The sequence below is a fragment of the Pinus tabuliformis genome, chromosome 9 (assembly GCF_031772625.1).
Source record: "Pinus tabuliformis cultivar Carrire ecotype Pingquan chromosome 9, CPIR1, whole genome shotgun sequence".
Lineage (NCBI taxonomy): Eukaryota > Viridiplantae > Streptophyta > Pinopsida > Pinales > Pinaceae > Pinus > Pinus tabuliformis.
In genome coordinates, this window is record NC_142307.1 from 770548464 (window position 1) to 770620552 (window position 72089).

The following is a 72089-nucleotide window of genomic DNA, read 5'->3' on the forward strand; positions in this document are numbered from 1 at the left end:
ATAGCTTTCAACCTCCCCTCCTTCTGGCCCAATGCCTGTATTTATAGTGCTCAAGAGGAGGTTAATCAGGTCCACCATCAATGGGATAATCCCCTCTTTGGGTGGGATAGCTCCCTTATTGATGGGATAAGTTCCTCTTTGATAGGAGTGCATGAACCATCTGGAGGCGCCCAATACACGTCGAACAACCTTCTAGAATGCTCTAGAAATGACCACAAGTAACTTTTTAAAGATGAAACTTGCGCATTCTAACCTTTACAGGGGGACGCACCTGTCCCTTTACATACAGAGCGTCTTTGGACGCATCTTTTGTGAACATTGGGAGCGTCCCCGCAGGTAAGGTTGAGAGAACCTGCGTCCCCAGAGATAGATACATTTATACAAGACTTTCTCTCTTTTTTGGAGTTTGACATGGAGAGCAGAGGCATAAGACTTGCCTAAGAGGGTAGCATGACCGTTGATTGAGCCATACTAACTGTAAATAGTCATGGTGACATTTTTTAGTGTAACAGGGCATTCCAAACCGGATATGTCATCAACATTGACAGCAAGAGGTTGTCGTTTACCGGAGGATGGTGGGTGTTGCGGCATCTGATTAGCAGCTGTCGACTAAGGAGATTTACACTGCTAGGGGCCCATGACCGGGCCAATTTGATGAGCCCAAATCTCCTGTTCTGGCATGGGGTCCTCCTCGTAATCCATGAGGTCTTCTTCGACCATTGAAACCGAAAATAAATCTGATTGCCATATGTCCAGGGGAGGGAAAGTTTGCTGAGAGTAACGGAGTTCGAAAAACACGGGCGATAAACCACATTGCAAAACAAAAACATCCACCGACAGTCTTGTTGATTTCGAGGTCAGAAAACAATATAGAAAGCCAAAACCGCGGTCCATCATTACTGTAATATCATCAAATATTTCAGGCCAATATTGTCACTAGGGTTTGAAGTTTCAAAAATGATAGCATGGATACCTTTGCTACATGGTGCGATACAACAGAATATATAAAGGAGAGGTATTCAACCGCATTGGAGCTAGATAAGAAATTTGAACTCTTTAATAAGTCTGAGAAAAATCTAGAGTGATAAAGAAGAGAAGGATAGGAGGAAAGGAAGAAAAGTATGCTTGTTTGACTTGGGCATTAATTATGTGTTTTTCAAGCTGAAATACTTAAGAAGGAATCTATATTTGTGAAGATTTCGAGCCAAATAAGAGCAACATACTTAGTTAAAGAAAGAAGCATTGTTCTTTGGGTGGATTTCCTATCACTTGGTGAGTTGTCTTGATCAAAGTTCTTGGAAGTCTTGAATATTTAAAAGAAGAAAAGTTTTTGGGTTTTCCCTTATGTAGGAGTTTTTCCCTAGCATGGAGCCTATTTCTGGTCTACTTGTTTTCATTGTAATTTTCTTTATTGGAATTGTATTGATGATTAAAACATCATAATAATAATAGTAATGGACTAACATTGCATGATTATAACATTATGTGCAATTATATAGAAAAAACAATAATAATACAAAAAAAAATAAAAAGAACATATGAAGAAAAACATTCACATATAGAGACACTTGTTACAACTTTACACTGGCTATAGAAACATTGAAACCACTGACACATCTGAATTGTCATTATTGTAATATCATCAAATCTTTCAGGCCAATATTGTCACTAGGGTTTGAGGTTTCAAAAATTATAGCATGGATACCTTTTCCTGCATGGTGCGATACTACTATGTTGCACACATTTGCAGTGTCATGCCAATACTGAACTAAAATGTCTAAATTATGACATGCTAATATCATATCAATATAATTATTGGTTTAAGGGGGCTTGACCTAGGTTCAGAGTGTACTGTTCACAAACAAAGCCCTCAACCATTGGCCCTTTCGGCAATGACTTGGAAGAAAATCGCAGTCTCACCCGAAGCGGTTATGGGAGGTTGCAAAATCAAGTTTTTGTAGCCATAGGGATATCTTTGTTTTGGCATCCATGTATTCACTTATATTTTATACCTATCTACAACCATTCATACATAAATAACTCCTGTTGATGATTAACTTCATAGATTTTCATTTATCACCTAAACATATCTGAAAACAACATAACATGTATTCTTCTGCATAATTCAATAAAAATCATGCATGACAATATTTATAACAACAGATAATGAACACAGAAATATGCACAATAATTAACCATTCTTCTTCTTTATTAATAAGTATATTCAATACATACACTTATATCACCTGCACACCTAGTTACAGGTGGCCTGCACACTCAGTTGCAGACTCTTCCAAGGCCTCCACGCACTCAGCTATGGAGCCTTCCCAAAAATACATACCCAAGACAAAAAATATGATCAATATATGAATTCTATCTATTCTTAGCTATCTTCAACAAAGTATTACATCTTCTTTATATAGCTTTCCTTACTACAAGACCATGGTCCACATACCATGGATCCAACAATAATGGACTAATACCCAATTCTCATTACAAAATAAGGGACTTTGACCCACCCCAAAGCCCCTAAACACTATGCGATGAAGAGAACTTTGCGAGCTCCACGTGCTTCGCTCCTCAAAATGTGGAGTCTTTGACCAAAACTTGGACTAATCTGGGCTGCGCCTAATAGGCCCCCAACACACATTCGTGACCTGTCCCGAATCACTCAGCCACGTTCCCTTGATTTTCACTGCAATTCCATTGTAGACTACATTATATTGCTGGATTGTCACTGCCATTTGTTTCTCCTCTTAGCACACCTCTTCTGGTAATGCCTCTATGGTTGGGCCAACAACCTTCTGTAGTATTTCTATCTCCCTTTTCTTCAACTCTTTGAGCCTTTTGTCCACTTCCTAAGAAAGTTTCAAGGCGCCATCTTGTCACGGCTGAGAAATCCCATGATTGGCTAATATTTTCTCATTTAATGCAAGTATGGGGCTAGATACAACCAGTTGTGCTTCATAAATTCCTTTCTCCTGCACCTTTTAACAACATTGTTACACTAAAAAATGTCACCATGACTATTTACAGTTAGTATGGCTCTATCAAAAGTCATGCTATCCTCTTAGGCAAGTCTTATGCCTCTGCTCTCCATGTCAAACTCCAAAAAGAGAGAAAGTCTTTATAAATGTATTTATCTCTGGGTACGCAGGTTCTCTCAACCTTACCTGCGGGTACGCACCCAATGTTCACAAAAGCTGCGTACTTGTACGCTCTGTATGTAAAGGGGCAGGTGTGTCCCCCTGTAAAGGTCAAAATGCGCAAGTTTCATCTTTAAAAAGTTACTTGTGGTCATTTCTAGAGCATTCTAGAAGGTTGTTCGATGTGTATTGAGCGCCTCCAGATGGTTCATGTACCCCTACCAAAGAGGAACTTATCCCATCAATAAGGGAGCTATCCCATCCAAAGAGGGGATTATCCCATTGATGGTGGACCTGAATAACTTCCTCTAGAGCACTATAAATACAGGCATTGGGCCAGAAGGAGGGGAGGTTGAAAGCTAAACATTTCTAAGGGTAGATGCTGCAGGAATTAGGACTCCCATTTAGAAGCTTGTGAGGAGAGATTGCCATCTTTACTTGTTCTATTTGGAAGTGGGTGAGCTTTGTCAAAGTAAAGGAGAACTCTTGATGGACCCTGGGAGGGACTTGCACAACACCAAGGCTTAGGTTGTAATTGTTCCTTTTGTTTCCTATTAATGCAAATGAGTCCATTCTTCTCAATAACTTGTTATTTATGAGTTGTTTCATATACTCCTTGGTCTATATGTTAAATGTGTTTTATCTTATGAGATTATCAAGTGCTATTTAATCGTTTGATTGTTAGTGGATGCAAGTTTCAAAGTGAAGGAGGAGCTCATCCGAATCAGCGAGGCTGGACTGCTACAACAGCGTTGGACTACAGGTAGGATCTAAACACTTGATTTCTTATATAGTAAATGCATGTTTAGAGAAGGATTGCTCTTATTTGTCTTGTTTGTCACTAGAGAGTCTTAGGCTCCTAGGGAGGTTGATTTGTGTCCGCATATCGACTCTTTCCGCCTGACAAAATGGCGACCATACTGGGGAATCCATTGATGTGAAAGTTTTTTCCTTTGTATGCAACTTTGATCTGAGAAAAGTCATTTATTTTCTGGTTTTTGGCTGCGTGACTTTGTATTTGGGTGGGTTAGCTTAGGGTTAAATTAGATTTAGTTTTTCTTGGTTTTTCCAGTAGTACGCACCCTCTGAGTATTGCACAGTGCGTACCTTTACGCACTGTTGCTGTGTGCACAGAGCAGGCCCGCACCTGGCTTAACAGGTTGCCTGCGTACCCTGCTAAAAATTAAGAAATTTCCATTTTTTACATTTTTCCTCTTAGGTTTTGCTTTTTCTTAGTTTTTACTACCCAGATCCATTAGTCTCCTGTCAAAGATCTTCACCTAAGCTTGTTTCATTGTCATTCTTGCTCTCAGCTTTTATCAATTGGGTGTTTTGAGTCTCTTTTTTGAGAAATTCTTGATTTGTTTTCCTTTGGTCATTACTTGGAGGTTTCTTCTCAGTCTTTTCACAATTTTGCATCTTTTTGCTTGTGTTTTTGCAAAAAAATTTCCCCCTCATTCGCCGGGGGGGGGGGCTAAATTGCGTATGAGTGTTAATCGCCTTTGAGTGTTTTTATTTTTTGATCTTTGGAACTCTCACCCAATTTTCTCGACTTGCACTTGATTGGTTCTTAGATTACATTAGAATCATCTTGTGTTTGAGAATTCTCTTGCATAGATCACATTTGCATAATTAGAATTCTCATTTTCAGAAAATTAATGAAGAATGTGCATAGATTACATTTGCATACTTTTCAAGTGAATTGTGTTTAGATTACAATTGCATAGTTTACATTCTGAAAAAATCAATCGTAGATTTAGATCAGTTTTCTTTGATTTGAATTTACACAAAAATAAAAATAAAAAAAATGGTTTGGAATTGATTTGCATTAGTTTTTCTTGATGAAATTAGTGCATTAGAGAATTTGTTATATTTTCTCTTAGTGATCAATTTTTTGCATTGTTGGAAGTGAATGGAAACTCTCTCCTTACTTTAGTTAGGATTCATCGAATTAAAAATATTACATTATCATATTCGATTGCATTTAGTTGAGTCGGGTCATAACACCATTGGTTTCGTATCCATTTACCCATTCGAGTAATAACAGCCTTAATAACACCGGGCTTAATTAAAATTCATCTAGTAATTTTTACATTTCTAGGGCTCTGAAGCACCAATATAGATCAGGCTAGTGTCTTGGAGTAGGAGATTAATTAACTCTCCAAGACAACAAAACCAAACAAGTAGCTCATCTTGTGGTAGGATAAATCCAGCTGTTACATTTATGCTCTGGGAAAGCTCCTCTTAAAGGAGAAGCACGAGACCGTGTCCGAACCAGTGAGGGGATCAATCCTCCTTCATTGGGAAAGACGCCAGATACGCACGTACTACAAACGGTAAACCTCGGATTATTGTCGAGGAGCCTGGGGTCACTTGTCGGTAAACCTTGGATTATTGTCAAGGAGCCGGCAAGGGGATTGAGCTTGTTACTCTGCCCTTGCATGCTATCGGGTCGTAGACTGTTCCCCCAGGTGTATTTGTTGCTGTTGGTGACCTTAGTGACCATTATCTTTAGGATTCTACCCAAGGTGACGGTGGAGGGAAGATCCCACTGTACCTGGAGCATACGTCGGCTAGACTCACTTGGATTTTCTGGGGGGTTCACTTCACTCGAGACGGTTAAAGTGGAGGAACTTGGTCCAGTCTATTCATTAAGCAGGTTGCCGGGGTAAAGGTTCCACCCGCCACTTCTGTACTGAATTCTGCGATGTTGGATTTCATCCCCAACTAGTGTTTTCGGTCCGGAAGGTTACTGTTTGTGTATGGTTTGACTCCTAGATTTGATAGCACGTGTTAATTTGTTTGTTTTTACTTTTAGAGACCATAGGTGTGAATTGTGAATTTTAATTGTTAGGTGTGAATTGTGAATTGTTAATTTTAGTTTTAAATTGTTAATAAAATTCACTGAAGTTGAATATAATGGCAAATGTTCCGGAATTTATCAACCTAGGAACCCCTCCTAACGAGGATCCTAGTACTTTTCCTTACTTTGGAAATGTTGGTCCTCCTTATATGGCTACTTTGTCATTACCTGGATTTACAATAGGTTTACCGATATGGTTATTTTCAACTTCGTTGGCCCAAAATACTCCAATTGTTCCACCTCAACCGAATGCTTCACCTCAACAGAGTTCACCATCTCAACATCACCAACCTTCTGTTGACCCTTTACCTTCTTCGCCTAATTTTTCTTCCTCCATTTCTTCCTCTTCGCCTGGTAAAAGCCTTGACGCTAGTAACCAGGTGTCCAAGAAGAAGAAGAAAGGGAAGAAGAAGAAGAAGAAGAAGAAGCAAGATAAGAAAGAAGTCAACCAACCAACCACGACTGTAAGTGTTAGTTGTGTTCAGGAAAACTCCGACATGCATCGTAAACCAAAATACCCTTGCAAGCTTTGTAAGGGTGACCACTTCCTTGTCAATTGTCCTGGTATTCCAAAGGTCTTGGAAGTATGGTCAGAAAAACCTCATCAACTTTCCGTTGATCCATCAACCAGTGATAGTCAGGTTCCTGGGAAAAAGGGTAAAGTTAGGTTTCCTTGTAAGTTATGCAAAGGGAGTCATCAAACTCACATTTGCCCTCACATGGATGAAGCCTCAACATTGTTGGAAAACCTTACTGTTCTACAGCAAGAATTTCCAACTGGTTACCGCAAACTTTCTCCCAACCTACCGTCAACTGACGGAGTAATTGATCTAAATTCAAGTACTTTTCCATTGGAGAGTGAAACTCATGTCACTCAGGTTGATGATCCATTAGTTGATCAAGTGGTCGATTCAATTTCACATTCGGTCGATCACGCTCTCCCTTTCGAGAGTAAACTTCATACCGTTGATGTTCTTCTTGTTACATCGGATTCTTCTATGCCGGGGGGCATTTCACCTGTTTCTACAGAACCCCCTCCAAGTACTGAGGTCTTTTCCTTTGATTGGAATAGACTGACAGAACCTCGTCTTCCTTCCTCCATCCCTTTCCAAATCATTGTCAAGGCTGGTGGTAGGGACATACATCGTACACAGGTAGATGAAGGTGCTTCTGTTAGTATTTTATCCTCAACTGTTTGGAAAGCTTTGGGTTCGCCTCAGCTTGTGCCTATTACGCAGAATCTGAAAGCTTTTAACAGAACCATTAGTGAACCTTTAGGGATCCTTCCTAATTTTTCCATTACCTTGGAAGGTAAAACTGTCTGTATTGATCTTGTGGTAGTTCGAGGTCCCTTGGATTTCAATTTACTCCTTGGGCGAGACTATGTTTATGCAATGAAAGCTGTCGTATCGACACTCTTTCGCGTGATGTATTTCCCTCACAATGGCAGTATTGTGACTGTAGACCAGCTTTCGTTCCCTAGTCTTGTTTCAACTACCAATAATATGACACCCCTAAATGTTCCTGATTCTAAAGTGGTATCTACCCTGCCACGGGTTAATTATGTGGCAACTGGTCCCATGTTTTCAGTTACCGATGTAAGTGAGCCTCTCACTGTTTGCTCATCTTCCTTTGATTTAGATCCGGTAATTGACATGGAAAACTCTATGGGATTACTTGAACATGATGTTCTTATCCCTTTTGAGTCCCTTGATATGTGTTCCTCCCAGAGAACTATTCTTCCTTCTGATGAAGACCTCTTGGAAGCCATGATCAGTAAGGATTCCGAGGAAATTTCCTTTTACTGTGTCAACCTCGTTAAAAAAATGAATCAGTTAGTTTGAGGATAGTTACTTGTCTTGTGTCAACCTCGTTAAAAAATGAAACAAGGATAGGTTATATAGATAGTTAGAAAGTAGGATTGTGAGGAAAGTTCCTTTTACTGTGTCAACCCCGTTCAAAAATGAATCAGTGTGTACGAGGAAAGTTCCTTTTACTGTGTCAACCTCGTTAAAAAATGAATCAGTGTGTGAGGATAGTTTTGTTCCTGTGTCAACCTCGTTAAAAAATGAAACAGGGTGTTACGAGGAAAGTTCCTTTTACTGTGTCAACCTCGTTAAAAAATGAATCAGTGAGTAGAGGATAGTTCCTTTTACTGAGTCAACCTCGTTAAAAAATGAATTAGTGAGTACGAGGAAAGTTCCTTTTACTATGTCAACCTCGTTAAAAAATGAATCAGTGTGTGCGAGGATAGTTCCTTTTCCTGTGCCAACCTCGTTAAAAAATGAAACAGGTATCCGTGAGGATAGTTTCTTCTAGTCTCAACCTCATTAAAAAATGAAACTGGAAGTCATGAGCATAGTTCCTTGTCTTGTGTCAAGCTCATTAAAAAATGAAACAAGGAGTTGTGAGGAAAGTTCCTTTTACTGTGTCAACCTCATTAAAAAATGAATCAGTGTGTGTGAGGAAAGTTCCTTTTACTGTGTCAACCTCGTTAAAAAATGAATCAGTTGGTGTGAGGAAAGTTCCTTTTACTGAGTCAACCTCGTTAAAAAATGAATCAGTTACGAGGATAGTTTTTTCCTGTATCAACCTCGTTAAAAAATGAAACAGGCTAACGAGGATAGTTTGTTCCTCTCTCAACCTCTTTAAAAATGAAACAACTCCCTTTTCAAGTTAAATATTGAAAGTAAACCTTCATTCCATCCATCTGGTTGAATGCAATGAAGCCTGGGGGGCATGTACCTCGCTTTGCATCATTATACTGGGGGCATGCGAACTTTTGGAGCATAGTTCCTTGTCTTGTGTCAAGCTCTTTAAAAAATGAAACAAAGGTAGGTTATTTAGGTAGATTGTAGAGAGTAGTCATGAGCATAGTTCCTTATCTTGTGTCAAGCTCATTAAAAAATAAATCAAGGATTTTAGAGCATAGTTCCTTGTCTTGTGTCAAGCTCGTTAAAAAATGAATCAAGGTTTTTAGAGTAAAGTTTTTGTTCGGTAGATTGTAGAGAGTAGTTATGAACATAGTTCCTTATTTTGTGTCAAGCTCGTTTAAAAAATGAAACAAGGGTTTTGAGGATAGTTCTTTCCTGTGTCAACCTCACTAAAAAAATGAAACAGCTCCTACAAGTCTTTCCAAGATCTTGAAAGTAAAGCTTCATTCCATCCACCTCATTGAATGCAATGAAGCTTGGGGGGCATGTACCTCGTTTTGCGTCATTATGCTAGGGGCATGTGAACTTATAACAAGCATAGTTTTTCGTTTCAAGCTTGCGTAAACATGAAACTGAATCCGAGCATAGTTCTTTTCCTGTGTCAAGCTCGTTAAAAAATGAAACAAATCCTCCTCTAATTGAGTCGAGAGTTTGACTAGATCTCGTAAATGTTAAGTTGTATATTTAGGTTAGTTATTTCAGTTTTTTGCATAATTTTCTTACAGTTTTAGGTTAAGTCTTTCAATGATCTCGTAACTCAACCTTCATTTCATCCAGCTGGTTGAATGAAATGAAGCTGGGGGGGGCATGCGCTCTAGCAGTTATGCTTAGGGGGCATCAAGTACAGTTTTATCTCTGTTTCAAGCTTGTGTAAAAATGAAACTACTTTGAAGCATAGTTTTTCTCTGTTTCAAGCTTTTGTAAAAATGAAACCTATTTCGAGTCAATTTCAGTTATTTTCAAGACTCGTTAAACTCATGAAAATCCCGAGATTATTTTGCTATCTTTCATTCTCGTAAAACAAATGAAAATGTCGAGTTCTTTCCGTCTTTTCCTGCTCGTAAATTAAATTGAAAGTCGGCCATATGAGTACATTTTTATCCCTTTTCGAACTCATTAAAACTTACGAAAAAATGACAACCATGAGTACATTTTTATCATTTTTTCAAACTCGTTAAAACTTACGAAAAAGTGAAACCTTGGAGTTCTCTTTTAAGCCCTTTTCAGACTCCTAAAATATGAAAAGATTGCCGAGTGTTTCTTTTAAACTCGTTAAAACGGAATTAAAAGACGGTCCCCTTATAGCCCTTTTCTGACCGTAAAAATAGGAAAAGGTTGCCGGGTTTTTGTCGTTTCAAACTCGATACTGGAAATAAAACGACGTGTCCTTGATCGCTTTTTACTTTTCAGGTCAGTGGCACTAATCATGAAAGTACTCCTTGGTCGCAAGATCAAGCGGTTCTCCCAGGTATTATTTTATACTTTTTCGGGCTTAGGGGACACAAATTTACGAAAAAGTTCAACCTGGAGTCTTCTTAAGTTTTTCAGACTCTCTAAAATTGAAAAACGTCGAGTTTCTCTTATACTGGGCTCGTTAAAATTTCACAGTAAAGGGCCTGTTCAATTACAAACAGGAACGAACCACTCCTTCCTAGGGTTTGAATCAAAACTAGGTTGGACTCATCCGAAGGATGAGCTTATAATCAAGCATATGTTATCCTCCTCAAGCTTGTTAAAAATAAAGAGGTACTTGCCAGAAATGGTGGGGGAAAAGAGAGAGGAATGAGCCTATTTGTTATCTTTTGTCTCAGAAGAAACTTTATTACCACTCTTGGACACGACACTTTTCATTCACCTGGGTTGGGAAATCCTTTACCTCACAGTTGATCAAACCACTTTGAAAGCCTTCAGTCGGGTTTCGGGGATTAACTTTGAGTCGTTTATCACCAAACCATCTGTTGTGTCGTTATGTGTTCAAGAGGTCTACAAGCAAAACTTTCATCTGCAAAATACTTGTCATCCATTTGACCATCCCTGAGTCAGTCCTTACAGCAACATTTCTTCAACTTGAACAAATGATTTCGTGTTGTGGGCTTGCCTGCAACGGGTCGCTTTCTATCGACATCAGCACATTATCTAGAGAGATGACTTAGAAATCGTCAGTACCTTGAAGTCTGCATGCATCAATGGCAGGTTTCTCGCCTTTGACGTCAGTTTACATCATTGACTCTCGATCGAAGGATTCCGTGAAATGTTCGACATCAACTCATTCATTCACATCTCATGGATTGTACTGGGTACTTTGAGAACCATTGACATTACTGGTGGTCTCTCTCACACTTGTTAACAGTTTACATCATCGACTGGTAATCAAGTGGTTTCTACCATGTTCGACATCAACTCATTTATTCGCATGGCTAGAATCGTACCAATTCGGGAAGTAGAAATAAAGACCCTGGATCTAGTTTCCACCATCCAGGCTGCGAGGAGTTTTGTATTCATTATCTAAGTAGACTAATCATAAACAGATGGCTGCGCCCATACTGTGTCTACAAAAGTCTATGATTATGATGTACTGCAAGATCATTCCTGTATCAGAGTAGTTAGTCTGTTAGTTAAAGTTTTGATCTGAGTATGGGAATGCCTACCTCATTGATGATATAATCTTATACATGTATTTTGTGTTGAAAATTGCAGGTTCTGACCAGGCTCTCCACGAGATAATCCTTGAAATGATAAAGCGCTTCACCCTTCCTAGATAATACAAAACCCTAATCTATTACAGGCTTCGCACTTTAGGGGGCAATCTGTTACACTAAAAAATGTCACCATGACTATTTACAGTTAGTATGGCTCTATCAACAGTCATGCTATCCTCTTAGGCAAGTCTTATGCCTCTGCTCTCCATGTCAAACTCCAAAAAGAGAGAAAGTCTTTATAAATGTATTTATCTCTGGGTACGCAGGTTCTCTCAACCTTACCTGCGGGTACGCACCCAATGTTCACAAAAGCTGCGTACTTTTACGCTCTGTATGTAAAGGGGCAGGTGCGTCCCCCTGTAAAGGTCAAAATGCGCAAGTTTCATCTTTAAAAAGTTACTTGTGGTCATTTCTAGAGCATTCTAGAAGGTTGTTCGATGTGTATTGAGCGCCTCCAGATGGTTCATGTACCCCTACCAAAGAGGAACTTATCCCATCAATAGGGAGCTATACCATCCAAAGAGGGGATTATCCCATTGATGGTGGACCTGAATAACTTCCTCTAGAGCACTATAAATACAGGCATTGGGCCAGAAGGAGGGGAGGTTGAAAGCTAAACATTTCTAAGGGTAGATGCTGTAGGAATTAGGACTCCCATTTAGAAGCTTGTGAGGAGAGATTGCCATCTTTACTTGTTCTATTTGGAAGTGGGTGAGCTTTGTCAAAGTAAAGGAGAACTCTTGATGGACCCTGGGAGGGACTTGCACAACACCAAGGCTCAGGTTGTAATTGTTCCTTTTGTTTCCTATTAATGCAAATGAGTCCATTCTTCTCAATAACTTGTTATTTATGAGTTGTTTCATATACTCCTTGGTCTATATGTTAAATGTGTTTTATCTTATGAGATTATCAAGTGCTATTTAATCGTTTGATTGCTAGTGGATGCAGGTTTCAAAGTGAAGGAGGAGCTCATCCGGATCAGCGAGGCTGGACTGCCACAACAGCGTTGGACTACAGGTAGGATCTAAACACTTGATTTCTTATATAGTAAATGCATGTTTAGAGAAGGATTGCTCTTATTTGTCTTGTTTGTCACTAGAGAGTCTTAGGCTCCTAGGGAGGTTGATTTGTGTCCGCACTATCGACTCTTTCCGCCTGACAAACATTTCCTTTTAACGATAGATTTTTCCTTTCAACGGTCATATTTCCAGCCAAATTTGATGAACCTTCCCCCATGGTGCAGTCACCTTGTCTTTATCGCAGTCCCTTTAGACTTCAACATACTCCTTAGTATTGTGCAATAATCTTCCTTCGATGAAGTCCCTTTCTACAGAGTAGTTTATAGTACCGCACCCACTTTCAACTGTAGGTGGCACTAAGACTTTCTGCCCTTTTTTTTTAGTGTGAAGCTCTAGGGACATAGTCGTCCCTGTATATCTTCAATCTGCTACCATTCACTCATCCCATAATCAACTGACCATTCAACTTCGAGAGATAAGCTACACCACCATCAGAGATGTGCTTGATGATATATGGTCCTAACAAGTGTTTTTTAAATTTTCTTGGGAACTTCACAAATTTGTTGTCATATAATAATAGAAGATCTCCTTCCTAGAATGTCTTCTTCTTGATATGCTTGTCATGCCAGACTTTCTCCCTTGTTTTCTGCACTTGCTAAACGAACCCTGCTATGAACCTAACTTCTTCTAGAGCTAGTGTTTGTGACATCCTTTCCTTCATAGTGTCAGGGTCTTTCATATCTGTGACAATTGCAATTCTCAAACTTGGCATAATGTATTCCATAGGCATAACTGCCTCTTGTCCATATAGCAACCTAAATGGTGTTTGGCTCATCAAATTCTTGCATCCTGTTTTATATGCCCATAACACCACTGGAATGCGTAAATCCTAATCATATATGTTCACATTTCATAACTTAAGCAATGCATTCTCCAGAATTTTATTGAAATCTTCCACTGTTCCATTTGCCTGTGGATGATAAGGAGTGCTCTTCTTGTGGTAAACTTGAAATTCCTCAATTAGCGCTTCAATGGTCTTATTTAAGAAATGTGTGCCTTGGTAACTCATCAAGATCTTCGGACAACCAAACCAGGATAGTGTATATTCAAAGATGAACTTCGCAGCAGTTTCTGCACTGCAATCATTCACTGGTTATGCCTCAACCCATCTTTTCAAATAATCAGTTATAGTGATTATATAACTCACACCAGTCTTCTTTCCTAGCAGAACGATAGGTCCAACAAAGTCAATAGCCCATTTGTCAAAAGCCTGTAAATTTACCTATGGTACTAGTGGCATCTCTTCTCTTCTAGATGGCCTTCCTGTTCTTTAACATACATCACATTCATGACAGAATTCTTTTGCATCCTTATGTATTGTGGGCCACCATAACCCAACTCTCAAAATTTTTTGTGTATTGGTTTTTCCTGCATAGTACCCATGTACGAATCCTCCATGAGCTTCTATCAGAATACTCTATCGTTCGTGTTCAAGGACGTATTTGCACAGCACTTCATCCAGTCCCATTTTGTACAAGTGTCCAACAATCAACGGGAAATCAGTTGCTCGAACTACCAACTCCTTCTTTTGCTTCATTTTTACTATGCGGGAACCATTCATGTGGTTAGAAACTGAATAATATCTGCGAAGTGATCATCTGTGACTCTGATTGTGAATAGTTGTGCATCAGGTAGGTTATCTTCGATATTTGTGGGTTCTTCTCTTGTCTCTATTCTTGATAGATGATCAGGCCCAACATTCAATTTCCCTAGCTTCACTATAACCTCGAATTCATACTCCTGGAATAATAACAACCATCGACAAATATTTCCTCCTAACATAGGCTTATTCACCAAATATTTGAGCGCGGAGTGATCAGCGAACATTTTGAAATGCACTCCAAACAAGTAATGCCTAAACTTTTATAATGCATATATGATAGTTAATCCCTCTCTTTCTGTGGTGCTATAGTTATTTCCGCCTTGGACAATTTTTTTCTTGCAAATGCTATGGGATGATAAATTTCTCCTGCTCCTGGTTGTGCTAGCACTACACCCAATGTTATGTAAGATGCATCAACATGTACATGGAACTCCTTCCAGTCCGAGAAAATTAGAATAGGCGTGGTTACCATTTTCTCTTTTAGTACATCCAAACTCTTCTGGCACTCTTCAATCCATTGAAAAGTCACATCTTTCTTCAACAATCTCTACATTGGCGCAGTTATCTGTGAGAAACCCTTTATAAAATTTCTGTAATAGCGAGTGTGTCCCAGTGTCGTGTGCAGTTGTCTCACTGATTTCGGTGCTGGAAGGTTCACAATAACTATGGTCTTCGCAGGATCCACCATTAATCCTTGTTTACAGACTACATGTCCCAATAATATACCAAATGGTGCACAAACTATATACTTCTTCAATTTCAATGATATCTGGTATTGCCTACATGTATCCAACATCAACTTTAAGCTTTCCATATGCTTCTATAATAGCCCAAAGACTGTCTAATCGTCAAAGTAGACTTCCAAAAATTTGTGTATATATTCTTTAAAGGTGGTAACTACAACTCTGGAAAAGATAGCAGGCACATTCTTTAATCGAAAAGGCATCACCGTATACTAGTACAATCCCCACTCTATAGAAAAAGACATTTTATGTCTATCTTCTGGTGCAATTCTGATCTGATGGTATCCTAAAAAGCCATTTGTGAAAGAATAGGCATCATGTCTTCCTACATTGTCCAATACTTCATATGTAAATGGTGTAGGGAAGGGGTCATGCATGCATGCATCATTCAATTTCCTTAAGTCAACACAAATTTTGATTTCCCCTTTTTCCTTCTTTTCCTGAACTACCATGGGACTTATCCATTCAGACTCTTCGATAGGTTCGATTATCCCAGATGCTAACTTTTTGTTTAATTCTTCTTTCACCTTCTCCTTATATTTTGGATTCAATCTATAAGGTCTCTACTTGATAGGCTTCGCATCAGGCTTTAGAGGAATCCTCATAACTCCAAAATACCCTACTATGCCCTTCATATCTAAAAACTTAGTCGGGAACAACTCCTGATATTCATGTAAGAGACCTATTATCTTGTTGACTGTGCCTTCATCCCAGTAAACTCCTATTGTTGCTTACTTTGGTTCAACCTCTGCCCCTATATTCACCTTCTTTATCTTTAATGGCTTCATTATATCCGACATCTCAATCTCAGGTCCATTTACTTCATGATGACCTTCTTATTATTTTATGTTAATATTGTGATGATCTTCATCCTCTTTCGCGGTGATATTATAACATTCCATTACATTACATATCTGTGCAGCCCGATGAGGTTGCCAGATAACTGGAACTTTATTTTCAAAAATCTTCTTCTTAACTATATTCAGAGCTACATCTCTATTTGGACAATCATCTTCAAATCTGAATGTCATTATAAATCCATCAACCATTTCTTCCCAGCTAGCAGTACCATGTTGAAGCTCTGTTTCCATATACCAATTCCGAGGAATTGTCTCCAGGGTATGGATGAAGCCATGCACCCATTATTCTCACAGAATTTCTCCCCAAGCTACCATACATATTTGTATGTGGTCTCTAAGATCAGACTGGCAATCATACTTATCTACGAGATCTGTTTCTACTTGACCAAACCTTACCCACATCAATCTTCTACATTGTTGCCAGTCTCCTATATTCTTCTTATGAGTACCCCACCATCTAGCAGGAGTAGCCCTCAGTGCTTGATCCATAACTAACAATCTTTGACATTCGGGTACCTATCTTTTATAATCTCTAAAGAAAGTATTTATATTATCCAAACCAGCATAGAAAGGAAAATCACATACTTCACCTTTCATACAGTGCATTGCTTTAGTGATCCTTGCACATCGCCTTGTAGACACTTCATGCAACCCATTTTTCCAGTTCTCTAATTCCTCTTCTGAATTTGAAGTGTAGGAACTATCTTTCTCCCAAGTTAATTTTCCATTTGCAGTAGGGTTAATCCATTCTTCTTCTTTTACTTTTATTTTATAAATGTTGTCAATGTCATCCGCGCTCTACTCTTCTTTGACAGGTTCAGTATACCTCACTCCCTCTGATGGATCTAAGGGAACAATAACTCTCATATTATTGCTTTCAAATATCATTTGCCTTTTCTTTAAGTTAATTATAGCCATGTTAGCAAATTCCCAATCTAATCCAAGAAATGTGGGATAGGGATTACTATCATCCACAATCTCAATCACTTCAAAGTCAGTGGTAGTGTGCACTCCATCAATTTCTACTGTGATACCTGACAACCTTCCTAGAGGGACAATCTTCTGTTGATTTTCCATATTCAATTGGATAGTTGACTATTTTAGCTTTGACTTACCCATTAATTCTCAATTTTTCTTCGGCAAGACATTGGCATCAAATCCTAGATCCAATATAACTTGGTCCGTGTTATACTCTTCAATTTTTGCAGTAAACCTCATTTCTTTTCTAGTTCACTTCTTGTGTGGTACTTATTTAGAATCACAAGAGTCTATCAATTCTTGCAATCCCTCCAAAACCTTCTGGTTTCTCAACAACTTCATTCAAGTTTGTAGAAAAGACTTCAAAATATCTGGATCCACATCTTATGTTGCAACTGGTACTATGTCGCAGTTATTCCTCTGAGTTGGCTGTGTCATAGAGATCGAGGCCCCATCATCCATGAAACTCTACCTTGCCTTCATGAAAACCTTTTTTTCCTTCTGAATGTCAAATGTAGGGGAATTTTCAATAGTTTTCCTTATCCATGTAGCTTCAGCTTCCTTTTTCCCATCAGTTTGTCACAACCAATCACAGCTCCACTTCTTGTTACAATACTAATGTGTGGTTCATCCTACCTTGGCTTAGCGATCATCATTTGAATATTTTTTGCAGGCTGCTGGTTCCTTTTCTCCTACATCTTCATGATAAGGATGGGGCATTCTTCTGTCACATGATCAAAAGACTTACAATAGTTTTAGGTTGTCGTAGGGTTCTGACAGTCCCTTGCAAAGTGTCTTGCATGTCCGTAGTTATAATAGATAATATTTCCACGTCCTCGATTAGCTCCTCGTCCTTGAAATCCTCCTCAACTAGCGTGCTGGATTGGCTCCTCATTTGTATGTCCTTTCACTTGTAGTCTATAAGATTTAGCAGTGCGCTCCATCATCAAGTCATAACTTTGACAATTTTTCTCATCATGACCTATTGATATACAAAAGTTGCAAAATAGTTGCATCAGGGTCTGCACATACTTCTATAATAGGTAGCAATCTTTAGAGTGATATTGGCCTCTTGTTCTACACATCCCACACCGAAGCCCTGGGTTTACTAAATTAGGTGCTCCACTTGCCAAATCATCTTTGAACACAAGGCATTGATCCTTATAATGACCCTCTGCTTTGTATTTTGTATACCATACTTCTGATCGAGTTTCCTTAACTTTCTTGAGATCTTGCAATTCCAAGGTCAAACTGGCTAGTTGATTATGAATCTGTTTTACTCCTGCATGAGTATTTCCAATCAACAAAGCTTCTAGCTTCATCGCAATCTCCAATGATTCAGCTTGAGTCGCAACCTTCTATTGTGTTAAAGGTAACCTAAAATGTGGCAGTAGTTTTTATGTGGAATTTTGCATCTATGGATAAACACAACTTCCCTAGGTAGGTAGCTACACCTAGAACAACAAATTTAAAGAGTTTAAACTTTTCCTATAGAAGATAAATAAGACAAGGGACCTACTTGTTATCTTTCTCTTCCCTTTGTCTCCTTTGAATAGCTCTCGTCACTCCTTCTCGAATTGAATCCACTCGATAAGTACCTGCAAACATAAACAGAGGATAAAAACTAATCAAAGCAAGAGATATATCTACTATAAGCAAATGGAATCGAAAGAATTTACACATATAATCATCATACATAAATACAAGAATATGGGAAAAGGTGTAAACAACTTTATTAAGTAGAAGGAAGAGTTACAACCAAAGAAGTTTGACCTATGTCACTCATCCAGCTTGAGCTCCATCCTTCATCACACCAAAAGCACAACACTCCAGAAGTATAACAATACTTGCTTATGGTCTCAAACCTCAAACCAACAATATCTCCTTACAAATTCTCAAAGTCCAGCCCCTTGATCACTATGACGAGTGCTCAATTTACAGGGAAATGGAGGTAGTTTTTTCATAAATTGGGCATTGAATGGATTTCCAATTTTAGAGTTAGTTTCCATGAAGGAACACATGAGAGGATAGGAGGTTAATTGATTCACTCCCTATCCAATTTCAAGCTCATAAGAGAGGATAAGAAGTGGGAATCTTCTAGAATGATCTAGAATGAAGGAATATTCCCAGAACCCTATGAAGATTTCGCTCAATCTTGCCCAAAGTAGGTCAAAGTGGGCCTAGGTGCTCTGCAGAGCACGCTTGAATGGGCCTAAGTGCTTTGTAGCACATTTACCCTTGACCAAGGCTGTGCTAGTCCCTCAAGGAGTCATTTCAGGATGTATTCAGGCCATGAAACTCTTAAGAATGATGGCATTCAATGTGGTGACTTGTATAGGGCATGTAGCAACTGAATTAGGGTTTGATGAGCCCTAATAGTACTAATATGAATGATGGGAGTGATGTGCCCAAATAGACCTGTAACAGTTGCCCCATAAAGCATGAATTTGAAAATGATAATGTCGAGTGATATCCTTTACGATGTGATGAGGAGGTTCTGAATCGGATGGTGACCTGCATCAATTACAATACATAATATCATGATATTTTCGATTGTTCATGAATTGTTGAGGGAAGGCATACCCATGCTCAGCATATAAACTTTCATTACATGTACATAGATAGTCATCTACAGATATAGACCCATGATGGGATGATGATCAGTGTAAATCCATCGTACATATGATTTAGTAATTTCCTGAAATCGCAGCCCAGATGGATGAAACTAGATCTAGGGTCTTCTATCTCATTCAATCATTCACTCAAGTATGATTCTAACCATGTGAATATGTGATCTGAATTCAAACATGGGAAGACACCATTTGATTACCATCCAATGATGTAAGCCATTAACAGACACGAGAGAGATCATCGATGATGATAATGATCCTCAAGGTACTGCAGTACATTCTGCATGGTGTGAATGGATGTTTTGATGTCGAACACCATACAAAGTCTTTTGGTTGAAGGCCAGTGATGTCAACCTATCGTCGTAAGTGAGAAACTTGCCATTGATATATGCAAGCCCCAAGGTACTGAAAGTGTGTTTCTAGGTCAACTTCTTGGATAATGTGCTAATGTCGACAAGAAGTGACTCACTGCAAGAGGGCCTTGATGTATCCCACATCAATGACACGAAATGATTGTGATAATTTTTGGAGACAAAAAGTGACTGACGACACAAGGTTCAGGAATGACAGTCATGAAAATGAAGGTTTATGAGTATTGCAAAGGATGATTTTAACTAAGTGACTTCTCTTGAACATGTCGGTGAAACTGAATGAATTGATAGCATTGACCCAAAACCAAAGTAATGGATAGTATGATAGACCATAGGTATGATAACTATCAAGCAGATAACCCAACCCAAGTAGTCATAGAGATGAAGTGAAAGTGTCATGTTTAAGAGTGACCTGCTACCACAAAGTGGTTTACCCCTTTTTCCATTTTCCCCAGTCATTGTTGACCAATACCTCTTTATTTTTATCAAGCTTGAGGAGGACAACATATGCTTGTTTTATAATTCCACCCTTCGGGTGAATCCATCGCTATGTTATGTTTTAATGAGCCTAGAGAAGGTGAAACTCGATCTTGTCATGATGGAAAAGTTTGTCACTATTTGATGTTTTAATGAGTTCAACAACAATGATAACTCGATCCTTTTCATGTTTAGAGAGTTTGAAAAGGGACAAAAATAAAACTCCACAAGTTCTTTTTCATAGATTTGTCTCTCAAGTCTAAAAAAGTGTAAAATAATACGAGAGAGAACCTATTGACCATGTTCAATCAATGTATTCATTTTTCGTAAATAATCTATCTCAGTCCAGAAAAGGGTTAAACTTATACTGAGTAGATGTCGTTTCCAATCTGTTAACGAGCTAAAAAGGACAAGCGCTTGGCAATCTTTTCATATTTCAAGAGTCTGAAAAGAGCTTAAAGAGGACTCCACTTAGAGGAACGAGTGGTTTCTAGGGTAGAAACTGGTTCCAGTGATGTAGGAACTTCTCAAAACATGTTGATTTATGTGAAGAGGTTGGCTAATAAGACCACTCGTTGCAATTGTTCCTCAAAAAGGGTAAAACAACCAAGTGAAAGCATATGATCGACCAAGAAGATAGTGACGATGGAAGGAGAAAAACCATAGCTCATCTAATGAAAGAGTTCGATAGAATGGAAATCACGAGGGTTAAAATAGAGATGGGTTCATTTTTACACAAGCTTGAACGATAGGGAACTATGCTTGGATTCAGTTTCATGTTTACACAAGCTTGAAATGAAAAACTATGCTTGGATTCAATTTCATGTTTACACAAGCTTGAAGCAAAAAAATATGCTTGGATTCAGTTTCATGTTTACGCAAGCTTGAAATGAAAAACTATGCTTGGATTCAGTTTACATGCCCCCAACATGATGACTCGATTCTAGATGTATTCCCCCCAAGCTTCATTTCATTCACCTAGGTAGACTACTTGTGGCTATCAGGTGGATGGAGTGAAGGTTCATTTATGAGATCAAGTGAAAGACTCGACTGGGATTTTACAAGATCTAATCAAAGACTTGAATTGGAACTTTTCTCTAGGGGACCTTGTTTCATTTTTTAATGAGCTTGACACAAGACAAGGAACTCTGCTCAGATTCCTTGTTTCATTTTTTAATGAGCTTGACACAAGACAAGGAACTATGCTCTAGGACCTGTTTCATTTTTTAATGAGGTTGACACAGTAAAAGAAATATCCTCATATTGCTTGTTTCATTTTTTAACGAGTTTGACACAAGACCAGGAACTATCCTCATACCCTTTGTTTCATTTTTTAACGAGGTTGACACAAGACCAAGCACTATCCTCATATTCCTTGTTTCATTTTTTAACGAGGTTGACACAAGACCAAGAACTATCCTCATACCCTTTGTTTCATTTTTTAACAAGGCTGACACAAGACTAGGAACTATCCTCATATTCCTTGTTTCAGTTTTTAATGAGGTTGACACAAGACCAGGAACTATCCTCATACCCTTTGTTTCATTTTTTAACGAGGTTGACACAAGACCAGGAACTATCCTCATGGCCTTTGTTTCATTTTTTAATGAGGTTGACACAAGAAAAGGAACTATCCTCATATTCCTTATTCACAACCCATAAGAGGTCATGACTTCCAAGAGGTTCTCATTAGATGGGAGAACAATGCTCTGGAAGGGATCTGTAACAAGGAATTCGAGATCTGGTTCTAATGCCCCTAGTACATAATGTACAACATCACGTAATTGATCATCAGTTGATGTAGGCATGGAATGGGTTGCCACATAATTGACCTATGGCGGGGAAGATACCATTGGGACAAAAGGACCATTTAGGGAAGATGGTTGACTGGAAGCCATATTTGGACCGGGAAATGAAAGATGGCCAATAGTGACAATTCTTCCTTCATGCAGGAAACACATCACTCGAAAGAGTGTTATAACAATTTCTCACATGTCATAAATATAGTTGTGCCCAAGAAGTAAATTGTAATCTAAAGGGCTTGGGACTACCATCACATTAAGATAAGGAATTTTTCCTCCCAAAGTAATAGGCAACTGAGGAAGGATCCCTAATGGTTGATTGGTTCCTATGTTAAAAGCCAATAGATTCTGGGTAACAGGCACAAGTGGCGGTGAACTGAGCGCTTGCCAAGCAGTGGAGGAAAGGATACTTACAGATGCACCTTCATCTATAATAGTGCCAAGTACAATCATATTACAAACCTGTACTATGATCTAGAAAGGCACATAATAAGGAAGACGACATCCTACCAATCGATTCCAATCAAAGTAAGTGACTAGACTACTTGGAGGGGGTACCGTAAGAACGAGAGAATTACCCCCTTGAGTTACGAGAATTGGAGGATTTTCCTCCTGTCTTGATGGAACAGGAGGGTTGCCTCCAAGCTCATTGGAATCTGAAGAAACGAAAAGAACCTGAGTGGTATCATACTCACTCTTTATGGGAAAGGTACGATTAACTGAAGGTGAAATCAGGTCAACTGTTTCCTCGACCTGTGATTGGTCAGGTATAGACACATGGGATTCACATTCAGATAGAGTGGGTTTGACCGCCGGTTGAGTTGGGTCAATCACTTTATCAACTAGTGAAGGATTAAGGGAGAGTCTCTTATAACCAGATGGAAGTCGCTGTGGAGAAGCAGGATGGTTATCCAACACCTTTTTGGCTTCATCTAGATAGGGATACAGGTGAATGGGGTGATTCCCTTCACATAACCTACAAGGAAACTTAACTTTACCCTTCTTTCCATGAACTTTACTACCACTAGTTGATGGTGTGTCACTAGCATGATCTCCAAAATTTGATGACACAAGATGATGTGAAAAAGAAGAGCATTCTTCTAAGATCTGAGGAATATCAGGACAATTTCGAAGTATATGGTCTCCTATACAAAGTTTGCATGGATATCGAACTTTGTGAGGCTTATCAGACAATTTCTCATCAGAAGTTTCATTCAAAGCAATGGTTTCTTTGTTGCCCCCCTGCTGAATTTTCTTCTTCTTCTTCTTCTTCTTCCCTTTCTTCTTATTCTTAGCCACTTGGTTACTAGTACCAATACTTTCACTAGGTGAAGAGGAAGAAGGGGAGGAAGAAACAACCGAGAAAGAAGGCAAAGGGTCAATTTAGGATCAACTGGAGGTTGATTTTTCCCAGTTGGAGGAGTACTAGCTTGTGGAGAAATCACAATATTTTGAACCAAGGAGGTTGAAAACAACCATACTGGCAAGCCAATGGTAAATCCTGGAAGGGATAATGTAGCCATATAAGGAGCACCCATATTTCCAAAAGCAGGAAAAGGCCTAGGATTCTCATTAAAAGGAATTCCTTGATTGGTGGACTCTGGAGTTGTTGCCATATGTCTCAACCTAAGATAAACTAAGTGAGGGTGGAGGATGTTATCCGCGGTCAATTAATTTTATTTTAATCAAAATAACATAACAAAACAAAAGAGGGATAATCTAGGCAAAAGGATTACCAAGCAACTGTGAACTACAATATACTACCTCAGTAAACCAAGGACTTAACATACGTGCAGGCAATCTCCCGAATGTTGTGTTTGGTGTATCACAATGTACAAGGCGGCCGACTCGGTTACCTAAGGATGGATAGCAACCTAATGTAGTCCTCCCATATATACCCAAAAGTACATGGAGGCCCAATTCGTGTTAGCGCTATCTAATGCGAAACCGCACAGCAAGAGCATTCCTTTATACTTTACGTATTGTAACACCGCCCTTTATACCTGAAGGTACGTGGAAATGCTATGATATACTTACGTATGTGGAATGAGGTATAACACTCGGAATGTATCGCAGACAATTAGCGACAACTGCTATGTTTAACAACGTCGGAACATGTCTCTAGCCTAGACCTTTAAATGTTATGCGTTAAGTTACAATGCTCCATTAGGTTAATTGAGGTAACTTTTAAGTTGATCTTCTTAAGAATTTTTCTTTCAAGGTTCACCACATGATGTATGTTTGCAATTCCTATAATGCAACTAACATGAGAAACATTCTTTCATTCAATTAACAATGAAAACTATAGCTAGTAAGGGATAGAGCAATCAAATCTTTGACAAAGATAAAAGAGCACACATAATGCAATTTCCCTAAACTATTCCTATGAGCACACACAAAATTTTTCAATGCAGAATGCAAGTTTTTCTTTTCAATTCCCTTAATGTTGAGATGAACATACAATCAATCAATCTTTTTGCAAGAACAAAGACTTTACGACAATTCCTTTTCGAAAGAAATGAAGACTTTTACGACACTTTCTTTTGAGCAAAGATTAATCGACTATAATCTAAGTTTGACAATGAATTGATAATGATAAATAAAACATATAAGAAACACTAAACAACCAAGGCCAAAGTAGGGCTAGGAAAGGAAACAAAAATTGATTTCAGAGACGCAACTATCATTGATCTTTCAGCAAGCAAAAACATAAGGAAATTTGGGAGAAACCAAGCCAAAGGTTGGATTTTTTACCTAAGGAGTATCAACGCAGCCCTGAATGGGAGATAGTGTGTTTCAGAGCACTGTCATCAAGCCAAGGGTGCTATGCAATGCTATGCATCTAGACCAAGCCTGCGCTGGTGCTAGAGAGGCCATTAAAGGGACATTCAAGCACAATTTTTACCAAAAAAACACAAAAGGCTGAAATAAGATAAATGGAGGCAAGTAAAGTCTAATAGGGTTCACTAGGATGAGGATAAACTACCTGGAATGATGATCATTCCCCAGTATGGTTGCCAATTTGTTATGTGGAATTTTGCATCTACGAATAAATACAACTTCCCTAGGTGGGTACCTACACCTAGAACAACAGATTTAAAGAGTTTAACATTTTCCTATAAAAGATAAATAAGACAAGGGACCTACTTGTTATCCTTCACTTTCCTTTGTCTCCTTTGAATAGCTCCCATCGCTCCTTCTCGAACTGAATCCGCTTGATAAGTACCTACAATCATAAACAAAGGAGAAAAACCAATCAAAGCAAGAGATCTATCTACTATAAGCAAATGAAATCGAAAGCATTTACACATATAATCATCATACATAAAGACAAGAATATGGGAAAAGTTGTAAACGGATTTATTAAGTAGAAGGAAGAGTTACAATCAAAGAAGTTTGATCCCATGTCACTCATTCAGCTCGAGTTCCATCCTTCATGACACCAAAAGCACAACACTCCGACAGTATAAAAATACTTTCTTATGATCTCAAACCTCAAACAACAGTATCTCCTTACAAATTCTCAAAGTCCAGCCCTTGATCACTATGATGAACGCTCAATTTATAGGGAAATGCAGGTGGTTTTGTCATAAATTGGGCATTGAATGGCTTTCCAATTTGGGAGTTATTTTCCATGGAGGAAGGGATAAGAGGATAGGAGGTTATTTGATTCATTCCCTATCCAATTTCGAGCTTATAGGAGAGGATAAGAGGTGGGAATCTTCTAGAATGATCTAGAATTAAAGAATACTCCCAGAACCCTATGAATATTTTGCTCAATCTTGTCCAACGCAGGTCAAAGTGGGCCTAGGTGCTTTGTAGAGTAGGCTTGAATGGGCCTAAGTGCTTTGCAGCACATTTACCCTTGACCAAGGTTGTGCTGGTCCCTCGAGGAGTCATTTCAGGATGTCTTCAGGCTAGGAAACCCTTAGGAATGATGGCATTCAATGTGGTGACTTGTCTAGGGCATGTAGCAACTTAATAAGGGTTTGATGAGCCCTAATAGTACTGATCTGAATGATGGGAGTGATGTGCCCAAATAGACCTATAATAGTAGCACGGCTATGAACCATTCCTTATGCTATTTTGGGGGTATATTAAAGCTTACTTGACCCATCAACACCTTGAATCACTGATCCAAGTCCCGCACAGATTCAATCACTATTTGTTTGATTTCTTTTAGCTCCATGATGCACTACGATTCCAATTTCGGCTTCTTGAATTCTAATACTAGTGCTTTCCTAATTTCATCCAATGAAGCAGTCAAGTTAGTCACAGAGTATTTCATATACCATTTTAGCGCTCTTTCTCGTAGTGACATCACGAGTTTTGCCTTTTGTACATCGTCACTAGTGATCTGTCTTGTTGTCCATACTACATCAGATAAAAACCAGAACTAATCAGGACCCTCTAATCCTAGTCCTCTAAAAATAGGTAGCTTAATGTCATTGTCCATTTTCCTTCTCGGGGGGCTAGGTGTCGGGCGAGGGGGAGCGGTTGTAGGGGAATTATGTGGAGGGGGATGGGGGGTTAAGGGGAGTAGATGGGTGGGGAATCCAAAAGATGCCCTGATTCTTCTCAACTCCTAACTTCAGCATGCCTTCAGGATGGGAGGGGGAATCTCATGTGGTTGTAGGATTACTTCTTTCTTCTTAGCTCTCATATCCTCCTAACAAGGGGATATAGTCAGTCTCAATAAATTTCTTTGGTTCACGATATACTCTATATAGGTTTCCACTTCACATAGACCCTGGTCCTGGTTCAGAATTATTCCCTCTTCGTCCAAACATTAATCTAACTACATTCGTAAAATCCCCTTTTCTCACAATAACATCCTAATCTATATATTAAAAGATCTTAAGATCTTACCTCGTGGTCCTTTGAAAAATATTTGTTCAACTTTGCTATAGGACACGATCACATCTATCGCAAACTTAGTGATAAATCCTCCCAAAATTCTATTGATTGAAAAATAAACAGCTCTTTAGATACTATTATTGACATTCTTGAGTCGCTATATCAATTCAGGATTCCACTCCTGAGGTTTGTCTCCTTTAAAAAAAGTCTTATGCTCGGTAAACTTAGATACCCACTCATACAGTTCAATGTCGAACAAACCAAAGAAGATTTTGTATTTCTCTTCGAAGATATACTTCTGCAACCAGTCTTCAACTGATAATCGAGGGTTTTTGTTCTCTTTTTCTGCAAATTCTCTTTCTTTATGTTCAACCCACTCTTGTATTTCCTTCTTCAACAGATGCCAAAACATATCCCTTAAGTAGATCCTTGTCCTGGCAACAGAACCTTTTTTTGGTTTAAGGGGGCTTGACCCAAGTACAGAGTGTATTGTGCACTAGCAAAACCCTCAACCACTGGCCCTTTTGGCAACGACTTGCAAGGATATCGCGGTCTCACCCGAAGCGGTTATGGGAGGTTGCAGAACTAGGTTTCTGCACCCAGAGGGATATCTGCATTGTGGAACTCATGTATTCACTTATATTTTATACCTATCTACAACCTTGCATACATAAATAACTTTGCGCTGATGATTAACTTCGCATATTTTGACTTACCACCTAAATGTATCTGAAAGCAACATAACATGTATTCTTCCACATAATTCAATAAAAAGAATGCATGGCGATCTTTATAACAACAGATAATGAAAACAGAAAGATGCACAACACTTCACCAAAACATCTTCTTTATTAATAGGAATCTTTAATACATACACTTCTCAGACCTGTGCACCCATCTACAGGTGGTCTGCTCACATAGTTGCAATCTCTTCCAAGGCCTTCGTGCACTCACCTACAAAGACTTCCCAAAATAGGGACCCAAGACAAAAAATATGATCAATGTATGAATTTGATCTATTCTTAGCTATCTTCGACAAAGTATTACATATTATTTATATAGATTTCCTTACTACGAGACCATGGTCCACATAACACGGATCTGACAAAACAATGGACTAATACCCAATACTTGTTACAAAATAAGGGACTTTGACCCATTCCAAAGCCCCTAAACATTACACGATGAATAGAACTTTTCCAGCTCCATGTGCTCCATTCCTCAAAATGCGAAGTCTTTGACCAAAACCTGGACCAAGTTGGGTTACACCCAACAATAATAGACCGTATAGTTGAACGATGTTTTATTAAATCAAACATGGTGCCATACTACTGTGTTGCACAGATGTGTAATGTCATGAAATTACTAAACTTCCATGTGTAAATTATGCCATGCTAACATCACGTCAATACCATACACTGTATAGTTGAATGATGTTATATTATGTTGCAACGAGATAATCATACATATAGAGCCAGAAATATATATATATATATATATATATATATATATATATATATATATATATATATATATATATATATATATATATATATATATATATATATACGATTCTTGCCAATTATACCATGCAATGAGGTCGCATAACAAAGGTGGCATATATACAACAGGGGGTGCCAATATACCACAGTACACTAGTTCCCAAAACAATAGTGTTGATAATGGAGATGAGACTACATATGAAGAGGAACCATGTGATGCTAAGACTGTAATGTAAATATGATGTATGATACTTGGACTGTCATATAGATGCAATTCCATGAACTGAAATTATATGCGACCAAGACTGTATGTAGTGTGCCAGACCATGCCATCACGCGGTGCCAAGATCATGCTCTCATGTGATGCCAAGATGGTGCCATCATGTGGTGGAAATACCATACCCTCATGCGATGCCAAGATGGTTCCATCATGCGGTGGGAAGACCATACCCTGACGCGATGCAAAGACAGTTCCATTGTGTCATGTCAAGGACTTTCTCCTAGGCTAAGATTCTAGAGAAAGTAAAAATCCAAGTTCTAAGCGGAAATCCAAGACCTTATCACTGTAATAAAAATGCATTCCTATTCTAAAGTAACGAAAGGTTTCTTAATCCTATTTTAAAGAGACCAAAAATTCAAGAAATCCATCCTCTCAAGATCAAAATCATTGCTAATTGGATCATAGTTTTGGGCACTATATGTAGCCCTAATCTCAAGTCCAAAACCACAGACTTGTATTCAAAATCTTAAACTTTGGAAGAGAAAAATATCATTGTAGGGTCTGAATATCCATGGTCTTCACAAAGCTAAGTTTTTGGTTGATCTTGAACAATGAAGATGTGATGAAGCAAAGAAAACAAAACAAACCAATCAGAATTATAGTCCAAAGTAGCTTGGGGCTGCAATACAACACTAGTATATTGATTTTTTTTTTTTTGTAAGTAAGCATGTCTAAATTATATTAACTGAACCAAATTTACAATATGTACATTCATGAGTTTTATTTCTACCTTAGAGCAAGGAAACCAAAGAAATAAGACATGAGTTCTCTACCCCTGGAGGGGAAAACTAGAGTTAAGATTTTTTTTTCAAAATATAAAACCATAAAAAATACAAGGGAGGGTGAGGCCTCATATTGCCTAGACTATGGACTGATGAGAAATGGTAGTTTAACATTGAGGCATAGAAAAAATATCCTTAGTCTTATAATTAACACACTTAGGCTGAGTTGCAACTGTTCTATCACATTGGTAATTACTGAAGCAAAACGATCTTCTGTAGTCCATTGATCAAAAGGAGAAAAAATCCAACCTTGGTCTACTCAAGCTCTAGTTGGTGACGTGATCTATTGTGAAGCTAGACATAAGCCAAGAAGGAACCACCATGTTCCTGATAAGTTGCATGAGCCTGCAATGAACTGACCTCTTCCTGGATTTCCTCGACAATGAAGCACCCATAAGGGCTAGGCCTAGGTGGGGAAGAAGGGGGAGCATTAGGGGCGAATGGAGATGTGGGAGCTCTACAAAAAGTGGGGGGGAGAATCTTGCAGGAGGGGAGTGTGCAGGAGAACCAACCGGTGAAGGGACCATGGGAGGGTAATCAATGCCTAGGTCCCTACCGGCTAGTTGCTTCATGGAGGTAGAAGACTGGTTTAGGAACATAAAGAGCTCGATAATCCTATGAGTGGGTTTGTCCTTAATCTTTGCTCGTTCTTTCAACTATCATGCCAAAAGGTTACGCATAGCCCAGAGGGCCGAGCACCCATGGCACATATCCTCTTCCTCCATAGCCACAACTTTCTTGTAGATACTCTCTAGAATGGCATGGTCCAACATGGTGGAAATGGAGTAGTCTTCCAGGGTGGTCGAGGGTCTCCCTCTGCCTCATCCATGTCTAGGACGACATTCATGCCCTCTTTTACCACACATGGTTGGAGTACAGGAGTTGGTGGGTATAACAGCGAGGCTGGGAAAGGTTGTGTTCTCTAGAAGGGCAAGCATGCAGAGAAGGAACGACGTGGCATGGAGTGTAGGTCACGACAGTTTAAGAAGCCTGGATAAAACACAAGCTGGTCCTCACAAACTGATGCAATATGGTGCATGGAGTAAATATGTTGGGTTGGATCCATGCGACGTCGTGCTCCCTCCACGTGTCTAAGCATGTCAGTCAAAAGGGGTGCTCACCATTTAAACACCCAGATCTAGGGTAGTATATTGACTATTTACCATAACTTGCCTTATAAATTCTTCTGGATATGAAAAATCATCTTCCAGGTACCATGTATGAACTTATTGGTCTCATGTTACCATCGACGGGTTGCTCGGTTCACCACCTATGGTCGCCCATGATTAAATATGATATTCACAGATGGATGAATAAGTTGTAGCCCATGACTAAAGAAATGACTTGAGAAGGAATGGACAAATTAATTAACTAATAAACATGATACTACTCTCTTATTAATGCATACATTGAAAAAATAACTCTTTGTTTTAGGGCATAAATGGTCTAAATTGCGCCTAGCCTTAGGATTGCGACAATTTTTTGAAAACCCTAGAATTGCAAGTGTTCAACAAGGAATGTGGACTTACCATTGCTTAACCCTGGTGCTCGAATTCACCAACTACTATGGATTGATTCCGCATAGGGAAGGGAATGTCGAATAAAATGTAGGGAGGAGCCACAGAGAATCACTCAGGATGGTCTACAAGAATCAAATGTATGGAGGAGCCACCAAATGGAATATAGGGAGGATAAACTAAGAAACCCTCAGGTCTACAAGAATTGAATGTAGGGAGTAGCCATTGAGAAACCCTTAGATCTATTGCAAGAACCGAATGTAAGGAGCATAGCCACCGAGAAACCCTGAGGTAAGCTGCAAGAATAGAATGTGGGGAGTGGATCCATTGAGAAAACCTCGGGTATTCTACAAGAATCAAATGTATAAGGGGGAAGAGACACTGAGAAAACTCACGGCCTATGCAAAAACGATATGCAATGACATGCCAAAAACATATAAGGGAGTAGAGCCACCAAGAAAACTCATAATCTATGTTAAAACGATATGCAATGACATGCCAAAAATGTTTAAGGGAGAAAATCCACCGAGAAAACTCATAGTCCATATGAAACCATATGAAATGACATGCCAAAAACATATATACGAGCTATGAATTATTTGTAGTAAATTAATAATATAATAATTAATATGATATTGTTTTGATTTAATAATATAATATGGTTTTGATTTAATAATATAATAGTTAATATAATATCTTTTCTATTTAATAATGTAATTTTCAATTTCAAAAAAATAAAATCAACAACTATATGATAGAAAATAGTGATTAATTTTATTAATTAATAATCAATTTACACTAAAGGTTACATTTACACTAATTTACTCATCTTTTGTGGACTATAGGTAGTCCTAATAGGTAGCAAGGAAACTACTTATAACAAGGATATAGACCGAATTGTATTGAGGCATTGTAGGTTCATTTGGAAGGTTTGATCCAAAGCTCAGTCACCCTAAAGGACCGCAATTATCTTAAAAAATTATGATATTTTATACAAGTCTTGACAAATAGAATCCTTTCACTCCATCAAGTTGTGACCCTTTGAAGGAAGATCAATTTTGCATCCTCTTGGGACTATTTAAATACCTAAAGGGACAAAATTGCAATAGAATGCTACATATATCTCAAGGGACTAGACCTATTGTTAAAGGTAGCAAAAGGAGAAATTATATGTAAGTGTTGAGAAACTACAAAACTCTAACCTGAACTTAAGAAGAGGATTAGTTTATCACCTTGAGTAGAGTTGAATCATTGTGAGGCTAAGAATATTATGAGAAAGATCGAAGACCTATGCTCAAATTCAAAGGTCTTGTAACATATTTCAAATATCTGAAAATCATAAGGTTTTCTGCAATTATGTGAAGGTGATAAAGTTACTAGTTAAACTCATCTTTTGTGTACTAGAGGTAGTCCTAATAGGAAACAAGGAAACTACTTTTAAGAAGGACCAGGATCAAACTATATAGAGGCATTGTAGGCTCATTTGGAAGGTCTGGTCCAAAGCTTAGTCACCTAAAGGACCACAATTATCTTTAAAAATTATGATATTTATACAAGTCTTTCCAAATAGAAACCTCTCACTCCATCGAGTTGTGACACTTTGAAGGAAGATCAATTTCACATCATTTTGGGACTATTGAAATTATTAAAGGGAAAAACTTGCAATAAAATGCTACAGATATCTCAAGGGACTAGACCTATTGTTAAGGGTAGCAAAAGGAGAAATTATATTTAAGTGTTGAGAAACTACAGAGCTATGACCTGAACTCAAGAAGAGGATCAATCTATCAGCTTGATTAGAGCTTCTTGACGTAGCACCTTGGAAGCTTCTACTGTAGACAATATTATTGGAAGTATCAAGCTTATGAAATAAGATATGATTATCATCAAAAGGGAAATAACAGTCCACCATAAGGCATGTTTGAAAATCTTCTTACAGATATATTAAAGGGACAAGTGCATAGATATAGTTCTATGTGCCATTTAGAAGAAGACACCTAAGAGAGGGTATTCTAGGCCGACTTAAACACAAGACCCTATAAGCCTATTCTATAATGATATATTAACCCCAAGCTAGCAAGCCTAGCTGCTTGAGGAGCCTTACTACTGGATATTTTGATTGGACTTTAGGAGACCAAAAAAGCTTGTAGGTCATAGCTCGGAGTCTTACCTTAGAGCTTTGCCTATGAAACTAGGACTGCCATCGGATATGGACTGAGTAGCCTCATGACTTTCCATATGAGAAGGAAGGACAATTAGCACCAATAAGCCTGCAATTGGTAAATAGTAATAAGTAATTTCATCTCCTTGACATTTATATATGTTATAATTTTTTCATTTGATTGTCGAATTCTTTTTGTGAGTCGTATTTGAGTCTCAAAACCCTCCCATATCATCAATGCATGCATCTACCATAACCATGTCAAATTTCCATGCATATAAGCACAAACTAAAAAAATTTCAATGTTGGCTCCATTCTCAACTCATGGGAAGTAATAGGCTGATATTACCTCTTTTGTGCGGGTGCCCCATGCCAAGTCAAGCTGACCCACCAAATCATCGCACGTGTTCCTTGATGTGCCTAGCATGCGATGCCCCCATAGGTGCTCAAGCACCTCACCTTCGTGTGGGCGTTCACCCTACTATGCTAACATTGAACACAAATCATTAGCTCATCAATGAAAACAAATTATTATCATTGCTATTTCCATGTTGCATGATCAATATTCAATTATAAACTGAATTTTAACTCCTCAACATTTATTTACTTAATTTTCTAAAAGTAATCATGAGACCAACTTGTGGGAAATTTGTTCATGGGAGGTCATCGGTCGACCTTACTTCTTTTGTGTGGGAACCCATTTCCAAGTCAATCGACTGACCAAATCGTCACATAGGTGCCTTTGTCGGGCGGGCGCCCTAGCGTGCCTAACACACGATACCCCCATGAGCGCCCGAGCACCCCACCTTCATTCACTCATCAATGATAAGAAAATATTATAATTTTTTAGTAGCATGTTGCATAATCAATCAATTGTAAACCGACTTTTAACATCCAAACATTACTTTAGTGAATTTTCTAAAAATCATTATGAGACCACTTGGTGAGAACTCTATTCATGGGTAGTCATGGACCAACCTTACCTCTTTTATGTGGGAACCCCTTTCCAAGTCGGGTTTACCCACCAACTCGTCACAAGGACGCCCTGGTGTGCCGAGCTGTTACACAACATTTTGTCACTGTCCCTGTACTCCCCATCTACAATCCTAGAGGACCTCTACAGTGTACCCGACATGCTTTCCCATCATGAAGAAACTCTTGTATGTACCTCTTCATGAGCAGAATAATTCCCCCTTGCATCATTTCCCAAGAATCTTCCTTTTATCCCAATTTACAAGACCGACGCTACTGACCAGTTTTCTCCTCGTGCTAATTTACAGAGGTTAAAACTAGCCCTCGTGCCGATCGGATCGACTGAGCCCTTTTCAAGTTGTGCTGATCCTCCTTTGGAAGGTTTTTTAAATAAGAGCTGAAGCTTCCATGTATAGAAGCTTTGTAACGGAAGTCTGGTAGATGGTTGGGATGATAGAGATGAGGAAATCAATTTAGGCTCCTTTCCCCTATTAGGATGGAACAACCTCAAGAGATAAGACCTTCTCCCATGATGAGAGGAACCATCTCCCATCTATCCAAGCTATATAAACCTCTCTTTTTCCCAAGCAAAAGCTAGTTGAAGTTTTGGAGCAAGTTTGAATAATCAACAAGTCACCTATAGCTTGTAGCTTTCTATTGTATGTTTGAGGGAGAATAGTGTGATTTTGGTTTGGTTTGAGACTAGAGAGAAAGAGGCCTTAAACTTCCATTTGTTGGGGCTATCCATGAAGTGCTAGCAGAAGTGTGGGAACCCAGATACGTCAAAGGAGACCAGCAACATCAAGGCACCAGCTGTAATCTCTTTCTGATTTATATTAATGCAACTATTGATTTATTTCCTACATGAAGTATCATTCTACATCTTTATGGCTTAATGTTCCTTGACCTATTAAGTAGGTTGAATACAATATTGTATGTTATCATGTTTGTTTTTGTTGTTGTTTTCTTGTTTCAGGTATTCGAAGGAACGAAACAGAAGATATATGGAGTGAGGAAGCAAGAACATCACCAAGCGGAACAACATTATAAGAGGTAGGCCCTCTTAATTGATTCTAGCTTAAGGATATTTTCCATAGAGTCTCCAATTTGTGGTGCAGGTAAATTCTTAGTGCAGACACAAACAATTCCTCTAGCTCGAGAGAGCGAGTCTAGCCACAAACAAACAATCTATCAGAACTACTTGGTGGGGGTATCTATGATTGCCCCCATGCCCTACAGGAGAAGGAATCTCCTGAACAACTTGGACGGGAGGGTCACTCTTCGATTCATGAGAATTTGAGGAGACAATAAGAACATAAGCAGTATGATCACCACTCTCTTCGAGAACAAAGTGAACAACTGAAGGTGGAGTCGCCAATTTGTGGTGCAAGTAAATTCTAAGTGCGGACACAAACAATTCCTCTAGCCCGAGAGAGTGGGTCTAGCCACAAACAAACAATCTATGGAAGATATCCTTAAGCTATAATCAAATAATAGGGCCTACCTCTTAGTACACTATTCCTCTTGGTGACGATCTTGCTTCCTTGCTCCAACTATCTTTCATTTCCTTCCTTCGAACACCTGAAACAAGTAAACAACAACATACAACAAATGTGATAACATACAAATCGCATTCATCCTACTTAATAAGTCAAGAAACATTAAGCCATAAATATGTAAGATGACATTTCATGTCAAAAATCAATCGATAGTTGCATCTATATTAGTTCAAGAAGAGATTACAACCGATGTCTTGGCATTGCCATTCTCCTCCAACATATCTGGGTTCCCACACACTTTTGCTAGCATCTCATGGATATCCCCAATAATGGTAGTCTTAAGGCTCTTCCCTTTAGTCTTCATACCAAACCAAACTCACAATTCTCCCTTAAACACAAACTAGAGAGCTACAAACTATGGGTAACTTGCTGATTACTCCAAAATCAAAACTCCAACCAGAACTTAATTAGAACTAGCTTGTGCTTGGGAAGAAGAGAGGTTTATATAGCTTGGATGGAGGGGAGATGGTTCCTCTTCTCATGGTAGAAGGCCTTATCTCTTGGATTAGTTACATCCTAATAGGGGAAAGGAGCCCAAACCGACCTCCTCGACTCCATCCAGCCTAATCATTTACCAGACTTCCGTTATGAAGCTTCTAGAGCTGGAAGCTTCGGCTGCATATTTAAAAAACTTTCCAAAATAGGATCAGCGCGACTAAGAAAGGGCTCAGTCGATCTGATCGGCACTAGGGACAGTTGTAATCCCTACGTATTAGTGTGAGGAGGACACGAGTCATTAGCGCCGGTCTTGTAAACTGGGATAACAGAAGATTTTTGGGAAATGATGCAAAAGGGAATTGTTCTTCTCATGAAGAGGGACACAGTGGGAGTTTCTTCATGATAGGAAAGCATGTAGGGTTCACTGTATAGGTCATCCAGGATCATGGGATGGGGAATACAGGGACAGTGATAAAATTTTGTGTAACAAATGCCCCCTAAAGTGTGAAGGTTGAACTAGAGTGAGGGGTGAAATGTTTTATAAATAAGTGCGGGGAACCGGAATCTATCATCGGAGAACCTACAAGAAAGTACAAATACATATACATTACTGCAAACTCTATCAAATGATACATGAATCATGGTATGGACACAACCATCCAGAGAATGATCATGTAAATGGATCCAGGCATGGGCACATCCATCCAATAAAGAGGATCATATTGAAACCAAGGTATGGTCGCAGCCATCCAATAATGAGAAGGATCACATAGAACAACTCACGGTATGTTCACAACCATCCATCTGAAAGAGACATGTATATCAGCACAATCATGTCACATCGCCTTGCAACCTAGACTTTTGTAATATGAGCCCAGGGTCTTGTGCTCCAACACGACCTGATGAAAGTACAAATTCTAACATGTGAATGGATGTATTGACGTCAAACATGCTATAAAATCGCTTGATTACCAGTCAATGATGTGAACTATTAACAAGTGTGAGAGAAACCACCAATAATGATAATGGTCCTCAACGAACTAGCAGCACAATTCATGGAATGTGAATAAAGGAACTGAAGTTGAGCACACGTGAAATCACCCGATCGAAAGCCAATGATGTGAGCTTGTCGTCGAGTGCGAAGAACTTGTCGTTAGGGCATGAAAGCTCTAAGGTACTGGAAGGGAGTCTCTCGACCAACTTCCTGGATAATGAGCTGAAGTCGACAGAAAGTGAACGCGTCGAATGAGGGCCATGATGTATCCCACATCATCGACACGAGACCAAGGGATGCAAATGATTTTGGATGATACAAAGAATCAAGAATGAGGGTAACTATAGAAAGACAACTCTTGAACATATTAGCGACACAACTCCAGAGTTTGGTAGCTTTTGGATCCATAGGAACGGTGGTCATGATGATGTGGCAGAGGTAAAATGGAAGGCAAAAATAAATGGCCCAACCCAGGAAGTGATGAAAGGAGGATATCCCAACCCGACATGAAACAAAAAGTGCCATGTTCAAGAGTAAGCTGCCGACACAACTAATAAAATTTCCCATTTCCCCCCCACCATTTCTGGCAGGTACCCCAATTATTTTTTAATTGCAAGCTTGAAGGGGATATCATGTGCTTGTATTGTAAGTCCATCCTTCGGATGAATCCGACCTAGTAAGTTTAATGAATGCTAAGAAGGATAGGCTCATGTTAATCATGGTGACGAATCCGATGTCGTTTAATATTTTAACGAGTCCGAAAAAAGGTGGAACTCGGTATCTTTTTCATGTTTAGAGAGTTTGAAAAAGACATGGAAAATAAAACTCCCCGTGAAACCCAAAAAAAGGATAAAAATAGGAAAAATCAATATGAAAATGGAGCTTAAGGTCTCGGCTCTTACTTGCAACTGATGTCTCAGAAAATGACCTCCCAGATCTCCTACAATCTACTCCGGAAAAAATTAGGGAAGCTATATAAACCTTTCTTTTTCCCAAGAAAAAGCTAGTTGGAGTTTTGGAGCAAGTTTGGATGGGAGATGGTTCCTCTCATTATGGGAGAAGGTCTTATCTCTTGAGGTTTTTCCATCCTAATAGGGGAAAGGAGCCCAAATTGATTTCCTCGGCTCTATCTGGCCCAACCATCTACCAGACTTTCGATACGAAGCTTCTAGACATGGAAGCTTCGACTCCTTATTTAAAAAACCTTCCAAAAGAGGATCGACGCGACTAGAAAATGGATCGATCGATTCAATTGACGTGACTAGAAAAGCGATCGATCAATTCGATCAATTTGAGGGCTAGTTTTAACCTCTGTAAATCGGCGTGACGGATAGTTTTAACCTCTGTAAGTTGACAAGAGGAGAAAATTGGTCAGTAGCGTCAGTCTTGTAAACTGGGATAGAAGGAAGATTCTTGGGAAATGATGCAAAGGGGAATTATTCTACTCATGAAGAGGGACACACTGGGAGTTTCTTCATGATGGGAAAGCATGTCGGGTGCACTATAGAGGTCCTCCAGGATCGTAGACAGGGAGTATAGGGACAATGACAAAATGTTGTGTAACACCAACATGTGACGTCCCCATGGGCATTCGGGTGCCCTGCCTTCATGTGGGCGCGCATAACACACGATGCGCCCATGGGAATCCTGGTGCCTCACATTTGTGCGGGCGTACCCAGGGCACAATCGTTTCCCCAATGTGCAAGTTAGTGAACACAAATCATTAGTTCATCAATGAAAACAAAATATAATCATTTCTTATTTCCATGCTGCATGGTCAATATTAAATTATAAACTGGATTTTAACACCTAAACATTAATTTACTTAATTTCTAAAAGTCATTTTTATGAGACCCCCTTGTGGGAAATCTATTCATGGGTGGTCATAGGTTGACATTACTTCTTTTGTCTGGGTTCCCCTTGCCAAGTCTGGTTGACCCACCAACTCGTCACATGGGTGTCTCTGCTAGGTGGGCGCCCTAGCGTGCCAAACACGTGACACCCCCATCGGCACCAATAACCCTAGCATCCTTAGGACGTGATGCCTTTATGGGAAACCAGGCACCCACCTTAATTCTCTCATCAATGACAACAAAATATTATAATTTGTTAGTACCATGTTGCATATTCAATCGATTATAAACCAACTTTTAACACCCAAACATTACTTTAGTAAAATTTCTAAAAATCATTATGAGACCCCTTGGTGGGAACTTTGTTTGTGGCAAGCCATGGGTCGACCTTACTCCTTTTATGTAGGCACCCCTTTCCAAGTTAGGTCGACCCACCAACTTGTCGCTCGGGCACTCGTACCGGGCAGATGTCCTGGCTTGCCCAGCTTGAGACACCCTCAGGGGCGCCCAAGCTTTAAAGAGAAGGATAGCACCATCGTCAATGAATAGAAGAATAATTTGTTCAAGAAACATACATAGGAGGCTAGGTTGTTCAAATTGAGATACATTCTAAAATATATAATCACAACCTGTTGTAGTGGTTGCAACCACCCTCCAAACTTTTTCCTATCCTTCGATTTTGGAACCTTCATTTTAAACCACAAAAGCTCATCTTGCATTGATTCAGGTACTTGTGCTTTGACTAGGCCTTATTATTTTAATTTGGGCTTGTGTTTTCTCACTTGGTTCATTTTCTAACCCACAAGCTGATCTCTTGACTTAGTCCCTTGATAGTTTCGGGCATGCCCCAGAGAACTATGCAATTCTTTAGGGAAACTAGCCTTTCTCTTGGGAATTGCGTAGTCTCGATTGCCAGTGACTCTTGAGCTCAAAAAAGAAAAATGTTGAATGGAAGCTAGCCTTGAGCTGAGAATTTGCGCAGACAAGAGAGGAAAACCAAAGCCACTAATCCTAGAAACTATGCAGACCTCACTGTGCTCATAAACTGTGTTGTGCATGAGTTTAAGAATTTCCCATTCCTCCCTAAAAATATGCAATATTTCCAGGAAATACATGGTAGTTTTCTTGAAAAAAGAAAAAAAATAAAAAACATCCCAAAAAAATAGGGATCTATTTTTAGTAACCCAAAGGAGGCACTTGCATTATTATTAGAAATTGCCGCTAAGTGTCACTTTTTCCTTGATTTTAGGCATGCATGCCATAAACCATTACCTAACCAAATATATTTAATCGATACTACTAGAGCTCATTTTCACACTCGATCTTGGAGATCTAGCATTCCCAAGGAGATCAAGGAACCTTCGGTGCGAACGTCGTCGCTTTTCCAAGTGAGTTTTTCTTTTCCCGTATTTTGCCACTTTTTCTGTCACTTTTTGTTATTTAGCTTGTGAGAGTGTTTTTCACTTGTTTCTTCGCACAAATGCTGGCATTTTAACTTGTTTTAGCTTATAGAAGTGTTTTTTCATGTTTTAGATTTCCTTTTCTGAGTGTCGCATGAGTTTTCCTATTTTTGCGCCAACGGTTGTTGTTGCGACGACTCTCTTCACATGCTTTGCTTGCCTTCAGATTAATAAATTGTTTCTCTTGTTTCACATGCATGTGTCAACACTTAGTCAGATCTGCACTCAAAATCACACCGAAAAGCGCATATACATGCGGGTTTCCTTAAGTGAAGCAGTGTATACATGTTGGCATATGAATGATCAGGGTTGTTGTTGATTGTGTGTGTTGATGTAGTATTCTAAGTTCATTTCTATGTTTTGGTTACAGTGACCTCACTGTTCTATTTGAATTAAGTTGGTGTTTGCTTCAGTTGATCTACAATTTGTGATGTATTAAAGGAGGTGGATCTAGTTTGAAAATTTGTGAACGTGGTCCACAAATGTTGTTGAGGGTTAGAGCCTTCAGTGAGGAAGTTGAAGCTTCCTGCCAGTAGTAGATGGTAATCAGATCAGGGAGGTTGGAGCTCCCTTCCAGTAGGATCTGGAGAATGAGTGAAGGTTATAAACTTCAATAGGTGAATGCCTTCATAATGGCATGAGTCTACACCAATACAAGAATGTAAGAAGTTTTTGATATCAATAAGTTTGAATACTATGACGAAAGCAGCGGTTATTTTCTCCCACATTGGGTTTCCACCTTAAATCCTAGTGTTCATGTGTGTTTCTTATGTTTGATACTTTATTCTGTTCTCACTGCACCTGCTTACTACTTATCAAATGCCTGATAAATCTCTTACATTCTGATTTAAGTTTAACAAAGAACAAATTAGTTGTTTTACAAGTTTACTAAGCATACACCAGTTTCTTTTACAACAGTTGTGTACATATGCAAGTTGGTTTCAGTAAAGTCACGTACATATTTCATAAAAGAAAATTATTATTGTGAGTTTCTAAAAACACTTATTCACCCCCCCTCTTAGTTTTTTTCCCAACAATTGGCATCAGAGCAAGTCCTTCAAAAGAAGCTTGATCGCTTGAAGGAATATCTCCCAAGATGAGCAATCAAGACAAAACGACATCTATCAGACCACCACTCTTCAATGGAAATAATTTAATATATTGGAAGACAAGAACCATATCCTATCTTCAGTCCCTTGGAGCATATGTTTGGGCAATTGTGGAAGGAGGTTACCAATATCCAGCTGTAGTTCCCACAGATGCAGCAGAAAAGAAAACATATGAAACCAATGCCAAAGTTGTCAATGCATTATTGGGAAGTCTGACATAATCAGAATTTGTCAAATTTATGTAGTTAAACACAACAAAAGAAATATGGGACAAAATCATTCAAAGCTATGAAGGCAATACCAAGGTAAAAAGTGTTAAACTCCAAACTCTCAGAATTCAATATGAAACTCTCAGAATGCATAATGATGAAAGTATTGTTAGTTTCTTTCTACATATAGATGATATTGTAAATCACATGAAAAATATGGGTGAAGAAATAAAGGACACCACTTTAGTAGAGAAAATCTTAATATCTCTAACTCCTAAATTCAAGTCAAAAGTGTCTGTCATTGAAGAGAAGCAGGCTCTACAGACTCTTACTATTGTTCAACTTCACAAGATCCTGACTGCTTTTGAAATGAGGAAAGGAGGTCCCTCAAAAGTCAGAGAAGCCGGATTTAAGGCATATGAAAAAGGAAAAGAAAAGGAAGAACATAAGGAATCAGGATATATATCAGAAGAAGATGAGGTGAACTTTGTAAAGAAACTTCAAATGTGCATCAGAAGGCTCATAGGTAAGCTTCCCTTCAAATGTTTTGCTTGTGGTAGAGTTGGTCATTATGTTGTTAAATTTCCTCATAAAGACAACCATGACAAAGGGAAGGATACTACAAAAGGTAATAGGATATGGTTTGACAATAGAAGAAGTTATTATACTCATGAAGATAGTGATGGCTTGTCAAATAGTGAAGAAGGAGAATCTGATCAAGATCTTAAATTACTCATGGCTTTTGAGAAAAATACTAATGAGTCTAATGATAAATTTGTGGATGCTTTAGAGGAAAAAGATTTCTTTGAAGAAATTACTCAACTCAAAATTTTCTTGGAAGAAAACAAAGTAGCCATAGATACATTGAAGCATCAACTCATAGAAAAGGAAAAGCATAATGAGAAGTTAGAATGTGAAGTAGTAAGTCTAAGAAAGGAACTTGAGAAAATAAAATCTTTGAATTTTAGATTTGCTAAAGGATTTGAAACCTTATATGAAATTATCAAGGTAAAACACTCTCCTCTTATGAAGACAGGTCTTGGATACACTGGAGAAACATCTCAAATATAAAAGTCTTCAGCCACCACCAGAAGTTATCTAAATGCAGCAAAAACCAATTAGCAAAGCTTCAGTCCTCAGCAAAAGAATAAAGGCATTCCACAGGTAAATCATGTTCACTCTAATCCAAGGATGAACAACAACAAAAGCACCAGTCAAAAGGTAAACAACACCAGAAGATTCTATGATCACAAAAATTTCTTCTTTAATGGACAATGTTTCTCATGTCATAATTTTGGTCATAAGGCTGCTCAATGTGTTTCATACACAACCATCATGATTAGAGAAGCAAGAAAAAAAGGAAATGAGACAGGAGTTAAGAAGAACACTTATAATAACTTATCACCTCTTAAAGATGAAATTGAATGCTCATTTTGCAATAACTTTGGACATGAATAATTTGAATGCAGAAGCAAATTACAGCCAACATCTCAAAAAGAGAAAATATCAACAAATTCTAAGGTATGGAAAGGAAGGATTTATAGTCTGAAATTTGTGGCATAGCATGGTTTGCAAAAGGACAAGAAAATAAATGGGACATTGATAGCGGGTGCTCAAAACACATGATAGGTGATAAAGATAAACTTATTTCATACAATGATTTAGAGAAAGAAAAGAATGTCACTTTTGGAAATGAATCACCTGTTGTCATTAAGGGTAAAGGTTTTGTTTTCTAAAAGAAAAGGTTAAAGCTGGTAATGTTATGTATGTTGATGGATTAAAGCATAACTTGTTGAGCGTTAGCCAAATTTTTTACCAAGGAAATGAGGTGGTATTCCGATCAAAATAATGTGTGGTTTGTGAACTTGACATAGGAAATACCATAATAAAAGGAACAAGAACCACAAGCAATCTGTGTATATTGAAATGTGGCCAAGAACAATGTTACCTAGGCAAGGTGGAGGAAAATTGGTTATGGCATAGAAGGTTGGGACATCTAAGCTTCTCTCAAATAAGAAAATCAAGCAGGCTCAAAGTTGTTCGTTATCTACCCAACATCACCCTACCAGAAAGTACCATATGTAAGTCATGTCAATTCGGTAAGAAAACCAAAGTTCAATTCAGTGCCAAAGAAGGATTAGTAAGTAAGCCTCTTGAACTTATACATACTTATTTATGTGGACCAGTAAGGAAAAAGTCACCTCATGGAGAACAATACTATATCTTATTCATTGATGACTTTTCTAGAATGTGTTGGATCAGTTTATTGAAACACAAAGATGAAGCATTTGATAAATTTAAATTCTTCAAAGCATTAGTTGAAAATGAATTAGATCTAAAAATCAAATGTATCATATCTAACCGAGGAGGAGAATACATATCAGATGAAATCTTTGATTTCTGTGAACAACATGGCATAAAAAGACAATTTTCTATAGGTAGAACTCCTCAACAAAATGGCGTGGAAGAAAGAATGAATAAAACTATTCAAAAAATGGCTCGTGCTATGCTTGATGAGTCTGGAACTCCTGACACCTTCTGGGGTGAAGATGCACATACAACAGTAAATATTCTCAATAAGGATCATGTTTGTGTGAATCGTGATAAAACTTCGCATGAACTTTGGTATGGTAAGCCTCCCACTGTAAAGAATTTTAAAGTTTTTGGAAGCAAATATTTCATCAAAAATAATGATGAAAAACTTGGTACATTTGAAGCTAGAGCAGATGAAGGAATACTTCTTGGTTACTCATCTAGAAGCAAAGGATACAAATGTTACAATAAGAGACTTCAGAAAATTCTTGAATTCATTGGTGTTGTGATTGATGAAGCATGCATAGATCCCAAAAAGGTAACATCGACAAAAGAGGATGATGATGATGAATGATTTCCCACATCAAATCTCAATGATATAGAAGAAGAAACTAATGAAGCAGCATAAAAAGACACACCAGACAAAGAAAAGGCTCCATCTAGGTATGTTCAAAAGAATCATCTAGAAACTCAAATTTTAGAAGAAAAGGAATATGGGGTACAAACAAGAAGAACCCTTTTAGGATCTCCTAGTCATCTATCTTTATTATCCACTATTGAACCAAAAAATGTAAATCAAGCTATTAAAGATGAATGTTGGGTTAAGGCCATGGATGAAGAACTTGATCAAATTGAAAAGAATGATACTTGGGAATTGGTTCCAAGGCCTCGTGATAAAAATGTTATTGGGACAAAATGGATATTCAAAAATAAGTTGAAGGAAAATGGAGAGGTCATTAGGAACAAAGCTATACTTTTTTGTAAAGGTTATGCTCGACAAGAAGGTATATACTTTGAAGAAACATTTGCACTAGTAGCCAAACTTGAAGCCATAACAATGTTTCTTGCATTTTCAAGTTTTCGACATTTCAAAGTTTATCAAACGGATGTAAAATATGCTTTCCTTAATGGAGATCTAGAAGAAGAAGTATTTTGAACAACCAAAAGGATTCATTTTTGGGAATGATGAAAACCTTGTATGCAAACTCAAAAAGGCTTTATATGGTATAAAACAAGCTCCATGGGCATGGTATTATTGTCTTGACAAATATCTTCAACAACAAGGTTTCACAAAAGGATCTGCAGACAGAAACTTGTACACAAAAATTGAGGATGATAAACTACTAATTATTGTTTTTTATGTTGATGATATCATCTTTGGCAGTAATGAAGAATCTATGAGTCAAAACTTTGCTTTTGTTATGCAACAAAAATTTGAAATGTCCTTACTTGGGAAACTAACCTATTTTCTTAGTCTACAAGTATAACAAGCAAAAGATGGCATCTTTCTCTCACAAACAAAATATCTCAAGAAGAATTTGAAGATATATGGGATGGAAGATTGAAAACATGTATGTACTCCCATGATGACATGATGTAGCCTCAGTTCTAATGAAGATTCTCCCACAGTAAGCCAACCAGAGTACAAGTCTATGATTGGAAGTCTTCTTTATCTAACAGGTACCAAACTAGATATCATGCATGCAGTTGGGATTGTTGGACGTTTCCAAGCCAATCCAAAGGAATCACATCTTTAGGTAGTAAATAGAAAATTCAAATATCTCCAAGGAACCCAAGACTTTGGTCTATGGTATCCTAAAGATGTAGATCTTACCCTTCATGCATACACAAATGCGGACTGGGCTGGAAATTTTGATGACCAGAAAAGAACTAGTGGAGGTGCACTTTACATGGGACCCCGATCGGTGTCTTGGTTCAGCAAGAAACAAAGTATCATTGCCTTATCTAAAGTGGAATAAAAATATGTGGCTGCTACATCTTGTTGTACACAACTTCTCTGGATGATGCAAACATTACAAGATATACAAATTAAATGTTCTCCACCCATCTCCATCCTATGTGATAATACAAGTGCTATTAGTATTTCAAAAAATCTTGTTATGCACTCCAAGACCATGCATATTCCAATTTCCAATTAAGTATCACTTTCTACGAGAACAAGTTCTTGAGCAAAAGGTTAAATTGGAGTTTGTTCCCTCCAAAGAAAAAGTTGTTGATATATTTACTAAACCTCTTCCCAGAGAAGAATTTGAATATCTCAGACAAAAACTGTGAGTTGTCTCTACCTCATTTTGTTGTTAATCTAGTTTTCTCAATCTACAGGTGAAAATTCAGAAGGTTGCTTTCTATACGCAGGTTTCATGAAGTATAGTTGCATATATACAAAATTTTCTTTGCAAACAGTCATGTATGTTTTTCTCTGATATAAAAATAATGGGACATACTCAAGATCAACCTTTGACATGCTACTGACAGCTATGATTTGATTTTTCTTGGTCTGGTGTTGATGGGTACAGTCTGTTGATATGGTATTGAGTTATATTTTTCTCATTGATATTTATCTGATTGATGAAGATGCTTTGATGAATGAGTTGTTGACAATGAACAGGTAGCACAGGTTCAGGGGGAGCATTAGCCTTGCAGAATATAATGCATTGTTGGCATTATGGTTACTGAATTATGCTACTATTAATATCTTTTGGTCTCAGTTATTAATATCATATCTGTCATTTGATGTAAAGGTCATGTGGAGACATATGATGTAATAATTTTCATATTCAGTCATGTATGGATTTTAAGGTCATGTCAAATATGTAATCCCACTTAGTTGGGTTGTAGTGTCAAAAATGTAATCCCACTTGGTTGGGTGGTTGAGTCAAATATGTATCCCCACTTGGTTGGGTGATTGATGTAAGTATGAGTCCTTGGTGTTTCGAAGGTCATACTCAATTGAGTTATAGAGTCATGTTCTTCATTTGAAAATCTTTCTAAAGACTCAGCATGTGCTCGGGGGGGGGCATGGACAATATAATGAAAATTAGATCCAAAGGGGGAGCTTTGGTCCGCCCTTTTCCCTTGATGTCAATGGGGAGAGTATCTTAGTGTTTGAATAACAATTATTTGATGTATCTAACAGGTTTCTATAGGTTGAGGTGATCAACACCAACATGGTTTCCATCAAGTCCAAAGGGGGAGATTGTTGGCATTATGATGCATGTGTTATCCTTGATGGCAACTCACTTGTAACAGAACAAGTATATGGTAACTAGATGAATCCATAGGTTAGTTCAAAGGTGATAGAGTGATGGAACAAAATAACAGAATGATGGGACAAAGGTTTACATATCAGAATCAGAAGTTTGATAAAGGTGAATATTTGAAGATCTATACGCGGGTTCGTCAAGGCCAAGTCGCATATACTTGCAGGTAAAAATAATCAAAGTCACATATATTCTATCACACTAATTTAAGAATACCAAGGGTCCCTACCATGATATTAGTCCACAATATTGAGTGCAGTAATGGTTACTTGATCCTGTCCAAGATTACCACTAGCACTAGTGTAGTTTTGACTCATGGTATTGGCTAAGGTTCTAACTATATAAGGAGGTGAACATAAAAGTGCTAAGTGTGCATGTGAAAGGGTTTTTGATGAATTCTTCAATATGAAGTATATTTGCATTGTAAAGGCCATAATTTACACATAGATCTGAAATAATTATGCACCGATGAATACAATGATGGATTAGGATCATGAGACCTGAAATGACTTTCCAATGTATGATATACTCATGGATTGACTAGATCTAAGTATTGATGCATGTTTTTATCTCTAAATATTATGATCTGGATATTTTTGAAGTTTTGAAGAGCTCTGCAATTTTATGTCAAAATTTGCAGATCTATACACAGGTTGGACTCGATTAAGTCGAGTATACATGCGGGTTCATTTATTAAAAGTCATGTATATAAAGGAAGGGTTTCTGTTCATAAATGACTGATCAATGTGATCAGTGTTTTTGTATCTCTATTGTCTGTCAATGATGTGCTCATGTTGATATGGGTTGAGTGATAATGTCTGAAGTAGAAATGATTAAATGATGAAATTGAATTTGGTTACATGTTGATTGCTTGAAAAGATTATTGATGTTGCTAACTGTATGAGGGTTCTGTAAGCTAACAGAATATTTCAAAATAACTCTGGTCAACTCTGTGTCTGATTCAGAATTACAAGTTTTTAGTATATTGAGATCTATACACAGGTTTCTCTACAGAAAAGCACGTATACATGCGGGTTGCCTTAAGTGAAGTAGCGTATACATGTTGGCATATGAATGATCAAGGTTGTAGTTGATTTTGTGTGTTGATGTAGTATTATGAGTTTAGTTCTGTGTTCTGGTTACAATGATCTCACTGTTATATTTGAATTAAGTTGGTGTTTTCTTCAGTTGATCTACAAGTTGTGATGTATTAAAGTAGGTGGATCCAGTGTGAAAATTTATGAAACATGGTCCACGGATGTTGCTGAGGGTTGGAGCCTTCAGTGAGGAAGTCGAAGCTTCTTGCTAGTACTAGTTGGTAATTAGATTAGGGGGGTTGGAGCTCCCTTCCAGTAGGAGTTGGAGAACGAGTGAAGGTTGTAGACTTCAATAGGTGGGTGCCTTCATACTGGCATGAGTCTACACCAGTATAAGAATGTAAGAAGTTTTTGATATTAATAAGTTTGAAGACTGAGATGACAACAGCAGTGGTTTTCTCCCACATTGGGTTTCCACCTTCAATCCTGATGTCCATGTGTCTTTCTTATGTGTGATACTTTATTCTATTCTTATTGCACCTGCTTACTACTTATCAAAAGCCTGATAAATCTCTTACATTCTAGTTTAAGTTTAACAAATAAAGGATTTGTAGGTTTTAACCCCATACAGAAATTACCTACATACAAATTCTAAAACACAGAAAATAAATAATGCGAGAGCATAACACATAAAACACATATACACAGAGATTTCCCCTGGATCCAAAAACCGGGACTACCAACTTGATTTTTCATTACGTTCCTTTCAATGTTACAATACATATATATACATGCCGAAGCATCCAATACCATGGACTGAAAACCATCGTGTCCAAAACCGTGTGCGAAAACCATGCACAAAACCATAAGGAAGTCCGCCCACCTAATATAGGGTCCAAAAAAAAAAATTCCCCCGGGTGCTTTCGCATACCCCATAGAGGGGGGCTAACCGCCCCCCTCAAACTCCCTGTGACCCCCGCACTATGCAATCGGCACAACAAAGGGGGGACTCTGCCCCCCCCCCCACTCTAACCCCCTAATTAACTAGGATAGCTAGTCGTGGAAAGAATATAACACAACCCAGCACTCTCCCACTTGTTTTTTTATTTCCATAGGAGAGCTTAGTCATTTATCCAACCCTACAACGCCCATTGTTTCTCTACACCAAGAGAACTTCTCAGAGCTCACAGATTTTGTCAATGCATCTGCAGTATTCTTCAAAGTGTCTACCTTTACCAGCAACACCTTTTTGCCTTCTATCATATCCCTCACAAAGTGATACTGAACATCAATGCGCTTTGTATTTGAATGATAAGCAAGGTTATTTACCAAGAAAATTTCACTTTGGTTATCACAGTCTATCTGTATATCTCCCTGTCCTAACCCCATACTTGAACACAATCTATGCAACAAAATTGCTTCCTTTCTTGCATGAGTGGCTACCATTTATTTTGCCTATGTAGTTGATAGTGCCACTACAGATTGTTTCTTACTCATCCAACTGACTGCACCTACAAATAGGTTAAACACATACCCACTTGTAGATCTTCTCTGATCTAGATCTCCAGCCTAGTCTGCATCAACAAAGCCACAAATATCCAAAACTTTGTCCAATCCTAGTCTTCCTTGGTAGCACAAACCATAATCACTAGTGCCACGCAAATACCTAAAAACCCACTTCACTGTTGTCCAGTACTCCTTCCCTAGTTTGACATAAACCTTCTCAATACTCCCATTGCATGTGCAATGTCTAGTCTAGTACAAACCATCTCATACATCAGGCTATTGACTGCACTTTCATATGGAACACGGGACATGTCCTCTTCCTCTTCATGTGTCTTGGGACACTGTTTAGCAGATAACTTCACACCTACAGGAATAGGAACCTTTACCAGTTTTCTATCCAACATATTAAACCTCTGCAGTATTGTATCGACATACTTCCTCTGGTTTAACGAGAGCTTCCTCTTTGCCCGAACTCTTTTAATTTCCATGCCCAAAATATAGTTTGCAGCACCAAGATCTTTCATGTCGAATTTGGAGGACAATTGGGTCTTCAAATCTTGGATAATTTCTTTGTCATTTTCAACCAGCAACATATCATCCACATATAAGACCAGATAAATAACACAGTCACCAATTAATTTAAAATACACACAATGATCTTCTTTTCTTCTAATGAAACCAAGTCCCCGTATAAATGTATCAAATTTCTGATACCACATCCTTGGTGATTGTTTTAACCCATACATAGACTTTTTTAACTTGCATACCAGTTCTTTCTTACCCTTCACTGCAAAGCCTTCAGGTTGCTTCATGTAGATCTCCTCTTTCAGATCCCCGTGAAGAAATGTTGTCTTCACATCCATCTGTTCTACCTCAAAATCAAAAGAAACAACAACAAATAAAAGTAATCTAATAGAAGATACCTTGGCAACAGGAGAAAAAATATCACCAAAATCAATTCTCGGCACCTGGGAATAACCTTTTGCTACCAACCGAGCTTTGTATTTCTCCACCTTTCCTTCTGCATTTTTCTTCTTCTTGAACACCCATTTTCTGCCAATGGGTTTCCTTCCAGCCAGAAACTCCACCAGATCCCAAGCCTTATTTTTGTACAAAGATACCATTTCATCAACCATGGCCTCTTTCCAGAGTTTTACATCCTCTGAATCTACTACTTCCTTCACAGTTCTGGGATCATCATCAGTAGTAGATAAAGAAAAATTTGAACAGAAAGCAGATGGACTATACCTTTCTGGCTACCTTCTATCTTGAACTGATCTTCTCACAACCAGAGTTTGTGGATGTTCATCTTCTGATTCTTCTTCTACTGTACAGTCCGATTCTTCCTCCTTTAGCTCAAACTCTATCTTCTTAGGTTCCTTTGGTTGGACTTCATGTTTAATAACATATTTCACCTCTCTGAACACCACATCTTGGTTGTACACAACCTTCCTTGTTACTGGGTTCCAAATCTTATAACCCTTTAAACCATCCTTATACCCAATAAAGATGCACTTTTCATATTTACTATCCAACTTTGTTCTTTTCTCCTTTGGAAAATGTACATATGCATCACATCCAAATACTCTTAGATGTGAAAGAGAGGGTTTCTTACTAGTTCATACCTCTTGTGGAGTCTTATCCTCCAACACTGATGAAGGTGATCTGTTGACCAGGTAACATGCAGTCTCCACTGCCTTTGCCTAGAATTCATGTCCTAACCCGGCACCACTGACCATGCTTCTTTCCCTTTCCATCAACGTCTTGTTCATTCTTTCTGCAACTCCATTTTGCTCAAGTGTGTATGGAGTACTCTTCTACCATGCTATACCACACTTCTTACAGAATTCTTCAAACTCCTTCTTGCAAAACTCTCCACCATTATCTGTCCTCAACACCTTTATCTTCTTCTCTGTCTAGTTTTCCACCAGAGCCTTAAATTCGTTAAACCTGTCAAAGACTTCATATTTATTCTTATGGAAATATATCCATTTATTCCTTGAGAAGTCATCTATAAATGATACATAGTACATAGAATTACCCAGTGATGGAACCTTCACAGGTCCAAACACATCACTGTGCACAAGCTCTAATTTCTGTTTCGCCCTCTTACCACCAGAGGGGAAATTCACTCGATTATGCTTCCCATATACACAATTTTCGCAGAAATCAAAATCCAGAGAGATATTAGTCATACCTTCTACCATACCTTTACCAAGAAGTATTCTAAGGCCCTTCTCTCCAATATGATCTGATATTGAACTAAGACAAACAATTAAGGTATTACAGACTCATGTGCATGGATGTGCCTATGTTATTTTATGTAATGGATTAATAAGATTTCAAAATGCACAGACACTGAAGCAGTTAGAGAAAACATAACAGGCAAACATGTAAACACAACAAGTTTAATAAGGAGTTCACCCAATACTCCTGGGCTACGTCTCCTGGTCTAGCCTTCAGTGGTGGCCTCTCTATTATCATTTCAAAAGTAGAGTTTTTACAGCAGTGAGCTCAATTTGAGTCTCACATAGCAGATATAAAATCAGCAAGACTGTACTTGGATCTCCCAAGTCTCTGGAGTACATAGACTCTACTTACTGAAACTCGACCTCTATTGGTCACAGTAGTATGAGCCCAATCTGAGACTCATACATGATAGGCATATACAGAGGAGTTTGCTTGAACCTCTCAAGCCTTCTCTGGAGTACACAGACTCTCTGACTCTCTCTGTCTCTGTCTAGCTCGATGCTACCTTTTTTCTTCTACAGGTTAGCTCGGCTTCTTCTCTCTGCTCTTATCTTTCTTCATCTAACTTACTCTCCTTCTTTCTCTATCAGTTCGTGGCTTTAAAGCCAATCTGCTTTCTGACTATTCGTTTCCGCTTCCCGACTTTCCGGTTTCCCTGCCTCTGTCTGTCTGAATCCCTCTATTATGCGTAACCATCACCATATAATGCTTCACAGGGAGGTGGCCACCTATTTCATAATGAACTGAGTGTCAATTCTCTTGGACATTCTCAAAACGACCGTTTATTCCATTAACTCCAAGAATGCCAGCAAAACATGACTTTCTGCCAACGCATCGTCCATGTTGGACTTCAAATCTTATACAACTCTGCCTGTTTACCTCGTCAAATCTGGTCACCCATTGGAACGCGTGTCCATCGTTGATCTGGAGCCTCTAGATCCAATGGTCATTGTCCATATCGGGCGGATAAGTAACATGATGTTTACCCATCCGATGTGAGCGGTTTTCTCTCTCTTCCGCCAGACACGTGGCACCCATTGTGTGGCATCGGGCGGGACTCAATTGAAACCGCTTACCGCTCGAAGCCCTTCCAATATTCTGCCGGTTTTTGTGGGACCCCGCCTCTGACAGAATCGGTGCGATATCCGTTACATTTTATAACTTTTCGGGTTCGGGCACTCGAGGCTTTTTCTTCTTTGAGGGGTTTTCCTGGCAATATGCAAATATCAGAAACTACCCCCATTTCTTAATTTGACCTCTGGTTTTGCTAATTTGTGGCAGTGCACGTTACCATGGGCCGACGGTCTACGCGTTTGAACAAGGATCCTCGTTGCTCCGCACTGATCACAAATTGCAACTGTTTCGAGGATATCTCTGATAAGCTTGATTTTTATAAGACTTTGAAACTTTGGCATGATTTTTAAAGAGTTCATGAAAACTTAGAGAGTTTTCTAGGATCTAATTCGGATCACGACATTCCCACTAAAAAAAAACCTTTTGGACCACCAAAAGTTGGTTTTTAAGCATCATTCAAGTGAGGGTATAAATTCCTGGCTTGCCCAATTTCCATCCATCTTGCACTACTTGGTTTTGAACCTTTGAGCCCAATCTTGAGGTACTCAACATCCCCTCTACGCGTAGTTCTCACCTTCTTGTTCAGAACTGTATCTTCCTGCAATTCATTGAAATATTCAGGCAATAGATCATCAATAGAAGGCAATTGACTCTGCTCTTCAGGATCTTAAATTAATGAAGGTTCAAATAGTCTCAAGCTTTCTGCATTAACAACTAAATAGATGTGCATGTAAGCTGGAAAATAAAGGCGAAGAGCATTCTCACCAATTTTCTCAAGTATCTTCAAAGGTCCATACCTTATCGACTTCAGCTTCTTACCTTCACCTTGCATTCTATCTTTACTGATATACAGCCAGACTTGATCACCAACTTGGAAACTATGCTCAATCTGATGCTTATCATGCCTTGCCTTGTACTTGGCTTGGCTCTTTTCCAGCTGTTCCTGTACTGCCTGGTGAATCTCTTGGATTTGTTCAATGAACTTGGTTGCCTTGTACTTGGCTTGGCTCTTTTCCAGCTGTTCCTGTACTGCCTGGTGAATCTCTTGGATTTGTTCAATGAACTTGGTTTCCTTGTGCACATCGTTGTGTCGATCAATCGCTATGTCTTTACCAAAGACAAAATCCAAGGGAGACCTTGGTGTGAAACCAAAACAGGTCTCAAAAGGAGATCTCGGTGTAGAAGAATGTTTAGCTTGGTTGTAAGCATGCTGCACATAACATAGGTATTCATCCCAAAGCTTGGGATGCTTACTGCAATAACCTCTGAGCAACTAGAACATTGTTCTGTTGACCACTTCTGTTTGGTCATCTGTTTGTGGATGAAAAGTTGTGCTCTTCTTTAGTCTGATGTCCATCAATTCCTATAGACTCGACTAAAATTTCCCAACAAATCGGGAGTCTCGATCATATATAATGGAAGTGGGTAATCCAAAATGAACCCAGACATGTTGAAAGAACAATTTTGCATTTTTTTCAGCTATAATTTGTTTGTTATAGGGTACTAAAATACACATTTTGCTGAACCTATCCATAATAACATATAAATAGTCATGACCTTTTCTAAATTTAGGTTGTCCCCCAACGAAGTCCATGGAAACACTTTCCCAAGGATGAGAAGGTACTGGTAATGGAGTGTACAAGTCTAGTTTTCTATTGCTGGGCTTGCTTTTAGCACACATGGTACACCCTCTTACATATCTAGAAACTGCTTCATTCATTTTTGGCCAGTAACAAAATCTTTGCAGCTATGCAACTGTTTTACTTACACCAAAGTGACTTGATATTAGAGAAGTGTGTGCTTCTCGAATTATCTTTACTCTTTCAGTTTGTGGAATGCATAACTTTCCAAAATGATACAAGAGTTGGTCCTTAACATGATAATCTAATTCTTCTACTTGTTTGCCATGGCTTAAAGTTGCATATACATCTTTAAAATCTTTATCTTGAGTATACTGTTCAATGTAGCTTTCATGCAATACCGAATTATGCTTAAGTATAGTATATCCATTTATGATTGGTCTAGGCAACATATCTGCAACTTTATTGTGTATGCCATTTTTATATCTGATGACAAGATGAAACTATTGTAGAAAACCCATCCACCTATAGTGTCTTGATTGCTGCAACTTAGTTTGTGAGTGAAAATATTGAAGTGGTTGATGATCAGTATGTATAATTGTCTCTTTGCCCATTAGGTAATGTTTCCACTTCTTCACACTCTGTACTAATGCATACAATTCTTTATCATATGTGGGATAATTAACTACTGCAGAATTAAATGTCTCAAAATGATAACATATGGGTTTACCGTGCTGCATCAACACTGCTCCCATGGCATAGTCATTGGCATCTGTTTCAATCTCAAATGGTCTTTGAAGATCGAGCAATGCTAGTACTGGTGTTGTACTAATCTTTTCTTTCAAGGTGTCAAAGGCTTTCTACTGTTTGCCTCCTCACTGGAACACCTTGTTCAATCCTGTTAAAGCATGTAAGGGAGCTGCAATCAAGGAAAAGTTAGAAATAAACTTTCTCCAATACTGTGTTGCTCCTAGGAAGCTTCTAACTTCAGTAGCAGATTTGGGTTTAGGTCAGTTTACAATGACTGCAACCTTAGAGGGATCTATCTTCAATTCACCACCCCCTACAATATGACCCAAATAATTCAAAGATGTTTTTCCAAATTCACATTTTGAGAGCTTAACATAAAGATTTTCTCTTTTCAAAACATCTAGAGTCTGCTTTACATGCTTCAAGTGTTCTTCCCATGTTTTACTAAATATAAGAATGTCATCTAAATATACAATGACAAAATCATCAATAAAAGGTCTGAGTACATCATTCATTACTCTCATGAAAGTAGCAGGAGCATTAGTTAAGCCAAAAGGCATAACCAACCACTCATGCAATCCCTGCTTTGTTTTGAAAGCAGTCTTCCATACATCTTGCTCTGCAACTATGACCTAATGGTAGCCACTATGCAAGTCCAATTTGGAAAAATAAACAGCTTCTTTCAACTGATCTAGTAGATCATCTATGTGAGGAAGGGGATAACGATTTTTTATCATTATCTTATTCAGTGCTCGGTAATCAATGCACATTCTCCATGAGCCATCTTTATTTCTCACCAATACAATTGGTGACCCACATGGCAATGTGCGAGGTCTTATGAACCCTTTCTCAAGCAACTCATGTACTTTCTTCTTAATTTCTGCATTCTCTAAAGCGGACAACCTGTACATTCTGATGTTAAGCAATGGATCATCTTGCTGCAAATTAATATCATGTACTATTTCCTTTTCGGGTGGCAAATCTTTAGGTTCTTGAAATAGTATATCATATTCTAAAACAACTTTTTCTAAATCAGCTTGCTGTTTAGCATTACAACCCTCAAATACATTGGTTTGATCAGGTTTCTTTTCCTTTACAACCATAAGTAAAAATTGTTTGCACGAATTTACAATTCTTTTCATCTACCCTGAGTTTATGAGAGTATAATTATCCTTGAGTTTATGAGCTCTTACAATATATTCAATTCCATCTTTAACGAGTTGATACTTGTTTTCTGCCCTATAGAAAATAACTTTTCTATCATACAAGTAAGGACTTCCTAAAACAATTCCACATATATCCAAGGGAACAATATCTAACTCAACCTCATCTACATATGTTGACCTAAAAGAAAACCTAAGTTTACATTGTCTAGTCACTTGTAGCTTTGGTTTATCACATAGCCAACCTAATGGGTATGGTTTCTTGTGAGGTGTGGTTAGTAATCCCAGGTTCTTTACAATTGATTCAGAAATTAAATTTACTTGTGAGCCACTATCAAACAAAGTATCAATATTTTGATGCTTGGAAATAACTCTAATATGAAAAAGCTCATGTCTTTTCCTCTCATTTTCTTCATTATCAGTAGATTGTGCAGAATTACTAGTAGATGCTTCAGAATTTTTACCTTTTATACCTGTGGCTGTGATTGTTGTTTCATCCCCTGAGTTTGACCCCAAATATTTTTGAATAGTTGCAGCAGTCTTCTTCTTTTTGCCATCGTACTTCTTGGGCCTCAACTCCGAATGCAAAATCCAGTAGTGTTCATCATCATGCCCATCCTTCTTGCAGTGAGCGCATGAAGATTTGGTCTTTTGTACAATATTTGTCTTCCTCTCCTTCCATTTCTGTTTTCTCTTTTCCTTATTCTTGCTTGCAGTGGGTTTTGATGATCCCCCAACTTCTGGGTTCACATTCTTGCCTCTAGCCTCTAGATGTGTAGCCTGAATAGATACCTCATCTATGCTAGTGGGATTAAACATGAGAATGGTGTGCTTTAAATCGTTGTGTAGACCACCTATATACTTCAACAAAGTTTCAGGTGAGTCTAAAGAAATTCCTCGAATCAAAGCTCTTTTCCTAAATTCTTGGGTGTAGCCTTGTACACTTTGCCACTTTAATTGTCGAAGAGTTTGCCAACTCATCATGGCTTGTTGCATATAAGCTAGTGGATAGAACTATTTTTTAATTGCAGAAACAAATTCACTCTAGACAGAAAGAATTTTAACATGCTTCTTCATGTCAGCTTGTGTCCTACCTTCCCACCATACCAAGGTAGTGCCTCTAAGGCGTAGGCTAGCTAGTTGAATCTTACTCTTGTCTGAATCAATGCTTTGCACCTTGCAGTATACATCAATCTGTCTAATCCAATTATCCATCTTCTCTGCATTCAACTCTCCATCATATATCGGCAAATCAAATTTAACATCTAATTTAATCAAAAATGTTTTATTTTTATTTTCAGGGCTATTAGGAGGTGTGGGAAGTTTTTTTTCTTTCCCTTTGCCTTTAGAATGGTCATGGAGGAGAGATTCTTCTGCTCCTTTATCTTGTTTTGAGTTTGATGAATCTTCATCTCTACCTTTCTTAAATTCTCTATACATTTCTTCTACCATGGCTCTCATGGTCATGAAACTATCCATGAACTAGGAGTCCAATTCCAAGGGACTTTCTTCTGACATTTTCCTCTTAGGGTAGAATCTTCCAATTTCTGGGTTAGCTTCAACCAACTCTCCTCCTCCTAATTTAAGCTTTGATCTAGTTATCATTCAACAAAATCCAGCACAAGCTTGTCTAACCTTAGTAACCTAGAGCTTTGATACCACTTGATCTGATATTGATCTAAGACAAATAATTAAGGTATTACAAACTCATGTGCATGTATGTGCCTATGTTATTTTATGCAACGGATCGACAAGATTGCGAAATACACAGACACTAAAGTAGTTAGAGAAAACATAACAGGCAAACATGTAAACACAACAAGTTTAATAAGGAGTTCACCCAATACTCCTGGGCTACGTCTCCCGGTCTAGCCTTCAGTGGTGGCCTCTCTATTATGTTTTCAAAAGAAGATTTTTTACAACAGTGAGCTCATTTTGAGTCTCACACAGCAGATATAAAATCAGCAAGACTATACTTAGATCCCCCAAGTCTCTGGAGTACACAGACTCTACTTACTGACACTCGACCTCTATTAGTCACAGTAGTATGATCACAATCTGAGACTCATACATGACAGGCATATACAGAGGAGTTCACTTGAACCTCTCAAGACTTCTCTAGAGTACACAGACTCTCTGACTCTCTCTGGCTCTGTCTGGCTCGATGCTTCCTTTTTGCTTCTGCAGGTCAGCTCGGCTTCTTCTCTCTGCTCTTAGCTTTTTGCGTCTAACTTACTCTCCTTATTTCTCTGTCAGTTTGTGGCTTTAAAGCCAATTTGCTTTCTGACTGTTCATTTCCACTTCCTGGCTTTCTAGTTTCCCTGCCTCTGTCCATATGAATCCCTCTGTTCTGCATCATCATCACCGTATAACGCCTCACAGGGAGGTGGCCACCTATTTCGTAACAAACTGAGTGTCAGTTCTCTTGGACATTTTCAAAATGACCGTTTATTTCGTTAACTCCAAGAATGCCCGTGAAACACGACTTTCTGCCAATGCATTGTCCATGTCAGACTTCAAATCTTATACAACTCTTCTTGTTTACCGAGTCAAATCCGGTCACCCATCGGAATGTGCCTCCACCATTGATCTAGAGCCTCCAGATCCAATGGTCATCGTCCATATCGGGCGGATAAGCAACATGATGTTTACTCGTCCGATATGAGTTGTTTTCTCTCTCTTCCACCAGATGCATGGCACCCATTGTGTGGCATCGGGCGGGACTCGGTTGAAACCACTTACCGCTCGAAGCCCTTCCTATATTCTGCCAATTTTTGTGGGACCCTTCCTCTGACGGAATCAACGTGATATCTGTTACATTTTATAACTTTTCAAGTCCGGGCGCTCGCGGCTTTTCCTTCTTTGAGGGGTTTGCCTGGTGATATGCGATTAGCGACTTGTCGCTAATTGCATATCAGAAACTACCCCCGTTTCTTACTTTGACCTCTGGTTTTGCTAATTTGTGGAAGTGCATGTTACCATGGGCCAACGGTCTGCGCGCTTGACCGAGGGTCCTCATTGCTCCACGCTGATCACAAATTGCAATTGTTTCAAGGATATCTCTGATAATCTTGATTTTTATAAGACTTTGAAACTTTGGCATGATTTCTAAAGAGTTCATGAAAACTTAGAGAGTGTTCTAGGATCCAATTCGGATCACAATATGTCTAAGATTTTGATGCCATAGCATGGTCTTTTCTCCAAAGACCACTATATTTTCTACTCCACTTTCAGGAACCACAAAACTGTTGCACCCATCAACAATAGTGCTACCTTGCAGCTTGTACAGAATTCCAATTTGAACTCCCTGCATCAATACCAGTGCTCCCTGAACCATCTTGCAGGTATCCTTCTTGAACATTGTTTTTACAATTGCATCATCCATCTTGCTTACATAAATCATATTTCTGGCCAATGAAGGAATATGCAGAACACCCGAAAGTGTTCTAATCCTTTTACCTTGAAAATTCAACTTAACTTTTCTACAACCAACGATCTTAGCCTTCCTGTCATCCCCCAAGAATACATCACCACCATCATATTTCTCATACTCGCAGAACCACTCTCTATGGGGAGTGAAGTGAAAGGATGCACCTGAGTTAATCAACCATGCCTCATGATCTACATGTGTACTTGAAGAAGCCAAGTACAAATCCCCACCTTCATCTGAGGTGGTTTTCATCTCTGCAAAAGGAGCATCATCGGATCCCTTTCCTTTGTCAGGAGCTTTAGATTTACAGTCCCTTTTGTAGTTCCCTTCCTTTCCGCATTTCCAGCACACCTTATAGGTTTTCCTGGAGATTTAGATCTCCCTCTAGATTTAGATCTCCCACTCGATGACTTATTTTTGTTTTTGTTCTGGGACCGTCGTCGTACAGACAAGGCATCACCATTCTGGCTCTCCATGTTTTTCCGTCTCATCTCCTCCAGCAATAAGGATGAGACTATCTCATCAAACTGCAAGGCAGTTGCATTGCTACCTATTGCAATAACCAGACTATCCCATGAATCTGGCAGAGAACACAACAAATTGATGCACTTATCTTCATCTAAAATCTTAATATCAACAGATAATAACTGACTTACCACAGTATTAAATGCGTTCAGATGTTCTATCACCAAGTCTCCATATTTCATCCTCATGTTATACAACGTTTTTCGTAGGAACAGTTTATTCACCAGAGACTTAGATTGGTACAAGGTCCCTAACTTGTCCCACAAAGACTTCGTCGTAGCTTCCCCTAATACATTCGGCAATACTAAATCTGAGACACACAATCGTATTGTGCTCTTTGCCTTCCGATCCAACTTCTTCCATTCTTCATCAGACACTCATGTTGGTTTAGTACCTGGATATACCGCGATCCACTGATCTTTATCGACCAATAGATCCTCCATATTGAGTTTCCACAACTCAAAAATCTAACCATTAAATTTCGCGATATCTATCTTTCCATTGCTCGCCATCTTCTTTCACCACCAGAATCGATCCTACAGATCCCCCACTGAACAGGGTCTACCACAAGCCCGAGTGAAACTTCTCAGCAACAAAGGCATCCCCTTGAAGCCAAAACAGCTCTGATACTAAATGTAGGCTTTAACCTTGTACAAAAATTACTTGCATACGAATTCTAAAACACAGAAAATAAACAATGCGAGAGCATAACACATAAAACACATATACACAAAGATTTTACTATGGATTCCAAAATTGGGACTACCAGCTTGATTTTTCGTTATGTTCCTTTCAATGTTACAATACATATATATACATACCGAATCATCCAATACCATGGACTGAAAACCATCACGCCCAAAACCATGTGCGAAAATCATGCACAAAACCATAGGTAGGTCCGCCCACCTACTATAGCGTCCAAAATGTAGCTAGTCGTGGAAAGAGTATAACACAACTCAATAGAATTAGTTGTTTTACAAGTTTACTAAGCATAAGCTAGTTTCTTTTACATCATTCACATAAATACATGAGTTGGGTTCAGTAAAGTCGCGTACATATTTCATAAAAGAAAATTATTATTGTGAGTTTTTAAAAATACTGATTCACCCCCCCTCTCAATATTTTTCCCAACAAACTGGCCTTGCTCTTGGGAATTGCACAGTCCTGACTGCAAGTGAGCCTTGAGCTCAGAAAATGCACAGTGCTAAATGGAATCCAGCCTTGAGTTGGGAAACTGCACAAAAAGGAGAGGCAACACATATCTATTTAGCCCAGAAACTGTGCAGACTTCATTGTGCTTAGAAAATACGTAGTGTATGAGCCAGAGAGTTGCCTAGTCCTTCCTAGAACTGCACAATCTCCAGGAAATGCATGGAAGTTTTCCTAAAAAGGAAAAAAAAATAAAAAAAAAACAAAAAGAATCCCTAAAAAATAGGGATCTATTTTTAGTAACCCGAAGAAGGCACTTACGTTATTTTTAGAAACTGTAGCCAAGTGTTGCTTTTTCCTTGATTTTAGGCATGCGCATCATAAACCCTAACTTGACCAAATATATTTAATTGATGCCGCTACAACTTATTTTCACACTCGATCTTGGATCTCTAAAATTCCCGAGGAGATTAAGGAGCCTTTGGTGCGATCATCGTCACTTTTCCAGGTGAGTTTTTCTTTTCTCGTCTTTTTCCGCTTTTTTTGTCGCTTTTCTGGGTGAGTTTTTCTTTTCTCATCTTTTGCCGCTTTATCTGTCACTTTTGTTGTTTAGCTCATGAGAGTGTTGTTTCATTTGTTTCTTTATATGAATAATAGTGTTTTAACTTGTTTTAGTTTTGTATAAGTGTTGTTTCAAGTTTTAGATTGCCCTTCCTGAGTGTCACGTGAGTTTTCCCATTTTTGCACCAATGGTCGCTGTTGCAATGACTCTCTTCACATTCGTTTTCCTTCAGTTTAACCAATTGTTGCACTTGTTTCACTTGCATGCATTAACACTTAGTCAGATCTGCACTCAACATCACACTATCTTTTAGATCTTCTATTTTTCATGCTCCCCATGGGTAGATCTGGGTCCCCTTGCCCAGATCTCACACTCCACTACTTGCATTGTGCAATGTTAGAGCTCAAGCCCTCTTCCTTGGCTTCTAGAATTACACAGAGCTTGGCCTGGGATGGCTACAATTGTGCACTCGGCAGTTCTAGGATCCATCCTCCCAGCTTGGTGATTGAGACTATGCAATGCGTAGTGTCTCTCGGCCTTGGCCCAAACTGAACCGCACATTGTGTAGTTCTAGTCATCAAGGTTCCCAACTGACTGTTGGGACTGTGGGTTGCACAACTCCCATAGTTAGCCAATGACCTCTATCAGGAAAAACTATGAAATCCTTCCCATCATGAGCCCGACTTGTTGCTTGATCTTGTCTTGGAGTTGTTTTGCTTTTAGCTGACATTTTCTTTCCATGAGTGTCCTCTCTATCTCACAAGTACGATAGTTGTTGAGCATCTCTATAGTAGTTATAGTTAACATGTCATCCAAGAAAGTTTCATTAAAGGAAAGCATTGAGGGTAGTACTAGGGAAGCAGTTGAGTAGATATTAGCAGATTTTCCAGTATATGCAGATACTCAGTTGTTCAATGAGAAAGGTACAACACTGACATGGCAGCAGATCAAAGAAACTTTTGTAGAGGACTTCAAGGTAGACTTAGAGGACCGATAGGTTTATCTTAGCATCTAATGGTCAGGGTTATACAAGGTTGCATGCAGGGACCCCACCTTCCCATGTGCAACCATCATCAGTTGGATTGCCTCACATACAAATGAGAAGACTATAACATTGACTAGTACTAGCAAGAGAGAGCTTGCCACCTTTAGGGAAAATAAATTTCAGTAGATGTATCACTTTTCTAAGCTGATGAAGTGCATGGACTCACTCTTCTATGCCACCCATAACTATGTGAACACAAGAGATATTATCAAGTGCTGGGTGAAAGAGCCATTGAAGTTTAGACAAACACCTACCCATGTTTAAAAGACAAAGTCTCTCAAGAAGGCTTATCATTTATTGATCATCTTTTCCTACAGAATATATGGTTAAGAGAAAACAAAAACCTTTCCTGAAGGGTGGGTGCTCTTACTAGACCAGTTGGTGAATGATAGGAGGCCATTCAACTAGTCGGATTTGTTGGCTCATCAGTTGAAGACCCATGTGGCTAAGGCTTAGAATTCATGAAGAATGAGGAAGAAAGTTTTTACATGTTCTCATACTTACTAGATGCAATCTGTGCCCAACATGTAGTTCCCTGGCATGAGAGGGACATGGAAACCAACAGATATTATCATCAAAATCTATTGAAAGTTTCTTTCCGACTGTAGCTATTGAGGAGTGATGGTAAGGATAACTGAGCATTTTATCATCATGTTGTACAATTTTATCTTTTAGAAGGATCCACCTTACATGTCCCAAGAAGAAATGAAGGCGATAGTAAACATTGGATATTGGTATGCCTCACTAGGTACAACCTTCATCAAGGTGTTTGGTGGAGCAATCATGTAAGAAGTTTCATACCACCTCACTACAGGGTTGTCAACAGGACTGCATAGTAAGAAGAAGGTGCCATGGCCTGCTCTTCCTTTGCGGATCAGGTTATATGAGATTAAGAGATTGAAATATGAAGATATTTGTTGATCTAAAGATGATTTGAGCTTGTCATTGATTTCAACTCAAGCAGCACCAAGCATGACCCTGAACTTCCATGGCACATTGGGCATCATTATTCATGGTTTCTTATCTCATAACCATTATAGGAATACTCTACTCAAAAATATCTTTCTATCAGTATATAGCTCTCCTCGTAATCCCTCACGGTTTGTAAGTTATTCAATATTGAAGTTAGTAACCCCAATTAGTGGGCTAAACCCCCATGAGGTTGTGGCATGGAATTTATCATTGATTTTAATCATTGAATAGTCAATAATTAATAATTCTTTAAGCTCCTAAAATCCCTCCAACATTCTCTATAGAAGCCCCTCTCAACTCTATAAAAAGAAATATCATATATCCTCCAAAAGTAGTGATTGTGACATTTTTTCTATAACTTTATTTATGAGAAGTATTAGATGCTAAAGTTAAAACCCATTTGAGCCAAAATCCTGATGAACGTCATGACCAAATTTCAGATCTTGGTTCTCTATATTGTCGGAGATATGATCTATGCAAGTTAGGGTTTTTGCAGGCTCCTGAATTTCGTCTCAAAGAGGTGACCTTGAGAAAATCGTCATAAATCTCTCTCTCAGAAGCAGATTGGAATTATGTAAAAAGTGGCAGATAGTGCACGAACTATAGTTTTTTGTGTATCAATTTTAGATCTGAAGGAGGAAACAGTGACATGTGGCATGCCGTACAATTTCGCTCTATTGAACAAGTCCATAATTAGGTCATTGTGAGAGATTGCGCATAAATTTGTCTTGAAGAATCCAAATCGGGTCAGATCTGTGGAATTGGAAAGAAGACTCAAAGGGATACTAGAGGACCAAAGATCACATAGTGGGGATATGAAATCATAGATATACATCAGATTCAATATCGTGCTCCTAGAAGGCAAGAAAAAAAAATCAAATCAAGTGTTGTCAAGGGCTACAAAGGACCAAACTTTCTAGGGCAAGAAAGAGAAAGGTGCAGCAAAATGATGCAGCATAGGTAAGCTCCATGTAAGTATCTTCTATATATGCATGTTCACCTCTTAATTTAATTAGGTTCTTGGTATTCTAATTTGTTGTTTTTGTTTAGCACTAACATATGCTCTACAGGATGAGGTAAGTTTTTCTATTATCATGTCATGGGTATTTGATCCGAATGGGATCCATAAAGAACTGTCAAAGGAACCATGATTGTATTAGGTCGGGATAGATATCAAAGAATTCAAAAACAGCAATCAAAAATACCTCAAACCAGTGGCAGTGGCATCCAGCGTGGAACGAAGAGGACCTCGGTCAAAGCGCACTGACCGAGGCCCATGGAGACTGCGCGGGAGGAAAACTTAGCCCTTGGGAGGCCCAGATCAGGAAACAAAGGAGGTTTTTGATGTGCGATTAGCATAATCATGCATCACTTGGAAAAAACCCTCAAAATGGAGAAGCCCGAGCGCCTGGTCACATGGAGAGCCAGGGAACCGAAGGACAAAAAGTGAAAAGGGCTAAAAGCTAAAAGGTGGGAACCGCTCAGAAACTGGCGGTATTGATTGGGGGCTCCTTGAACGATAAGCGGTTTTGGATGAAAGCGGAGCGATCCCACTCAACGATTGACATGTGGTGAGCAGAGGAGAGATAAAACCACCACTCATCACGCGCTAACAGTCGAGCAAGTCACCCGCGTGAAATGAGTGGATGGCATTGGATCTGGGGGATCCAGATCGGACAATTGACATCACGTCCAACGACAAGACTGGATTTAACAAGGGAATAAGCTGCGATTTGAAAGGATTTGAGATCCATTTTGACCACTACGGTGGAGGAAGACCCATTCCACGACGTAATCGAAGAATTGAACCGACAAAGCAGGCTAGCGCAGTTACAGGAGGACATGTGGCCACTCCCTGTGAGCCTGATGATGACGTCGAACAGGGAGCTCCAAGCATAACTGCAAAAGGAGATTCGACGAAGGTGGAAGAGGAACTGAACAAACATGGGAATGGATGGCCTTAAAGCCATGCACAAGAAAAGCAGAAAGACACCAAAACCCTGAGAGGAGGACGGAACATAGAGAGAGGAAGACAGAAGACAGTAAAGCAAGCAAAAGCAGAACGAAAGACAGAGGGCCAAGCTGACCAAAGGCAGCATCGAGCACCAGAGAGCTTGAGAGATTCAAGCCATCCCAGAGAGGATCTGTCCGGACTGAGCACCACATTGGGCTCTCTCCATTATAGACCAGAAGGTCACAGAGCTAGTAAGGAAAAGAGTCTGTGTACTCTAGTGGCTTGGGGCATCCAAGAACCACCCTGCCAAGTAAATTTCCATTCAGGAGACTCACATTGAGTCCCTGCATTGTAATTCTCTGCTTAAGACACAATAAAATAAGGCCACCACTGAGAGCTGGACCAAAGATGTAGCCCTGGAGGATAGGGTGAACTCCTTATTAATTTCTTGTGTTCTTGTATTTGCTTACTATATTTCTCTATTGTCTTTCCATTTCAAGTGTCTGTGTATTTGCAATCTGATCGATCCATTGCTTAAATAACATAGAGACACACACCAGCACATGAGTTTGTAATACCTTTATTCAATAAATCTTTAATTGAGGTCACTCATAGGGTGATTATCATATCAGTATTTCCTTGAAGACTTTTTGCAGGTATTATATATTCATCAAGAGAAGACTCAATGGAAAATCTAATGTTCTGAAGAGTGATAAAGGGTAGCATGAAAAGACCAACAATCAAGGTGCACAACAACAGCAAGAATTTCACCACATGAAGTCTTCAAGTGGCCAGCATTGCATACAGTCATTGTAAAAGTATCATTGTACAGTCATTGTAAAAGCATCATTGTAAAAGTTGTACAAGTGTCTATGTGCCAAGAGTTGAAGATGTATTGTTGGGAGGTCTAGGATCATCATTAGGTGGTTGTGTCATATTTGGGGTTATGGTCTAGTGTGTTTTCTTCTTCTACATCATTCTATATCATTGTAAAGTTGACCATTTTCCCTAGTACAGGAGTCCATTCTTCTTTTATTCTTCTATACGGTGGTAGGCTGGTGCTAGGCTGGTGCATGAAGTCACCAACAGGTTCAAGCTTGTGGAAACCTCAGGGTGGTATGGTGGTGCCAGGGTGAGTTGTAGCTCATTGGGTGTTGGGGCATCCGTTCAGTTGACTACTGAAGAATCTCGGGCGTTGGAGTGCCCATCTAGTGGGAGATGGAGAAGAATGATTTTCTAGATTCTAGGAAGTTGGAGATTTCTTTTCAATTGGAGTTTAAGATTAAAGAATTATTAGAAAAACATTCATGTGGTTTCTGTCCCGGAGGGGGTTTCCACCTTAAAAAATGTGTGCATTTGTGTTCCTTTTGTATACTGCTATCATTGTACAAACACTGATAATAATTGAAGATCACCTAATGCTCTGAAAGATTAATAATAATACTAATTGAAAGGAATATTGATTCACCCCACCTCCCTCTCAGTATTCCAACAATTGGTATAAAAGCTTGGTTCCTTCAATATCAGTTTAAGAACTGGAAGGAGATCATGGAGCATACCAAGAATGGTGTACCTCTGTTCAATGAAAATAATTATGCACTCTGGAGAGGAAAAATGGAGGTCTATCTCTTGGTGCAAGGTTACGAAGTATGGGACACTGTTCAAAATGGATTTACACCAACCGCGGATGAACAAGGTGACAAGAATTTGGTAAATGATGCAAAATCAAAGAATATTACTATCAGTGGATTTATTGAATCTTCTTATCATAAGGTGTTGGGTTGTAAAACCACCAAAAATGTATGGGACAAGCTTGAGAATATATATGCAGGTGACTCAAATGTCAAAGAAGCAAAGATCAAATCTAAAGAGAAAAGTTTGAGCAACTCAAAATGAAAGAAGAAGACAACATTGTTGCATACTTCCAACATGTTGATGAAATAACCAACACTATGGAAGGATTGGGAGAGCCTGTTGACGAGAAGACTATTATACAAAAGATTCTTAGAACATTACCAAGAATATTCAACCCAAAGGTATCGATCTTAGAATACTGTGAAAATATGACCAAACTCAGCAAAGCGGAATTACATGGAGTTCTCATAGCATATGAAATGAGACTTGATGAAGAAGAGGGTAATTCACATCTAGAAACTCCATTTGTTGCATCTAAGAAAACCAATAAGGACAAAAAACCTTCAAAGGCAAAGACCTGCACCTGCAAGTGTGAAGAAAAGGAAGATGATGAAGAATGTTTTTGAGATGGAGAATATGCTTACTTTATGAGAAAATTAAAAAGTGGCAAGAAGAAAAGATTCAAAAGGAACTTTCTCTCTCAATAAGACATCTCATCATCCGTTGAAGAAAGTGATAGTGAAGAAGAAGCCAATGAGAGAGTATTGTTTATGTCCAAACACAATAAAAAAGAGGTATTAAAAAAAAGCTTATAAAGGAGCTCAAGGCTAAGAAGATATGTTCCAATACTCTTGAAGAACAAGTTCAAGGTCTCAAAATTGAAGTTGAAGAACACAAATGTATTGAAGAGTCACTTCAAAATAAGTTGGAAGAAAGCAACTAAGAAAGGGAAGCATTAGAATTTGAAGTAATCTCGCAGCGTAAGGAAGTGAAGAAGGGAAACATTGTCGAAAACTATGCCAGCAGCTCAAGGGTGTTGGAAGAACTCATCAATAATCAATGATCTTACAATGACAGAACTGGTCTCGGTTACAAAGAAGAAGAAGCAAGACCTTATACAACAAAATACAATGAACCTATGAGATATGACAGGCATGTAGACTTTATTGGACAAGATTTGCAAGAACAGCCTTGGAAGAAAATTCCCCGACGAATATTTCCATCCAGGTACCAACATATTTTTCATGGCTATTGTTATTCATGTGGAAAATTTGGTCATAAAGATATATAATGTCGCACGTACCCTAGGAACCAATACAATTCTAGGAAATATGTCAAATATGAACCTCCCAAGGCTCAACGAAACATCAATAGATTTGAACATTTAAGAAATAATATTGAATGTTTCAAATGCCATAACTATGGCCATAGTGCTCGTGGTTGCAGATATCAGATGGAATCGCCTATGGACAACATTGAATGCTTCAAGTGTCATAACTATGGGCACATGGCTCGAGATTGTAGGAATAAGAAGGTTTGGAAAAGGAAACATGTACAGGAAGACAAAGAACATAACAAGGTTTCAACAATTATTCTTTTAGGATTTGTAAAAGCAAAAAGGTCATGAGGAATTAGTAGTTGTTTCAGATAATGACTCAAGTCAAGATGGCCCGTTAGGTGACTCACTATTTTGAACAATCTGGCTTGTTGACTCCTTAATGTTTGTACAAGAGGATTCTATGCAGCAGTATATGGCACAAGTCTATGATTGACAGGAAGGTTGTTTGAACAAGATGGTAGTTTCATTAAAGGTTCAATGGGAGCAAAACAATTGAAGGATTACAAGTTACCAGGAACAAGGCAAGATTAGTCTGCAAAGGATATGCACAGGTTGAAGGAATCACTTTTGAAGAAACATTTTCTCCCGTTGCCAGAATGGAAGCTATCAAGATGTTTCTTGCCTATGCATGTTCAAGCAAAATAAAAGTCTACCAAATGGATGTTAAGTCAGCATTTCTGATTGGCGAATTAGAAGAAGAAGTTTACATCAAACAACCTAAAGGTTTTCTACTATCAGAAAAAGAAGACTATGTTTGCAGGTTAAAGAAGGCTCTGTATGGTCTCAAGTAGGCTCCCAGAGCATGGTATGCTCATCTTGATGGATATTTATGTCAACAAGGGTTCAAGAAAGGTACTTATGATAGCAATCTTTACATACAAATACATAAAGATAATTTAACAGTCGTTGAGGTATATGTTGATGATATAATCTTTGGTAGCAATGATGATCGACTAAGTAAGAAATTTGCTACAGAGATGAAAAGTGAGTTTGAGATGTCTCTACTTGGTGAGTTGACATACTTCTTAAGGCTTCAAATATCTCAACAAGAGAAAGGAATATTTATATGTCAAGCCAAGTACATCAAGGAAATGATCAAGAAATTCAAAATGGAAGATTGCAAACCCATCCTTACTTTGATGGTAACAGGTTGCAAATTAAGAATAGACAACTCATCTAAGGATGTGGATCAGAGGTTGTACAGATCTATGATTGGTAGTCTTCTATATGTAACAACCTCCCGACCAAATTTTATGCAAGCAGTTGGACAAGTAGCAAGATTCCAAGCAGCACCAAAAGAATCACATATTATTGCCATCAAAAGAATTCTTCGATATCTAAAGGGAAACAATCTCATTATTCAAGCCTTCATAGATGCAGATTGGGCAGGAAGCGTTGATGATCATAAGGGTACTAGTGGAGTAGCATCCTATCTAGGTCGTTGTCTTGTATCATGGTTGAGAAAAAAGAAAACCTCAATCTCGTTATCTACAGTGGAAGCAGAATACATTGCAGCAGTAGCTTGTTGTACTCAAGTCCTTTAGATGAAACAAAACTTTGCAAGACATTCATGTACAATTCAGCGAGCCTATTCCCATATTCTGTGATAACACCAGTGCCATCATCATCTCCACGAATCCTGTCATGCATTCAAAAACAAAACACATTCCGATAAAATATCATTTTGTTAGAGAACAAGTTGCTGAAAAGAATATAAAACTTGAATATGTTGGTACAAAAGAACAAATCGCTAATATCTTCACTAAACATTTACCTCGTGAAGCATTTGAATATCTTTGCTAGAAGCTTGGGATTCTACCAACTTCTCATTAGATTTTCCTTATTCAGAAAATAAAGGGGGAGTGGAAGTGTGTACAGGTCCACAGGATGGTTGTGTGTCAGGGGGAGTTACCATTTTCCATTGACGTCAAAGGGGGAGAGAAGGCAGTAGGAAGAGGTGCCCTGATCGCAGGGGGAGTACTTGTCTTGCCATCAATTCCAAAGGGGGAGATTATTGATCTAAAGATGATCTAATGTTGTCATTGATGTCAACCCAAGCAAAATCAAGGATGACCCTGAACTTCCATGGCACATTGGGCATCATCATTCATGATTTCTCGTCTCATAACCATTATAGGAATACTCTACTCAAAAATATCTTTCTATCGGTATATAGCTCTCCTTGTAATTCCTCAGGGTTTGTAAGTTATTCAAGATTGAAGTTCGTAAACCCAATTAATAGAATTTATCATTGATTTTGGTCATTGAATAGTCAATAATTAATAATCTTTTAAGCTCCTAAAATCCTTCCAACATTCTCTATAGAAGCCCCTCTCAACTCTATAAAAAGAAATCTCATATATCCTCCAAAAGTAGCGATCGTGGAATTTTCGTTATAACTTTATTTCTGCGAAGTCTTAGATGCTGAAATTAAAACCCATTTGAGCCGAAATTCTGATGAACGTCGTGACTGAAGTTCAGATCTTGGTTCGCTATATGTTCAAAGATATTATCTGTGGAAGGTAGGGTTTTTTCAGGCTCCCAAATATCATCTCAAAGAGGCGACCTTAGGAAAATCGTCATAACTCTCTCTCTGAGAAGCGGATTGGAATTATGTAAGAAGTGGCAGATAGTGCATGGACTGGAGTTTTCTATGTATCAATGTAAGAACCTAAGGAGGAAACAGTGACACATGGCATGCCGTACAAGTTTTCTCTACTGAACTAGTCCATAATTAGTTCATTGTGAGATATTGGGTATAACTTTGTCTTGAAGAATCCAAATCGGGTAAGACCTACGGAATTGGAAAGAAGACTTAGAGGGATACTACAAGACTGAAGATCACATATTTGGGATCTGAAAT